The 69,899-nt window shown below is 57.7% G+C and overlaps 1 protein-coding gene across 2 annotated transcripts; it reads left to right on the plus strand.

Moving 5' to 3' along the window:
* The first annotated feature begins 23,132 nt into the window (after positions 1–23,132).
* On the plus strand, positions 23,133–60,058 carry OLFM1 (olfactomedin 1). Of its 2 annotated transcripts, none has more exons than XM_028093440.2 (6): positions 23,133–23,228; positions 37,939–38,088; positions 42,227–42,382; positions 44,339–44,558; positions 51,915–52,021; positions 58,368–60,058. In XM_028093440.2, exons 1-6 carry the CDS (start codon positions 23,133–23,135, stop codon positions 59,040–59,042), a joined length of 1,404 nt encoding a protein of 467 aa, XP_027949241.1. In that variant the 3' UTR covers positions 59,043–60,058. The 2 variants fall into 2 exon arrangements, with proteins under 2 accessions (XP_027949241.1, XP_027949240.1); XM_028093439.1 differs by lacking the exon at positions 23,133–23,228 and adding an exon at positions 35,765–35,967.
* Positions 60,059–69,899: the final 9,841 nt, after the last annotated feature.

Here is a 69,899-nt window from a genome sequence, read left to right on the forward strand (position 1 = left end):
TGCCGTCCCTCCTGGGTGGGGGCTACGTCCACCTTGAGGTCCTCCCCTCCCCCCTGCCCTGCTAAAGGGACACCTCCTGCCGCAGTGGGAGCACTCCCCCCGCCCACCAGATGGGGGTCAGGTCCTGACCAGGCCCCCACGTCACCTGGCATCCCGGCCACCGTCGTGGGACAGCCAGTGCCGGTGCTGTTCAGGGGCCGTCTGCCTCTGGCAGGCAAGACCCTTTATCTCCTCGCCTCTCCCCCAACAGCCTGGGGAGTTTGCCGTGCCAAGCCCACACAGTTTGTCCTTTCATGGGCTCAGATCGGGGCACTGGGCTCCCGTCCTGCATGTAACAGCACTCTGGAATTGCGGGTGTGAAGTGCTCCAGCAGCGGGCAGGGCAGGGACCCACGGCGCCCACGAAACCCAAACCACCTGCCAGAAGGAAGAGGCGTCTGGGGACCAGGGAACCCCAAGGGCAACGTCAGCCAGGTGCCCCGACCACACCGGCCCCATGCATGGGCTCAGTGGTGCCGGGGGGACCCGGTCCTCCCGGGACTTCTGTCCTGCGCGGCGTGACCCGGGACAGGCAGGCCCGCGGTGGGCGCTGGGTGTAGAGCCTGGCAGTCGGCAACCCCATGGACGAGGAAGATGAGGGCCACTCGTGTCACTTCTTGGGGTGACGTCCAGGCTGCAGGGGACGAGGTCCTCATGACAGGACAGGCCTCCTGGGAACGGGGCTGGTCACGTGTTAGCCTCTCTCTTGGGCCTGCTCAAAGCATGCGAGAGGAAGGTGACCTTGCACCACAGGACTTTATTTCTCCGGGTGCCCTTCCCAGCGCCCGCCCCCGTCCTGCTTGTGCATCCTGGGTCCACGCGCAGCCTCCGTGGAGCCGCTACGGGAGTGACCACGAGCGAGGGCGGGCCCGGGCCTCCCGTGTATGGACTCACCGAAACTCCCACACGTCAGGTAGACATGTCGTCCATCCATCACTCAGCGCTGGACACCGGGGTGCGCACCCACCTTTCCCCTGCTGTGGATCCTGCTGCCATGAACGTGGGTGTGCCAGGGTCCACGCGAGGCACTGCTAGGATTCTCCTGAGGACAAACGTGGGACGGCAGGCTTGCACGCCAGCTTTTGTTCTGATGCTCTGAGGGGGGCGTGTGTTTTGTCCACGGCGGCCGCACCACGGCGCACCTGCCCCGCACGCAGGGCTCCGGACCTCCTCAGCCTGGCCACACGTGCTATTCGCTGCCTGTTTGGGGGGCTTTGCTCATTGCTGTTCTCATGCCTCTCCTGGGATTCAGTGTATTCTCCTGGACTCTTCTTCCCCAGATGGGGAAGGATTAACTTTTTATCTTTCCATTATCCCATTTGAGGGAGAGGATGCTTGGGTCAGAGGAAGCTAGAAGTGTCCCCTGTCACATGGCCAATGAAGCCCGACGTGCCCCAAGCTGGACCCCAGCCTCTAGCCCAGTGGGGACCCTTCCCGTCTCACCAAGAACACCCTCAATCTCATCTTGTCCGGTGCACACGATGGTGATTAAATGAATGGCTCGTGAAGGAATGAGCATCACTGTGTGGGGGGGACCAGCTAGTGGTCACCACCGAGAAGCGGGGGTGAGGCTCAGGCTGATAAGCAGGGACAGCCAGTGGCGGGGGTCCGGGGAGGACCCTCAGGTGTGGAGCCCTGGGAGGCAGGCACACAGACAGAGCAGAGGAGGGGAGAGAACTCACATCCGGGCTACGGGCAATCAGAGCCAGGCCGGAGCAAGGCCGGCTAGGAGCTCGGGCAGAGGCCAGGGGAGCGAACCCCAGGTGGGCGCGGGGCAGCGGGCAGAGTGGAATTCACCTGTCCTCAGAGACCCCGGCCGACCTTTTAGGACAAAGAAAGGGAAGGATTTTTGATGGGAGGGAAAGTAAAAGGCAGTTCTTGGATCAATAAATGGATTCTTTGACCTGGATTTGCAAACCACTCTGCCTCCTTGTGCTGGCTTACCTTCCCGGGCTACACTGCAGTGTCCAGAATTAATCAGCCTTGCCGGCGCCCAGCCCCGCTCACGGCTGGGATCAGAGCGGACAGAGATGCTGCTGGAGGGGTGGTGGGGTATTACCTGCCCCAAAGCCACGCGCACCCCACCCCCTGTGTCTGGAGAAGGCTCCCCCAGGAATGAGTATTTGGGGTGCACACCTCGGACAACCCAAGGTTTGGCCTAAATAGTCACCGCAGGATTCTCAGCTGGCCAGGGACTCGCCTCCTGGGGGAAGGACGGTGGGAGGGAGCCTCCGTGGCTAAGAGCTTGGTGCATCCATCCCGTATATTACGCATCCCCTGGGAGTCTGTCCCACTGGCCACAGGAAAGGATGGGGTGAGGGGGACCAGAGGGTCTCAAGCTGATCCCGGCACCAGAGCCAAGCCCTCAATGGTGGTGCTGCCAGGAAGCAAAAGTTCGGGGCCGGAGTGGAGTCCTGTACGGTCTCCTCTCTGCCTGGGACGCATGGGCGTACACACCTGGGCACGCACGTGTATGTACAAGCACCTGCTCATACTCCTGCATGCGCACACACGTACCTGTGCACCTGTGTGCACACCTGTGGGTCCCAACAGTGCCTGCCCTCTCATTGCTCTCAGGGATGAGGCTCCCACCTGTCTCTGGGGCTGGCCAGTCTTCGGCGGCCCAGACGGCGGACCGCAGCCTCCCGCGAAGGAGACCCTTTGCACTTCTCGCCCTGTATGTGTGCTGGCCCTCATATGGACCCCGGGGGCCAGGAAGTGCTGCGTCCCTTTGGAGGAAAAGGGCCGCCAGGAGAGGAGGACGACACTGTGGACGGGGTTCTAGCTGCGGGGTGACGGGGTCTGGGGGCCAGCCCTCAGGATTCGGATTCTGACCTAAACGTGGACCCCTGGCCCATTAGCACAAACCTCGCAGGTTCCTTCCCGCCCCAGGCCACACGGCACAGAGGGCGCCTGCCTGGGGCCAGTCGCCCAGGCAGGCAAGGGGACGGGGAGGCTGGCCCCCAGAGCGGCGTGCACGAGGCCCACGCACGCGGTCTCTGCTCGAGTCGGCGAGCGCCATCTCTGCCTCCCGGGAGCTGGGAGCCTTACCGCACCAAGCAGTGCTGAGATGAGAAGCTGACACTCGGGGGGACATTGTCCCTCAGGGTCAAGGAACAGTGAGTGGTGGGGCTTTGAAGTCGGAGTCTGAGCCGCTGGGAAGGGGAGGGGACCGCTGGTATCCGCTGGCGTGGCAGGGGACACGGGGAGGCCCGGCCCACGGAGGCTCACACTGTCATCTGACAGACAGTGCTCACATTTCCCCGATGTTTCCGAAATTTCTCTGCTGTGCGTACACTTGAATTAGGATCCAAAGTCCGCACTGATTTGTCGACAGGTTTCTGGGGAATCCCTCAACACGTAGGTGTTCTAGATGGACTGTTTTTGTCCCCCATCCCCCAAGCTCATATGTTGAAGCCCTAACCCCAAGGTGATGGCGTGAGGAGGTGGGACCCTGGGAGGTGATCAGGTTTGATGAGGCGGGGCCCCCATGACGGGATTAGTGCCCTCATGAGACGAGACACCAGAGATCCTGCTTGATCGCTCACTCGCTCTCCGCCAGGTGAGCACACAGGCCGGGGAGAGAGCCTCGCCTGACCCGGATGGGAGCACCAGCCTCTGCTGCTTGGGCTGCCCCCCAAGTCCGTAGGTGTTCCCCACCCCCCGCTGGGTGGTATTCTTGCCTTTGTCTCTGGTTGAAGGAATGGGATCGCTCGTGCCCTGGGGTCCCCTGAAGCCCGGAGTCTGCTGACTGCATCTCATGCCCCTCTATCCTCTGTCCTTCCTGGACCGTCCTCTGACCCAGAGTCCCCACAAGAGCCCTGGGCAGGGGACTGGGCACTTCCTGCCACACTGCCTGGGAGGGGGCACATGACGTCTCGTTGTCCCGTCCTGGGGGCCAAGATGGCGTCAGCCCCGTCTGTGCTCACACACCCATCAGCCTTCCTCCCGAGGGTCCGGCGGCACCGCTGAGTATGGCCTGGGTCAGTCTGTACCCCACCGGGGTGCCGGGGAGCCAGGGTGTCATCAGCCTCCAGCTCTGTTCCCACTGAGGCTGGGCCCCACAGGAAAGGGAAGAGGGATGCTTGGCTCCCCTCGGTGTTCACTCACGTCCAGAAGGACCAGGATGGTCTTCCCGGCTTAGCTCTGAGCTCATTGGTCCCCACGTATTTGGTGTGTATCAGTCGTTTTGGTGTCTACGGTTGTTTCAGGGCCCCAAATGTCTCATCATCCACTTAGTGGGTGCACCTGCAAGCTGTGTCCTTTTGAGAAATGCTTTTCTTTTTTTTTTTTTAAATCTGTATCGCTCTCTTATGAATGAATTTTCAGTTTGTCCAAAGCCCATCTCCGATGGGGACGCGTAGGTCACATTCCCATGGCCCCTTGGCCTTTCCCACGTCCCCAGTCCAGTCCACGGATGCTGCGTCCCTCTGCAAGTCCCTGGCTCCTCGGTGGCCCACCTTCTCCAGGGCCAGGCCGAGAAGATCCGACCTGGGTTCTCCCAGAAGCCGCTCCGTGGTCCCGAGGACGTGGCCTCTGGGAATTAGGCAAGGAGAGGCAATGGCCGGCACATCTCCATCCTGGGCAAATCCCAGTGGTTATAATTAAGCCAGGTCTCACACGAAGGCTGTATCTATACATAACCTCTCCGAGGGTTTCATTAACCAAACAAGGAATGCCTCATCTTCTCAGCCTGGTAAACACCTGCTCCCATCAGGAGAGTCCCAGCTGTGCATCTTCCTGCTGTCCTTTGTGAGGGGACTGTGGTCACCCTATCGGGTCTGTAGCTTTGTTGGGATAGGTCTTCGGAGGCTCCCCAGTCCTGTCCTCCTCTGGGACCCCCGGGCAGGAGGGGACGCAGACGCGCCATGGTGGACACTTGGCAGATGTGCCCAGACGGAGCCACCACGAGGCCACAGCCCAGCAACTTCCCACCTGCAGGTTCCCATGGAGAATAGGAACAGCTGGGAGCTGACAGTGATTTCACTCGCCCTCAGACTCGCAACTCAGAGCTAAGGGTGGAAGATTCTAGAAAAGCGGTTGAGGACATGCAAGTTCCCCACACGCCTGGCAGCCCATTCTGCTGTCCTCCCGCTTCTGCCTCCGCATGTGGCAGCCGGAGGCCAAGTGCCAGAAACGAGGACACACGCCGCACCAGGGGCATGTGGGCCCCGGACACGCCCACACCCAACACGCCACGGGTCACTGGACAGCGTGTGCAAGCCACTAGCCACGGCTGCCCAGACCTGCAGGCTTGTGGCTTCTCCCAGGACCGGATGCAGTCTGGGCAGATGAAGAGTCCTTGTCAGCCTCCATCCGCACAGAGGTGAGACACATGCCGAGTGTACGCCTTAGGAGGGGCTCTCGACAGTCCCTGAAGCAGAGGAAGCCATCACCTCCCAGGGGCAGCCCTGCATGCTTTTTGTCTTGAGACCCTCCACTCAGGCAGCCAGATCCAGAGGGATCTGGAACCCATGCTGGCCTCTTATTCGGAAAGCAGAGATCCCATCCTCCACACACTTCACCTGCTCCCTCCTTTGATTGGATTTCCAGTAAGAATCCAATCCAAATAAGAGTGACGGCTCATGAACCACGTAGGACTCCGGGATTTCTGGGTGGTATGTCTTGGGTTATGTGCCTATTCAACCATCACCCCAAATTCTACTCGGTGCCTGTTTTTTGCAGGAAGTATGTGTCCTCAAGCCAGCAGGAAGGACGCATGCATGCACTGCTAGTTAGCGTTCTTCCTTTATAGACGAAAAGTACCAAGTTATTTCCTTTCATTTGTGGTACAGAATTTTATTTTAAGTATGATAAAAAAAACATATCAAAAAGGGAAATAGAATATGCATACATTTTGAATTCTGTAGCACATACCAACAAACAAGACTATAAAAAGACCCACCAAAAAATATTTTCATTACATAAAACTGAAAAACTCGACATTAATTATTCATAACAAATTCCTCCAAAAAAATCTGCGAGCACTACGTAGACACGGAAATGTGTGGGTCCCTTTCTCCCGGCCCGCACACCACAAGTTGAAATAGTTGGTTTCTGATCTGTATCCCCCATGCGGTGAAGGGAGGGCAGACCTGGCTGGTGTCCTGGCCCCCTTTCTTTGGGTCTCTCCTGTTTCCTCCTATTCACCACGGCTCTCCCAGCCCCCCAGATGGAGGGGCGCCGTGGCTGAGCTGGCTGTTTCCAGCACACAGGGACATCGTGTGGACTCCTCCTCTGCCTTTCCCCACAGCCCCTCTCTCCCAGGCTCGTCCCCGAAAGGCACAAGTCTGCTCTCTCGGGGTCACCTTCGGATGGTGGATGAACGTGCTTCACATAGAGGCTTCCTCAAAAGAGGAGACTTGCAGCTTTATAATGTCCTTTTCTCTGCGTGACTCAAGGTCTGGTAACTGATTAAAAGGGAAAATGATGGAAATACAGGGCGCGGATGTAACCACTCCCGAAGGATAGGGCAGGCTGGGTCCTTTTAACAGAAACTCTAGTGTCTTCCACACGCTCCTTGCTTTCAGCCTGATCAGATGCTCAGGGTCAACCTGAAAAGTTTTTGACCCAAACGGGCCCAGCACTCCTCCGGAGCCCTGGGATCCTGCTAGCGGGAAAACGGTGCGTGCGGATCGCTCATGGCACGGGGGGGGGGGGGGGGGGGGCGGCCCGTGCACGGGGGTGCCTGCGCAGTGCCATGGGGCTGGTCACTGTTTCCAGGCCCTGTGCTTGCTCTGACTCTCTCTCTCTCACACACAAACTTGATGAGAAAATAGCTACAACCTCACAGTGACGTTTCCGATTCAAAGCTTTGTGTGTCATTTCTGTCATTTTATATTTGTGTCGCTCTCTCGCGCGTTCCTCACCTTCTCTCTGAGGCGCCCCACCCTGAGGCCGTGCACCTCCGACACACACGTGTAATGCCTCCGGAGGGACAAGGTCGACATTCTCACTAACAACACAGTCGCCAAAATCAGTTTGATGGCTTTGCGTCTTTTTGCCCAGAGGACATAAGAGTCATACCCCACTGGGCATAGATCCTGCGCTGAAATTCGCGGAAGTGAGTCCCAGGAGGGCCCGTGCAGACAAGGCCGCTTCCCTCACCAGCCCCTCCACTCTGTTTCTTCCCACCGTGCATAACCGCCTCCCCAGACTGTTAAATTTACCCTTCCACGCTGTAAAACGTAGGCAACTACACGTGTGTGTACTTGTGTTATCCGTACCGTAGCCCCTTTCTCAGACGGCAGGGGGCTGTGCGCCCGGGGACGCACGTCTTCCCCTCTCTGCCTGGACGTGTCCTGGTGGCCTGTGGGTGGGATGGAGAGATTGTTTGTTCGCCCCGTCCTTCCCCGCAGCCTTGTGCCTACACCGTTCCCTGCTGGCGCCGGCATATTCTGCCGCGTGTTGTCAGATCTCCCCACAGGGGGCTGCATGATGGTGCATTCTGTGCCACGGTGACAAAGTGCCACGGACAGAGCCCAGGGCAACAGAAATGGCGTGTCTAGCGATTCTGGAGGCCAGAAGTCCAAGATCAACGCACTAGCAGGGCCGTGCTCTCCCTGAAACCTGTAGAGGAGAAACTTTCCTCGCCTCTCCCAGATTCCGTCCATCACCAACAGCCCCCAGTGTCCCTTGGCTTGTAGACCCCTCGCCCATCTCTGCCTCCACTGCCAGGCTTCTCCCCAGCGCCTCTCCCCTCTTACAGGGACACCCTTCACCTTTGATTCGGCCCCCTAATGACCTCATCTTAACTCAACGGCATCCCAAATAACAGGCACATTCTCCATCACCAGGTGTTAGGACTTTGACACCTCTCTTTGGGGGACACAAGTGAACCCACACCACATCCCCAGCAACGCGGTTTGAGGACATCTACCTCCGTGCTGACCCACTGGCAGCCTGGGTGCCCCAGACCGGGGCTGTGTCCACGCGCGAGCCGGGGACTGGGCCTCCTGCCACTGCAGTGGGCACCACTAGGATGAGGCTATGGTTGAGCACGTTTTCTTACGGCTCATTCCCACTCCACTTTGCTCGAATAACAACGTCTCGTGGCGTGCCTACTGTGAGCAGGACTGTTCTTGGTGCCGCCAGGCAAGACAGCCACGAACAGAACAGACCCAGACTCCTGTCCTTATTAGCTTGCATTCTACTGGGGGAAGAGAAACAGGTGGAACGTGCAGCGAGGCAGACGTGAGCCTCCTCTGGCTTCTGCAACAAGTGCCAGCAAAGGCAGAGAATCCGGTTCTCTCCCAGCCTCCGGCCCTGCCCGTGCCTTGACTGCAGCCCGGTGGGACTGATGCCAGACTTTGACGGCCGGAACTGTGGAGAATAAACTTCTGCTGTTCCAAGCCACAACCTGGTGGAGAACACAGGTGACCCACAGGTGGGTGGGTGGGGGCGATGCTGGGGAAGGGCGCTGGAGCTCAGGGAGAGCGGGGCAATGACCCGTGTGTTTGGGGTTGGGGGGCTGGCACATCTGGGGAGGGGAGGGAGGCCGAGTGAGTCGGGGGACGTGGGTGGAGACCAGGTCCTGAAGGGCCGTGGAGTCATGGCAGGAATCTTGGCTTTTCCCTCAGTTACATGGGAAGCCACTGGACAGGCTGGGCAGAGGGCCGCTGTTGTGACACCGGCCTCTGAGGGCCACTGTGATGGCTGCACTGGGCCTGGACAGCAGGGGCATCCCCTGGGAGGGCGACGAATGCGTCACGAGGGAGGGGGTCACTTATCCCCGGCATGCGGGACCAGCTGCGGAGTTTTCGGGGCCCAGGGCAAAATGAAAATGCAAGACCCCTCATTCAAAAACCATGAAGAATTTCCAAATGCCAACCAGAGAGCACTAAGCCAAGAGCAGGGCCCTGTGCTTGGTGGGGCCTGGCAGGCTGCGTGCCCGTGAGGCCGGCCTGCGGAGTGGGTGGCGATGGTGGCAGGAGGCAGATGGGACACATACTGCGACCGGAGCGCCACCGGGGGGCTGTTCGTGGATTGGCTGTGGGAAGAGAAGCTGCAAGACCGAGGTTTGTGCCCCAACAGCCGGAGGGTCAGCGCCAGCGTTCCCTGCAGGGAGTGGGCCAGGGAGTGGGGCTGAACGCAGACGTCCAGCTGGACAGACAGGACCAGGAACGGCCACCATGCCACTGGTGTGGAAGGCCCTGAGATGGGGGCCATGCCCCGGAAACAGAGGCTCGGGGAGAGGGGGCAAGGACAGGGCAGGGCAGGTCGGGGTGCCCCCTGTTGGGCAGAAAGCCGTGAAGGAGGGAGAGAGCAAGGTGGGGACAAGCAAGGGGGTATGTCCGGAGAGGCTCCTAATGACCCCGGAGGGAGTCCGATGCCAACAGGACACTGACCAAGGAGGGGCCAGGGCGAGGCGTCGGGGGGTGCAGGGCTGCGGAGAGGATCCGTGAGAAGAGAGGAGGGAGCGGGGTCAGTGAGGCGGACGTTCTTTGGAGCTGGTTTGGGGTAGGACAGGGGCAGAAGAGTAGTCTGGGGGGACGGGCTGTGGACAGATTCTGTTTGCGTTTCTCCCTGGTGCCTTTCGGGGTACAGGAGGCTCAGCGTATTTCTGTGCTGATGGGAATGACCCAGGACAGGTCGGTGCAAGGCCCCGGGGCCGCCCAGGCCGGGGGCGTGGACGGAGCAGGGACGGCAGGCAGGCGGCAGGCAGGCCAACGGCCGGCTGCCCCTCTGTGCTGCGGGAGGAGGTGTTTGTGGCCTCTGTCGGCTGCCATCGAGGGCCACCACGGTGAGCTGAGTGCCCCACCATGCGTACACGGGGGGCACCTGCGCCAGTTTGCTCCCCGGCCGTCAGAGGTGCTGCTGCTGGGACTGTCACAGGCAGCGAGCTGGTGGCAACAGCTGGTCTCGGGCGGGCCCGTGGCGGAGGGGTGGGCTGAGGGACAGTCACTGCTGTCTCTCGGGTGTGTCCCCCACATGCGTGCTGGGCCAGCTGGCGCGACGTGCTGCAGATGAACAGGCACAACCGCAAAGCCGCGTCCCCGCTCCCTCTGCAGGCCTGCGGAGCACTGATGGGGAGTGGACAGTCACCAAGAGAGCCGAGAGGTGCTCCTGTCCAAACCAGATCCCCTCTGCCGCCCCAGGGCCTGGAACCTCCTTACAGGTCATTTCTGAGAAGTCCACGCTCTCCTTTGAACAGAGCTTTTGGGGTCACTTGAGGGCCTGGAATGCGGGATAGGCCAGCTTTGAGGTGGACCAGGGGTGGCCCCTGAGTAGAGCAGGGGACGTGGTGCCTGGCTGGAGAGCCCGGGGGACCCGTGCATGCTGGAGCTCCTCGGTGCCCACCGCAAGGCTGCAGAGCTGCCTGACCACCCAGGGCTGGTGTCCGAGCCGGGCCACACACACCGAGGGCACTGCAGGTGGGATGCGGGGTGGGTAAGTCCTCGGAGGCAGGTGACAGGGGCCTGTCCCCACGCACAGGCGAATACATGGGCTGAGGTTTGCACGGTTACCTCGAGGGCACAGCTGCGTCTCTATCTATGATCTTAGAGTGCGGAGGGCCTCAAAGCAAGGAGCCGTGAAAGGAAAGATGCAGAACCATGCAGTCCCCAAAATGTGATCTTTTCACAGGGCAGGAAAAGTCATATGCCACATGGTGAACCGAGAATAACGTGTCTTCAACATACCGCCAAGGGTTAATATCTTAACATTTAAGTTCCCTTACAAATCCATTAAAAAAGGATCGAGAACCCAATAGAACAAACAGGAAAAGTGCATGAATGAAGAGTTAACACAAAAGGGCACACAAATGGCTTTTAAATGCCAAGAAAATGATCAGTAATCATATCAGAAATGTACAACAGCAACACCGCGCGCTGACCGGAGCCCGCCCGTGGGGCTCGGACTCCATCGGGGGCGGGACAGCCGCTCTCAGAAATAAGGACGCACGTGCTTGTGGGGTGTGGTGGTCTGGGTCCGATGCTGACACCTGCGCCCCCTCCCAGTACATCGGAGGTGCCACGTCTCCCCCTCCTTCCTTCCTGGTGCTGAAGCCCAGGGCAGGGGTTGGAGCAGGTTAAGCACATCTGAAGGCAGGGTGGAGACCCCTGGAGTTTGGGGAGGGGACAGTCAACCCCATGGAAATGACACGGCCCTGCGTGTGGCGTCCCTGACCTGGGTGGGGCGTGTGGTGCATCTGCAGCAAGGGGATGAACTCGCGTGGGAGCGTAAGGCAGGTGCTTCCCGAGTACCCATGCTGGCCAGGGAAGATGCCCAAACACAGATCCTCCCTGAGAGGGGCCATCTGCCAGCTACGCCTCCTTGAGCAAGGCCCTTGGGTCCCTAACGCTGCATGACGGGCCATCCTGCATTTGCACGGCTCCCGGCTCCATGTCTCTCACTCTGAAGAATCAGTTTCGAGGGGAACTTGGCTGAGTAAGGAACGTCTTTGTTTCCCCTCCTCTCTCCATACTCCCAAATTTGCCTGGGTGGACAATTCACACATCTACTTTCTCTGCTGTTTGGAGGACAGGAGGCTCCGAGGGAAGGCCAGGGAGAAAAGCCCTCCGACCAACAAATGCACCCACTCCCCAACGGTGGCGTGGGTTAGAGAGTGCCGTCCACTAAAAGAATAAATACTCCGCGTTGCAGCAAATGGGGATGGATTGACCCGCGCCTGCTGGGAGGATTCAGCTGTTCAATCAATACTCTTCCTTTGGGACAAAACACAGTCTATTACAGAAGCCGGCCGCTGCTCCCTGGACGCAGCCCTGGGAACCGGGTCCTGGAGCCCGTCTAGCTGCTTTTTGCAGAAGGGAGGTTGGGCGGGCTCTGCTGACCTCGGGCCTGGGTGGAATCACAGGGGGTTCATGCTCATTCTGCTCCCATTTCCAGGAACAAATCCGTCCTATCCCCAAACCTCTCCTCCATATCATGTCCATGACGGATGGGCAAGACAAAATACTCCTGGGGCACCTCCGTGTGCTGGTCCTTGCCCACCTGACTGCACGGCCCCGCGCGGCCCCGCCATCACCGGCCCTCCCTAATTTCTAGTTCATGTGCAAGGCTAAAAGCCGAGTGGGGACCTCGAGACCAGAGAGCAGGAGCCTGCGCCCCCACCCCCAAAGAAGCAGCCACAGTGCCGTGGGCGATGCAGGCGTGACCCACTGAGGGTGGCCACCAGACCGCTTCTGCATGCACATTTGTTGACAGAGCCCAGGTCACGGAGTCAATCCCTTGCAGGGGAAGGCGGGGTCTCTCTCATTCACTCCAGGACAGGAAGGTCGGCACCAGGTCTGGGTGTGGAGGGCAACACTTACCTTGGCACACAGAGAGCAGAGCATAGTTCTGAAGTAAAGACTAAGATGTGCAAACCAGAATGGTAAGAAGACCCCTTCCAGGTGGCCACGGACTGGGGCGAGGGACAGAAGGGGGCTCTGTGCACTGCAGGGGTTCAGGTGACTGTGACGAGGCCCTCGTCCTGGTCTTAGTCTTGGGATGGGCTGGATGAGATAGATGAGCCCAGGCTCCTGGGCCTCCCAGGACGAGCACCTGCAACGTTAGAGGAGTCTGTGGGACCACCACAGCTGTTGTCCCCTGGTGCATGCTCGTTGACTCGGCAAGCCTCCGTCAGCACCCGCTCCAGATCCCAGGCATTGGCCCAACCCCGAGCAGGTGAAAACGGCCTGCCCTCCACAGTGTGCGATGCTCCCACTCATAGCCAACTCAAGAAGAGCCAGGTCTCTCTGGTTCTGGTTCAGAACAGGTTAGAGAGCTGGGAAGAATCATCCAGGTTATTTTCAGGTAAATGCCCCTCCCACCTGACACCTTGCTCTGCCTTCCCACGGACCCTGTTCTGCTCACCCTGAGCCCTCACCACATGCAGCACATTTAAGACGGGCTTGCCCTGGAACCTGCCCCTTCTCTGGCTGTGGCGCTCTGCCTGGGGCACTGGGTCCTGTGTGCTTTGAGTCATGAGACCACCAGGGGACCAGACACTCAGGACAATGAGGGAAAGAGGAGCATGGTGACCCGGACACTGGTGTGGAGAATGTGGATCCCTAATTACACTTGGAGGCCTTTCACCTGCTACATGGTTTTCAGACTTCACATCCTGGAATGAGTGGTTGTCGATCTCAAATACAACTGACAGGTACGAGACTAAATGAGTTAACGTCTATAAAACCCTTTAAAGGGGCCCGGCACACAGTGATTACTATGGGAGCATTGTTTTATGTAATAGCTGGTTACTATTAATGGCTAAAGAACAGGAACCTTGAGGAGTACCTTCCTAGCACAGTGCTGCAAACAGATCGTTTGTTTAGAAAAGTGACTGTTTTGCACAATCCATTCTGAGCTCTTTAAAGCAGAAGGCAGAAGAGTTGCTTATTCATTAATAATCATTAACATTCACTCATTCATCAGATAGTCCCTGTGGCAGATCGATTTGCCAAATGTGGTCACCTGCTATATCCCATCTCCTGTGCTCCTTCTATACCATGATGGTGGCCTTTGAGCATCTCATGGCCAGGCCTGTGTCCCCTCTCCTTGAACCTTGGCAGACTCTGTGCCACCTCAACCAATAGGGTAAAGAGGAAATGGTGCCATACCCTTACTTCTACCTTGTTCTCTTGAACAGCCTCCCTTGGCACCCTGCCGCCATGCTGGGAGGAAGCCAAGCAGCCCCGTGGAGGGGCCATGTGCGGGAGTTCCGGCAGACAGCCAGCATCAGTGATTCACATGTGAGTGACGAGTGCTCAGGGGAGTCCAGCACCGGAATTCGAGTCTTCCCTGACCTTCAGGCCACCCCTGCTGGCGCTGTCTGGAGCAGAAGCAAGCTGTCCTTTCTGAGCCCTGCTACAATGGCGAATTTGTGAGCAAAGTAAGCAATTAATGCTATTTAAGCACCAGGTTGGAGTGACCTTATGCATGGTAGGTATGGGGCAGAGTGTGGTTCATGGGTGGGGCTGCCATAACCCAAACCTAAAGGTGTGAGTTTGGCTTTGGTCCCAGGCAGCAAGAGGAAGCTGGAGAAGCACGGAGAGGGCAGAAGGCATGTGAGAGCCTAGTGGGCCACAGAGCCCTGACAGCCAGGGTGTGGGTCGTCAATGGATGCCACACACTCGTTGTTATTTCAAGGCAGAAGTCTGCCTGTGGTTTCGTGGAAAACCAGAAATAAATAAACTTAGGAAACTCCATGAGCTACTGAAGGAATCTCCAGATAGAGTATTTAAAGTGCCACCTGGCTGCTTGTGGAGGTCAATGGCAAAATGCCAAAGCAGAGGGTGGAGGTGAAGGTTGGCCTTATTCCATGTAAGGGCCCAGGATGGGCTGCATCTGAAGACAAGATAACCTCTCCTTTCTGCCCCTCTGGATGGTAAACACATCTACAAGTAACAAATGGCTTCCAGGGTTCCATTTCCAGTGCAGACGAACTCACAAACCAGTCTTCTCCACAGAAGCAACTATAAATACTAGCACTCTGGATGGACCCTGAAGCCACAAGCACTAGGCAGAGGGGAAGTGGGCATAACTGAGATTTGCACTCCTGCCATCCACAGGTGTGACCGAGTGTGCAGGTTGCATCTATGCAAATAAGTTGGAGTGATGTGCAGAATCCAGAATCTCACAACAAGGCAATAGGTTCCAAAAGTATTCAACACCTGAGTAGTAAGTAAAGTGACACATTTGCAAGGAAAAAGACCCAGTGATAAGCCCGACATCAGAATTACTAGACAAGGCAACCATTTGCAACTATGCTCTATGAAGGAACAGAGAACACTTTCATGATCAATGGGAAAACAGAAAATCAAGCAGAAAATGTAAAAAGCATCCAAATGGAAATTCTAGCACTGAAAAAAAAAATATCATGAATGAAAAAATTTACCTGATGGGCTTAATTAGCAGATTGGACATGACAGAGGGGAGACTCAGTGAACTAGAATATAGACCAGATGATAGAAATCACCCAATATGAAGAAGAGAGAGGAAAACACTGCGGAAATAAATAACATTTTAGCAATCTGAAAGTGCTGAGGGAAAACCTTCTCAGCCAAGAATTCTACGTCCAATGAAAGTAGCCTCAACAAAGAAGAATAATGACATCTCCCCCTGAAGGACAGCTAAGAGAATCCTCTTCCAGGACCCTACAGCTGAAGCAACGGCAAAGGGGTTCCCTCAGGCAGAGGAAAATGATGACACATGGAAATGTGGGTCTTCAGGAATGAACAAAGAGCATCAGAGGTGGCAAGTATATGGCTAAATAGAAAACGAGTATTTTCCCCTTAAGTTCTTAGAAACACATAAGACTGGCTACAGCAAAACATAGACATTGTCTTGGGGGTTTATCATGCATGTGAAGTAATACATTTGATGATGATCACATAAAGGATGAAGGTGTGAACAGACCATTAACCCAGGTAGACTGAAAAACTAGGGAGCATGCATTGCGTCCCTAGAATAACCCCTAAAATAGCACAAAGATGCACAACTTGAAAGTCAAGAGACAAATTATGATGGAGTTATTTCTAAAACAGTCACATATGCAAAAGAAAGTGAGAAAGTAGGAGAACAAGAATAATAAACAAAAAAAAACAAATATAAAACAACACACCTAACACTTATTAATTCTATTAATAGAATAGGTAAGTACTCCAATTAAAAAGGCAGAGGTTATCGGAATGGGTAAAATGAAAAGTGAGACCCAACTCAATGCAGTCTACAAGAGAAGCACCTTAAGTATGAAGACAAAACAGGTTGAGGGTGAATGGATGGAATGCATACACACCATGAAGACAGGAAGTATAAGAAGTTAAAGTAGCTTTATTCACACCAAATACAATAGACTTCCAAGACACAAAATGTTGCTAAAGATAAAGATGGACATTTAATAAAGATAAGAGGGTCCATTTGCCAGGAAGAGGAAATAAGCACAGAGTCTCAGAATATATGAAACACTCGTTGGTAGAACTAAAAGAAGAAAAACAAGTCCACACTTATAGTAAAAAAAAGGGGGGGGGGGCTGGAGAGAAATGTCAATAGACACATGGCGGACCTGAACAACATTATCCATCACCTTGACAAAATTGATACTGAACACTAAACCCAACAACTGAAAAATGTGCATTCTTCCCAAGTACACACGATCTGCTCACCAGACAGACCACATTCTGAGCCATGGAGCAAATAAACCAAATGTAAAATGATCGAAGTCAGACAGAGTTTGCTCTCTGGCCCCAGCAGAATTAAATTAGAAATCAACAATAAGAGTTCTAGGAAACTCCCAAACATATAGATGCCAATAACATCTAACATGCTCGAGGAGGACATCACAATGGAAATTAGAAAATATTTCACACAGAAGGGATAACGGAAACACAACAGGTGACAATTTATGGGGTTAGCAGTTAGAGCCGGGCATGGAGGGAAATCCATAGCTTTTAGTGGCTTCTGTCAGAAATGAATCAAGGTCCAATATCAATCACCAAAGTTTCTATTTCAAGAGCTAAAAAAAAAAAAAAAAAGAGCAAAGTCAACTCAGAGTAAGTAGAATGGAGAAAAGAATAAGGAAAAGATGTCAGAGAAACAAGGAACCAACAAAAAATAGGAAAAATCTACAACAAAGCCAAAAGCTATTCTTTGAAAAGATCAGTTGATTAAAACCCAAGCTAGACTGACCAAGAAAAAAAAAATGAGAAAAAACACAAATGATCAATATCAGGAATGAAAAAATAGCTTATTTCAGATCACCTTTAAAAAAGATGTACTTATTTATTTTAGAGAGAGACCGTGAGCGGGGGAAGGGCAGAGGGAGGGAGAGAGAGACAGAGAGAGAATCTCAAGCAGACTCCTTGCTGAGCGAGGAGCTGACGTGGGACTTGATCTCACAACTCATATCATGACCTGAGCCAAAATTGAGAGTCAGATGCCTAACCGACTTAGCCACCCAGATAACCTGCTATTTCAGATCTTAAAAACACAAGAAAATATTATGAATATCTTCATGCCAATACATTCAACAGCATTAGCAATCTGATAAGAGTATCATTAATAACGTGACACTTATGCATCTGATAAATTCCTTCTGGTTAACAGGACAAATTCTTTGGAAAACACCAGTTGCCAAAATTTGCACTCGAGGAAAGAGAAAGTCCGTGTATCTCTAGAGCTGTTTTCTTAAAATGAGTTTTTAAACTAGAAACAAAAGCTCCCCACCAAGAAAATTCAAGGCCCTGATGTTCTCACTGGTAAATTCCATCAAATTGTCAACGAAGAAATAACATCAAATTTCACAAACTCTTTCAGGTAACAGAGAAAATGGGGAAACTTCCCAACTTGTATGAGGCCAGTATAATCCTGGTACTAAAACAGACACATTACAAGAAAAGCAACAACGGCAACTGGAAAACAATATTCCTTGAGGCCTTGGATGCATATGAACAACTCAGGGGACCCAGCAGCATATGGAGGGGGATGATCCGTTATGACCAAGTAGGGTTTCTCTCAGAATGCAAGGATGGTTTAACATGTGAAAATCAGTTAATGTAACTGACCAATATTAACAGCATCAAGGAGAAAAACCAGATGCTTATTTCAGCAGACCCAGGAAAAAACCTTGGACGGAATTAAATTCCCAATCATAATAAAACTCTCAGCCAACTAAGAATAAAGACAACCATGAGGACAGCTCTGTGAACCCACGGAAAACTTCTGAGCATGGGAGGCTCTATTTTGGCACCAAAACTTCATCCCATTTTGGGGACAGGAACGGAACTACTGAATTGGGCAAGTGCGTGTGACCAAACATGGGACTTCAGCCTCTGCGCTCGTGATAAAAACTGGACACCCTGCAAAGCGTATCTTCCCAGGCACTGACACAGTGCACCCAGAAACCAGCGGGCTGAGAAATGTCATTCTGTCTCCAGTCGTCACTTTTGGAAACAACTTGTGCACCTTTCCTAACACTTCCGCACTTTGCTGGCAAAGACCGCTGACTTCTACTCCTCATTGGGACACAATGCGGTGGCTCCCCCAAATCCCAGTTCTGAGAACCCCACATCGGAGCTCCAGTTCTTATCCAGTGCTTCCCGTTTACTAACATCTACGGTAACATCATCCTCACTGTGGTGAATGCTGTCCCCATAAGACTGGGCGCAAGGCAAGGACCTTGCTGTCCTCACGTACACTTGGCATTTACTGGAGGTCCTGGTCATTGCAAGAGGGACAGCAGAAGAACGAAGTAACTCCACACCGATCTGAGAGGAGGTAAACCGTCTCTATCCATAGGTGGAGTTGTGGCTCGAGCTGCAGCGGGAGGGAAGAGGGCCAGAGGCTATGCAGACCCTGCCTGCCCTTCTCCACACGCCCTCTGAGCAAGCACCAAAAGCGACGCTGCCCTGTGCACCCTCCGTCCGGTCCATCCCGGGTGGAGCAGAGGCTCCCTGGTGGATGGCCTTTCTTTAGCCCTTCCCTAGAGACAGAGAGTGGCTCCAGCGTGGCCCCCGGCTCCCCGGATGGACAAGGAAGAGGGAAGCTGTTGCAAGAGGGGGGAGGGGCAGGAGCATCACATCCCCACGAGGCCCCGCGACTCCGTGACAGACATGTTTAAGCTCTTAGCACAGGCCAGACACCCCACAGGCCTAAGGATGGTGGTGGCGGAGTGGTCTCTGCTGTCGTGGCCAGCATCTCAGCAGTGACAGGGCACCGAGTCCAGGAGCGAAGCCGGGCAGCCCTGCAGGACCAGCACCCTTTCCTCCCCAAAGACTTGCAACTGATGAGGGAAGTCGGCCTTGGGTCGTGGTGAGAGCCTGTCACCGTTGCCCCGGGCCTGGGGCCCACACCCCAAGGAGGCTCTCTGTCTGGCCCGCCTGTCACACAGTGGGCTCTGGACCAACACCTGTCATTCCTGGGAGTCAGGAGTCAGTGTAAGCGAGGTCATCAGGGCCCAGAGAGGCTGGGAAGGAAAGGTGGTGCACTCGGCTCAGCTCCTGGACAAGCGAGAAGCCGGGCAGCCGGCCGGCTCTGAGCACAGGCGGCCGACACCTTGCGTGGGAGCAGCCCCATTTGCTAGGAAATTTGCAGAGAGGAGAGGGGAGAGTTAGTGCCGTTGCCTTGGCAACCACTCCGACACATTGTAAATGAGGCTGGCAGGGGAAAGAGGCTTGTCTTAAAGGAGCATGAAGCATATCGATTTCCTTCCAGAGGGGTCTCAGCAGGAACTCAGCTCCTTCCCAAGCGCTCACTGGCGCGGGTGAGTTCCATCAGGAGGACAGCGAGGGGGAGGTACCACAAGACCTACCACCCCAGCCGAAGAGCAAAGTGGCGCCCCGTGGCCCCACACCCACTGGGCCACGTCCTGGCACAGCTCAGGGGCTCCGGGCTGGTGTGAGGGTTCAGGGCAGGCAGGACCCTCAGAGTCAGGGCCTGCGCCCACTGCCTCCTGGAGCCACAGCTTGGAGGTTCCTCGTGATTTCCCAGGTGGGAAGGCTGGTGGGGTAAGAAGACAGACAAGAATCCACGTTGGTCAGCAGAGAGGTGTGGTAGTGTCAGCCCAAAAGCGGTGAATCAAAGAAAGGAGCCCAAGGGGAGCCTGCTGGTGGCAGGGGGGCGGGCGCCAGGTCCACTTAGATCCAGAACTAGGACCAGATCGCAAGGGTTTTGTTTTTTTAAGATTTTATTTAATTATTTATTTGACGGGGGTGGGGGTGGAGGGAGAGCATAAGCAGGGGGAACAGCAGAGGGAGAGGGAGAAGCAGGCTCCCCGCTGAGCGGGGAACCTGACTCAGGGCTCCATCCCAGGACCCTGAGATCATGACCTGAGCTGAAGGCAGACACTTCACCAACTGAGCCACCACACGCCCCTCCCAAGGGGATTTTGATGCAGGACTCAATATAAATAGTATAAACCCTGACAATGTAAAAATAATAGAAGCACTAAGAATAAATGCAGAGCCGGGAGGGGAGGCCAGAGGAAGAAGAAATGAAAATTGCCCGGTCTTTCAAACAAGGACCTGTCCAATGGGGTCAGGATGGCAACGTGGGCTGGAAACGCATCCAGCTCAACAGCTAACGGTCCACGGGGATTTCTCTTTCTCCCGGTTAGCAGGTTCTTGCGGGAGATGGTACTTGTGCAGGGGAGGTAAAGGAGTTCTCAGTTTCTTCTGCTTCTCTTTGGTTTCCCATCCTTCTGTTAAGTTCAGGTTCGATCTAATACTTCCAGGCTGCAGAGCACGTGGGGGATGAACTCATCTTTTCACATCAGTGCCAGCTCATCTCTCCCGCTTATTTCTAGCGGTTGAGCATGTGTGTGCCAGGCACGGTCCCAGGCGTCTCCCACGCTGGCAGGAAGGGGCTCGGAGGGCAGGGCCCAGGAGGCTGATGTGTCCGCGTTGCAGGTCGGGACTTGGAACCTGGTCTTAGGGGACACAGTCTTATACTTCCACGTTCTACTTCCTCTGTGCACCTGCACAGACAGGTGCCTGCATGGCCTCCCCTGGTGACGGCACGGGTTATTCTCGGTAGTAGGCTTCTGTTGTTTTTGCCATTATGTTCTTTGCATTTTATTTTCTTAAAGCAATACAAAAACAAGTGTGTAATTTTTAAAAAAAAACCCTGCTTTCCTGAGATATAAAGCACATATGACATGATTCACCCATTTAAGTGTACAATACAATGGTTTTTGGTATGTTGTGATTTAAAAAATGATGTGTGTGTGTGTATGTTGACCATAAAATTGTCATGATTTTTTAAAAAGATTTTTTTATTTATTTTTGACAGAGAGAGAGCGAGCGAGCACGAGCAGGGGGAGCGGCAGGCAGAGGCAGAGGGAGAAGCAGGCTCCCCGCGGAGCAGGGAGCTCCACACGGGGCTCCATCCCAGGACCCTGGGATCATGACCTGAGCCGAAGGCAGATGATCCACTGGCTGAGCCACCCACATGCCCCCAAAATTTTCTTAATTTTTAAGGGTCCAATTCAGTGGCATTGATCACATTCACCGTGTTGTGCAGCCATTACCTCTTTCCAGGTCCAGGACTTGTTTATCACCCCACACAGACATTCTGTCCTCTGAAAGCATTACTCCCCACCCCACTCCCCCTGCCCCTGGGAGCCTCTACTCTGCCTCTGTCTCGATGGCCTGACTCCCCTTGGGCCTGGTGGGGGTGGATCCTACAGGGTGTGTGCTTCTGGGTCTGGCTTACCTCTCTCAGCACAATGTCCTCCAGGTTCATCCACAAGCCTGTGTCAGAATGCCCTCCCTCTTTAAAGCTGAGTGATATTCAAGCGTGCAAACACACTACGTTGTTTATCCACCTTCTGTCGACGGACACCTGAGTTGTTTCGTTTTTTTGGCCATTGTGGTTAAGGGTGCCATGCACACGGATGTCCGGACCTCTGTTCCAAACTCAGCTGAAGGGGACACTCAGGCAGCAGGCCCGGGGCACTGAAGGTGCTCAATGAACCCTCAACACCTCCCTCCTGGTCCTTCTGAGTTTACAAAATGTTTGAACGTGTCCTGTGTTTGGTCTTTTCTACAGCCTGCGAGGGCCGGTACCAGCATCATTCATTCTTGTCCTACAGGAGTGGAAGCTCTCGGAGCCACTCCCTGGAAGGGTCAGGACAAGACCCTGATCCCCCAGCTCCACGTGCAGCCTCTCCCAGCTGTCCCCAGTTGCTGAGGGGCCAAGGGCAATGAGAACACTCAATGAAAGAGGAGGAGGTGCGGAGAGAGAGAGCTCCAATGGCGGCTCCTCTCACTGCTCATGGGGCCACCATCCTGCTGGAGGGCAGACCCCAGAGAGCAAGGCTCCTCCATGGCAGAGCCGCTCAGAGAGCGAAGGCCTGGTGGCCCCACCACCACCTTCTCTTCTCAAGGTGCATGAGCCCTGCTCCTTGCCCTCCGCCCGGAGGGTGCCTCTTCCAGTACCCAGCGGCTCCGGGACAGGCTGGGGGTCGGCATCCCCTTCTGGCTCTGCACTCCCTGGGTGACATGTTAGTAACCCCCATCAGGGCTCCCCTTTCCCCACCTGTGATGGGAGAGGGTTGGACCGTCCTTATGACCCCTGGCAGCCTTCTTCAGAGAGTTTACTTTCCAAGGGCTAAACACTAAACAACGGGACAGAGAAGAGAGACACGTGTCTAAACATCTCTTGCCACCTTGCTTCCCAGAAAACAGGAGCTTGGGGACTTTTCTCTCCAGAAAGGGGAGTTTAAATGGGAAATGTGAACCCCAGGACAAGCTGCCCTGGTCTAAGACTTGGATCTCCGGACGGGGGTACGTGTAACAGGACAACGTCCGGTGACAGGAAGGAAGACACGAAGCAGACCCCCCCGGGGACCCTTGCAGGCCTGTGTGTACCCGCCCTCTCGTGTATGCACACAAACCATGAACACAAGCACAGATCCTCACCCACACACCCTGGATGGGGACAGCGGCCCCAGGACACGTTCTGTTCCCCCTTGTGCCCCCATGCTAACCACCCCAGGAGGACAGGAAGAAGGCCTATCTGAGCACCAGATGACCCGCTCGCTCGCTCTACCTGCCACCCCCCACTCCCAGCCCTGCTTTGAGACCCCCTTCCTGGGTCTGAGCATCAGTCTATCTCATTAAACGCTGACACCTAAGGGCAGTTCAGCTTCTCTCTCTGTACCCTGGGGATGTCAAGCCTTACCTCCTGGGCGGGGCCGGCAGACCCTCCCCCGGCGGCTAGTCCCCGCCCCCTCCTGCCGTCCCCACCCCAGATCCCTGGGGTCGGGAGCCCCCTGCAGCTGCGGCCAGCCAGGATGGACTCCTCTCTCCGAGTTAAATTTTCCCCCGCCTTTTTGATGTCACATCCTGTCCCAGCCTGCTTCCCCGCCGGCGCCCTCCCCACTCCCGCGCGTGAGCGTGGCGCGCGGGTCCCTCTGCGCCACCCGGCTGCCTTCCTGGCAAACTTTTGGCACCCCCGCCCAGGCGCGCCGGTGCGGGGGGGGGGGGAGGAGGAGGGGCCGCGGAGGGCCGCGCCCCGCCCGGGGACAGCGGGGACCGCGCGCAGGACGCGCTCGCCATGCAGAGCGGAGGCTCCGGGTGCTGAAGGCGCGGGGCCAGCGGAGCCGGGAGCGCGTCCGCGTCCACGCAGCGCCGGCGCCAGCACCAGGGCTCCTGCATGCCAGGACGGCGGCCGTGGCAGCGAGACATGCAACCGGCCCGGAAGCTCCTCAGCCTCCTCTTCCTCATCCTGATGGGCACCGAACTCACTCAAGTACGTGCATCCAACGCCATTTTCCTCCCTGCGATCGGGCGAGCGAGCAAGTGAGGGAGCGCGGCGTCCGCCCAGCACGCGGGGACCCTGAAGTCGGGGAGCGGCTGGCTCCCAGCTCCCGCCTGGGTGGGGAGGGGGTCCCAGGGCCGCGCACCCGGCTTGGAGGGAGGGGCGCGGGCTGACCCCAGACTGCTGCGTGCTCCCACCTCCCCAACCCCGCCCGAGCCCTGACCCAACGCAGCCAGGGGGCTGCCCCCTCTCTCTTAGGACCCCCAGCCTCCCACTCCCCTGAGAAGTTCAAAGGGCAGCATGAGGGGCTCCTATCGCTGCTGTTGTCATGGTGGGGGGAATTCGGAGCAAGGTGTCCAAGCTCCTGGCATTTCCAGAGGTAGATCGAGGTCCCACCCCCCACACCCCTGCTCCAGAGCATCCTGCATCTCTGCCTTTGGGTATAACGCTGCCCTTGGAGCTCCCGAAGCAGGGGGTGTTGGCAACTGTGCCTCAGAGGCCAGACTGGGAAGGGCAGGCAACGCGTGCGGGGCTGGGTGAATTGTGGACTCAGTGTGGCCTCAGTGTGGCGGCTCGGGGGGTTGTGGCCACATGCGCGGCAGGAAGTGTGAGTGGCAAGATGCCGTGTGCGTGTGGGGACTGCTGGGCATTTTAAGGGGGCTTGCCATCCCCTGAACAATGTATCAATAGAAAGCCTGTCTCTGGCTGGTATGCTCCATTTTAAAAAATCCATTTGGGAGCTGGCAGGTCTGGGAGGAGGAGAAGGGCTGTCTGGGAGCACTGGAATGGGGGTGTTGTTTTGGCACCGGGGTGCTGGGAAGAGGCTGCCAGCTTCAGGAGCCCGGCTGCTCGGGAGTGACATTAAAATGCCCTTTCCATGGTGCCACTGTGCCACGCTCGGAGCTGAGAGACGCTGCAGGTCCAGGAGGTGGACGGGTGGCCCTGTGCCTTGGCCACAAGCCCCAGGTGCCCCCGACTCTCCTTTCCTCCCTCTGTCTCCTTCCATCTCAGGATGAAAGAGGAAAACAAAGAGAGGGCAGGAGGTGGATCACAGGAGAGAAGGCTCTGGAACAAGCTTCCCTTGTTCCGCCTTGAAGCCCTTGCTGGCTCCCTGGCTGTGCTCGGGAAGCGCAGCGTGGGGAGGGTTCTGTGCTCCACTTGCCCTCAGAGACCTCTTCCTGGGCCCCCCAGATGGTCGGCTCCCCTGGAGACGCTCTGCACGGTTTCCCGCAGAGAAGTTTTCTTGGCGGCCGGGAGAGCCTGGCTCAGGGGCTTGTGAACTGCGGACGGACGGTATGCACGTGCACACACAAGCACACTCACACACATGAGCACACCCGGGCAGACCGGAGCCAGGCAGGTGGTGATTAGCAGCATGTGCCTTATTGAGACGTTTTGGGAAAGAGTGAGTTCTGCAGGGCCCTGGAAGGGGCTGTTCAGAGGGCCCTCCGAGCCTCGGTGGCCTTCTCCATTCCAGGCACCCAGACCACAGATGCTTTTCATCCAGAGGTCTCCTCCTCACATCTTTTTAAAGATCCCCTGTTCTGGAAAGAAACTTTCGGTTCAACTTCAATCGGAAGCTTTGTCTCAGTGGTGAAAGTGTTTGCCTGGCCGTGCTGATGGTTGTGCCCCACCCCACCCCCCACCCCCCACCCCCCACCCCCACCGACGAGGGTCAGCCAGACCCTGCACATGCACCTGCCCCTCCTCCTGCAACCAGGTCCCCCTTCCAGACCCAGGTCAGCTCCCCAGCCCCCCCCCCACCCCCCCCCACCCCCCCCCCCCGCGCCAGCAAGGGGAATGGTTTTGTTTTCCCATTTCTGAAGCAGAGCTGTGGGATGTCTCCGGGGACTGTGTCCCTCAGTGCAGCCCGGAGGCATGGCCCCACCCTCCGGGGGTCTGCCTCTGAGGTTAGGCTACCAGAGTCCTCTCTGTTGGAGGCCTATTGTCCTGAATTGTGGTGGGATTTTAGAACAAAGGCTCAACCAGCTAAAATCACTTGGATTGTTCCAGTCTAGGAACGTTCAGAGAGTGCCCACCAGGTCCAGAGATCCCTGCTCCTTGGTGCTGCCCAGGTGGCTCCATCGGGGCTGGGCCAGGGGCCTGTCCGCTTTAGCAGTAACCTCTAAGGTGGGGAGTAGAGTTGGGAGCAGGTGTGGGTCAGGGCTGGGCTGCTCTGAATCTGAGAGCTGCTTGGGGAACATCCACACTCAAGAGTCTTGCTTTCTTGATCCCAAAGTGATTCAGCCCTGGGAAGCCACACCGCGTGGCCTCACGAGCAAAGCTCCATATGCTTGTGAACACCTAACATAAGCCAAAGGAGAGCCGAGCACTGGAGGCTGAGCCCTGAGGGGTCTGTCTCCCCGCCCATCCTGTTCCTCATCCACTCTAAGTCGTTCCCACGGCTGCACCCTCCCTTTGGGGACCCTTCCAGAGATCTGCACACAAGGTTCCAGGGCCATCGTGATCACGGGTCAGCCCGCGTTGAAGTGGGAACAAGTCAGAAACGCGAGGCTCCTACCTGTGTTTCATCCGCGCTGCCTGAAGGATGCAAGCGGCTGGGCGGGCGGGGGAGAGAATATGGCCGCGCCATCTGTTCTCCCGAGGGCTCGCGTATGATGAGCCACTCAGTCCAGTGCCAGCCAGTGATGGGCGGCCTACTACGTGCCAGGCTGGTGGGCCCATAGGACCTCTGTCCTCAGGAAGACGTCTTACTTGGTCTCGTTCTGCGATTTCCAATCTGGTGCTCCACGCTCCTTGAGAAGCATCTTAGGAGTTTCCTGTGGGGTGTGGGGGAGCAGACCCCTCTGTCCTGGGGGAGGCTGGGTGCAGGGGAGCTGACCCCTCTGCCCAGGGGGAGGCTGGGTGTGGGGGGAGCTGACTCCTCTGTCCTGGGGGTGGCTGAGTGTGGGGGAGCTGACCCCTCTGTCCTGGGGGAGGCTGGGTGTGGGGGAGCTGACCCCTCTGTCCTGGGGGAGGCTGGGTGCAGGGGAGCTGACCCCTCTGCCCAGGGGGAGGCTGGGTGTGGGGGGAGCTGACTTCTCTGTCCTGGGGGTGGCTGAGTGTGGGGGAGCTGACCCCTCTGTCCTGGGGGAGGCTGGGTGTGGGGGGAGCTGACTCCTCTGTCCTGGGGGAGGCTGGGTGCAGGGGAGCTGACCCCTCTGCCCAGGGGGAGGCTGGGTGTGGGGGGAGCTGACTCCTCTGTCCTGGGGGTGGCTGAGTGTGGGGGAGCTGACCCTTCTGTCCTGGGGGAGGCTGGGTGCATAGGAGCTGACCCTTCTGTCCTGGGGGAGGCTGGGTGTGGGGGAGCTGACCCTTCTCTCCTGGGGGAGGCTGGGTGCATGGGAGCTGACCCTTCTGTCCTGGGGGAGGCTGGGTGCATGGGAGCTGACCCCTCTGTCCTGGGGGAGGCTGGGTGTGGGGGAGTAGACCCCTCTGTCCTGGGGGAGGCTGGGTGCATGGGAACAGACCCCTCTGTCCTGGGGGAGGCTGGGTGTGAGGGGCAGCTGACCCCTCTGTCCTGGGGGAGCTGGGTGTGAGGGGAGCTGACCCCTCTGTCCTCAGGGAAGCTGGATGTGAGGTGAGCTGACCCTTCTGTCCTGGGGGAGGCTGGGTGTGGGGGAGCCGACCCCTCTGTCCTGGGGGAGGTGGGACAGCTGGGGCTACATAAGCCCCAGGCCCACCTGGTCCACTAATAGGAGCATGCTGTCTACATAGGAAGGTGTGAAATGGGTGGGGGCTCTGTAGCGATGACCTTGACTCAGCCTTCCTTACTTGTACCCCAATCCCACCAGGTGCCATTGGGGTGACCTTGAGAAAAGCTCTTAGCTTCTTAGCGTGAACTTCCACCTTTAAAAAACTGGATAACTCTCAAAGATGTCGGCCGCCCCCCACCAGACCCCGTCCTGCTCAGTGGCTACCTCACCCTCCCTATCTCGTGCTGTTCTTGGACGCCTGCTGGTCGGGTTTAGTGCAGTCAGACCTGGGCTCATGGTGCGGAGCGTGTCCGAGCCCTGTGGTCTGGCGTCTGGGCTGACAAACTTTGTGGAAAGACCTGAGGCTCTGCCGTAATTGTTTGTTTAAGAGGCAGGAGTCTGTGTGAACCCGGGGCTCTGGGGTTGGAGCAGGGGCGAGCTTGGAGAAGGTGATGGGCGAGCCTGCCGTCTTGTGGTTGCTCCTGTGTCCAGCAGTGAGCTGGGGCAGGAAGGGGGGAGAAGCAGGGGCGGAAGGAGCTCCCCTCAGAGGCTGAGGAGGAAGGGTGTGTGAAGGAATCCAATTTATTCTAACGGAGAAGCAGAGCTCCTGTCCTTGGCCAGGCTCGGCCTTTCTTAAGGATGCAAGCCCCCCACGGGCACACCCTGATGGGCTTCCAGCTGATGCCAAGTGCACTTGAGGGCCAAGTGTCACCGTGCTTGTATGGCTGGGCCAGGAGCCCGAGTCCAGATGTGAGCAAACCCAACTCCCTTGGGGAGGTGAGGGTGGGTGCCATGGATGGACGGGGCAGGTGTCACAGCAGACTGCGTGGGGCTCGCCCCTCAGAATCCTGCTGGGACCCATCGCTCCCTATCTCTTCTTTCCTGAGATTCTGCCCGTCCTACTGGGGAAGAAGCAACCTGCTCCCCTGAGCAAATTTAACGAGAATAAAACAGCCCAGTTCTGTGACCTGTTGTAGACTAACCTTGGACGGATGACCCCACTGACCTCCTGTCCACCTGCCCTGGCCCCTGGCCTCCCCTGCATCTGCACTGGACACCAGAGGGGTCGTGGTGGTGGGGCTGGGGGCTCAGGAGCACTGTGGTCTTTTCCTAAACCAGTTAGTTCACAATGCAGGGCATTTACTCCTCCTCTGCCGGTGGGTCTGTAGGCCCCTGCCTTAGGGCTGATCCACCAGAGAGGAGCAGGGAGGGGAGCGTGCTCCATTCCCAGGTGGGCCCGCCTTCGGGGGGGAGGGGGGGCGGCAGGGAGGTGCTGTGACAGGAGGAGGGCATAAAGCTGTAAATCCTCCTCCCAGGCAGCTGCTTCAACTCTGAGAGCAAATTGCTTCTCATTCCACTGACTTCCGCCTTCCCCAGTAAAAAGAAAGGTAATTTTCTGCCTTGGGTTGTATTTATTACTAAAGTTATCAGGTCCTGTAATCAGTATTAACATCACCGTGTAAAGTAATACAAAACTAATTACTAGCTAAACTGAATTAGATACATGGCAACTGTCAGCCAGGCTGACAGGGAGGGGAGCCAATTTTTGGCTCTGAAAGGAGCGCCGCCGATGCCCCTCACCCGCTGAAAGCCGCAGCTGTAGGGTCCTCGCCACGCCGGGGCCCCTCCCGATGGTCTGGGCGGCTCTCAGCGGGGCAGCAGGGGTGGGAAGCGAAGATGCCCGTCCCTTCGCTTTTCAGGAGGCCTCACAGACGAGAAACTCGCCAGACCCTCAAGCACAGGGGTAACCCCAGGAAGGAAGGTTACTGTTGGCTGAGTGGCCCCGACCCACGCTGCCCGCCAGGAGCGCCGTCTGGCTCCGCAGGGAGCAAGCCCAGCAACCCCGTGCAGCATCCTCGCTGTCCAGGCTCGAGGGGACGTAGCCTGCCTCGCAGCCCAGCACGTGACAGAGCCCTGGTGCACCCCCAGCTCTGTCTGCCACCTGCGACACCGAGCTCACGTTTCTGTTAAGGTGGAGAGGAAAGATGAAAAGTAGAGGGAAAGGCTCAAGGTCACAAGCAGCAGCCAGAAGGGAGGTGCCTGGAGCCATCAAGCCAGAGCTGCAGACCTTGGCAGAGCCACACTGGGGCGCCCGGTCGGCCGAGTCTCTAGCTGCGGGCCCCATGTCCTGACCTGGACACCCAGCTTTTAGAAGGGGAGCAGCAGAGCACCTGGGGGGGGGGCCAGTTGTGGTCTCCTTCCTACCATGAAGAGTGGGCGGCCTCGAGCAGGTCCCCATCCGGGTGGCGTCTGGGAGAACGCACCCAGGCCCCTTTACCTCAGTTCTCTGGGAAATAAAATGAGGGTGCATGGAGGGAGCTCTGCACCTGCTCATGCGTCCCAGTATGTCTGTGGGTGCTTGCCGGCTGAGTCCAAGAAGCTGGCGAGCACACGCAAACATACTGAGCCAGCGTCGATAATCACGGACAGGCTCGCGGTCCCGTCACACCACGTGTGGCTCTGGGCATCATTCACGCAGCACCGGGGGAGGAGGGACCAGACCCTGCTTGCGGCTACTTGCAAAGGCCAGCTCCCTCGCCCTCTGGGACCAGATTAAATCTTACAACAACATGGCCAGATGACAGAGGGTGAAAGTGCCTTCTTTGCTCTCGGGCAGTGTTTTAAGACACAAGCTTTCCAATCTGCTTGCTCTCATCTCGGCGACAGGGATTGGTCCTGTGTGCTCCATATGCAGGGTTTAGTGACAACTACGGTCTGGCGGTCGGGAGGAGAGTGGGCGGCCGGGAGAGCCTGGGGAGAGGTGGGCGGAAGCCCCATGTCCAGCCTCCGTCCGCATTCAGAGGCGCAGGTTCGTAGGGCTCACTCCCATCCCCAGCGTTAGCAAGCATGCACGATGCTCAGGCTGCATGGCAGGGACTTCTCCAGTGTGCAAGATGGCTCTCGCGGGTGGCCCTGGAAAGAAAGTTACTCCCGCTTGCTGCAAGGGATGCTTGGGGTGTCTGAGGGTCGAAGAGAGAACAGAGGTGTATTTATAGATGTTATAAATAGCGTACTCAGCACCACAGGGTGTTGGTGTTAAATCTGACGGCAGAGCAGGACTCGGAGCAGAAACGGAGGCAGGCTTTCAGAAACAATCCGCCGCTCTCCGACATGAGTCCCTGAGCCCCTGCCCTGCCCAGCGCACCAAGGCTCCCGATCCCTAGGCAGCCCAGCCTCTGGGCCTCATCCTGTGGTTGCAGGGGCAGAGTCAGCTATGAGTGGGGAGCGGGGAGAGGGCATGCCATCAAGGGACTCTATTTCTCTGGAGACAACATACCCTCTGCAGGGCAGCTTTCTGAGGCCGAGTCTGGGCTCAGTGGGCAGAGGGTCCCAATCCGCTGAGGGCAGAGCGTGGGCTCTGGGAAGAGAGAGCATCTGGCAGTGCCCAGGTCCCACGCTGCACGGGCAGTGACTTCCTGGGTGCCTCCTGCATCAGCAGCTGGACCCCAGCATTGACTCTCAGATGTTTTTATAACTATGTCACCTTCTGATCCATGTCAGGAGCCATGAATTCGTGTCAGGATCATTGACTGACTCCGTAGAAACCAGTCTGTCCTCCTCCATCAGTTATGGGGAGTTCCCTTAATGGACGGTAGGGAACAGTAACGTTTGTGGGAGCACCCGAAAACCACAAGCTCAGCCCACAGGGCCCTGCAGAATCATCTCTTCTGGGCTCTTCAAAGGGCCACACCCTGAAGTGGACCCCATGTCCGATGGGCACCTAAGAGGACGTGCAGCCATGGCCTCCCGGTCTGGACGGGAGCCAGTCTGAGGCAGTGTTTATGAAAGCACCATGGAACTTTCCGGAGCAGGAGCAGAGGGTGTGGGGGGCAACAGGGAGGCACCAAGGGCAGCCAGCTCTCTGGATGGACAGAGAATCAGGACTGAGGGCTGGAAGGGGGCATCGTCGTGGCTCAGGGAAGAAGCGGCCTGGGGACGGCTGTGGGTCACAGAGCACTGTCCCCCAGGGACTGGAATAGACGCCGTGAGTCCCAACACCTCAGAGGAGCTGGAGCCTGCGTGGCCGGCGGGAGGAAGTGGCCTGGGAGGAGGTTCGGCACCAGGGCGCGCCGGCTCTCTGCAGCTGGGCTAACGACTTCCAACCGCAGTGGCACCCAGGACGACCAAGCATGTCTGGGGCAGGCTCGTAGCAGGCTGGCGGAGCCCTGGCCTGGGTCTTCTGAGCCCCTCCCCGGACACGCTCTCCTGGTGGTCTGGCAGAGAGCAGAGTGCCCTCAGCACAGCGCACGCCTGGCCCTTGCACACGGCCCGGCCCGACAGCGGCGGTGCTGGGAGTGTCTCCACCACACAGAGGGCCTGGCAAGTGCCCGGGGCTGGGCCAGGAGGAAAGCCCCTCAGGAGTGGTTGTGAGGAGCAGTAACCCCGTCCACCGCCATCCACCTGGGGTAAAGCCAGAGGCCGTGGAGGGGGCGGGATAAAGGGATGATGCTTGGATGGGGCTGCCCATGGTGCTCTTCCGTGGCTGCTGGGAGAGGGGGTTCAGGTCACCTGTTGGGTCCTCCCAAGGTGCCCGGCTCCAGCCCAGACCCTTTCCCTGCTGCAGGGCTGTTCTTCCCCAGCAGGAAAGTGAGTGGCCAGGGCACATACGGCCTCTGCAAGGAGCAGAAGAGCTGTGTGCAGACCCCCTCCCTTCCTCTCCCACGTCTGTCTCCCCTCTTCCTCCACCACCAGCGCCTTTGCTCGCGGACTCCCAGCCTCCACCGCTGTGAGCCTCAGCTTGTGGCTTAGAGGCCATCCGTCGGTGCTGCTTTGTCACACAACGGGGGCAGACACCGTGATATCCGTCGGGCCGAGGGCCACCCCGTTTTTGAGCTCGGTCCTGGGAATGACTGGCACCCCAGATGACCCTGGACGGGTCTTGTCATCTTTCTGAGCCCGACACAGCAAGAGCATCACCCAGCGGCGTCCGCAACGATTAAGGGACGTCAGGCACCTAGGGTGAGAGTGTCTGGAGCATGGCGCCGGCTCAGTCAGGGTTGCGTGGCTATTCTGAGTTGTGAATGTAAGTGAGCCCTTGCTTCGAGGGAAGCTGTGTGGAAATTGGGATTTAAGTTCCTCCTCAGGAACATTTGGGGTTGGCCGAAGCCAAGGATCTTTAATCCAAATGCCTCATTCTTCGACAATTCATAATTTGCCTTGGGAAATACTGTGTAGCCTTCTAAATCAAATTACACTTGCTTGCGGCTTCTCGGATGACCCTTTCAAATGCATTAAAAACGGTAGTCTTTTCTACTGACTCATGGATTCCAGTCACCGGAGAGGACTCTGGTTTGGAATTGGATGAGTCGGAGGTGACTTCCCTCCAACCTCCAGCTTGTCAGAGGAGGGGTACAGGGCAAGGCAGCAAGGGTGTATGCCAAGGCGGTAGGGGTGCAGGGCAAGGCAGCAGGGGTGCAGGGCAGGGGGGCAGGGGTGCAAGGCAGGGCAGCAGGGGTGCAGGGCAGGAGGGCAAGGGTGCAGGACAGGGGGTCAGGGGAGCAAGGCAGAGTGGCTGGGGTGCATGACAGGGTGGCAGGAGTGCAGGGCGGGGGGCAAGGATGAGGGGCAGGGGGGCAGGGATGCAGTGCAGGGCGGCAGGGGTGCAGGGCAGGGCGGCAGGGGTGCATGGCAGGATGGCAGGGGTGCAGGGTAGGGGAGCAGGATGGGGGCAGGGGTGCAGGGCAGGGGGGAGGGGTGCAGTGCAGGGGTGTAGGACAGGGGGTCAGGGGAGTAGGGAAGGGTGGTTGGGGTGCATGGCAGGGTAGCAGGGGTGCAGGGTAGGGGAGCAGGATGGGGGCAGGGGTGCAGGGCAGGGGGAGGAGTGCAGTGCAGGGGTGTAGGACAGGGGGTCAGGAGAGTAGGGAAGGGTGGTTGGGGTGCATGGCAGGGTGGCAGGGGTGCCTGTGGGTCAGGAGGAGGGCTGTACCGACTGCACACCCCTGTTCTGTCTACACACGCCCTCTGGGAGGGAGGGATGTGAAGGGTGCCTCTGTCCACTTCTTTATAAACACTGACAGGAAGGAAGAGGTGGTGAGGAGGGGCTGGGTGTGAGCTGGCTTTCCCCCCAAGTCTTTCTCAAATCCCCGACATCCCAGGGTCAGCTTTGCTCCCGGGCAGCTGCAGGAACTCCGAGGCACCGTCCTCATGTGGCAAACCGGCTGGGAGTAACCCAGAGCCACACGTGTAAAAGACAGCCTCTCAGCCATGCCTTGGGGGGTGCCAGAAACCCTCCCGGCTCCCCAGCCTGACTGCAGAGGGGGCTTCACATCCCCAGGGCAGTCCCAGGCTGTGCCCGGGGTCAGAGGGAGTCCCGGGCGAGCGAGCGAAGCCGCCCAGCGGTCCTTGGATGGAGCATCAGCTCCACCATCTCCAACTACCTGGGCTCTGGTTTCTCTGTGGAGGAGCCTGGCCAAGTTGGCGCTCTTCAGATTTAGAGTACCAACTGTAAATCCTTATGGGACATTACTGACATAAAGTGAAATCAGATGTTCTTCAAAATCAGGAGGTTTTTTTGGTGGGGATGGTTTTCGTGTCCAGCAATACCTCTTCAGCATCTGTGTGTCGGGATCACCGGCAGGGGCTCTCACGAGGGGCGGCCGAGGTCTCTGCGTGGGGGGGGGGGGGGGGGCCGCATCCCAGCTCTGCCGTTCACTTAAACCCTGGTCGCTCAGCGGAGGGGCCTCCTGAGTAGGTTTCGTCTTGTGCAAAGCAGGATACTCTTAGTGGTCGCCAAGCCTGCACCTGCACTAACCGTCCAATCTTCACGATACCGTGCAGAGAAAGGTGGCGATTACTATTACTGAACCCATTTCATAGATGGGGAAACAGGCACAGAAGGGCTAATGCCCTGGCCAGAGTCTCCCAGCCGGTGGCAGGCTGTCTGCCCCGAGTCTGCATTCTCGGTGCTGAGTGGCTCAACAGCGATGCCCCTCTCTGGCCAGGGCGTGTACTTGGTTGCAATGCCGGGGACCTGCTCCCGCGTCGGTGCTGTTTCTGTCTGGGCCTCGCCCCCGGGTCAGTCTGCAGCACACTGTACCCCCCATCTTGCACTAGTAGGTAATAAGCAAGTACCTGCGGCTTCTAGATGGAGGTCCTGAGAGTTGTAGATTGGGTTCGATTTGAAATTCGTCCCACCAAGTAAGTGGCCACAGTCTGCAGTGGGATTTGAGTGAGTGATTTGGGCCCTGAATCTGTTCATTGTGTGCTGGCAGAGGAAGGAGGCGGACCGCGGGTGGCCGCGTGAATGCTGCCTCCAGCGCCCGTCTTGTGTGACCTGGTGTGACCTGGACTCGGTGGGTGCTCAGCAGAGCCTGCAGTACCAGCACACACTGGGAGATGGCGCCCTTCCCCAATGGTTGGAACTGGCCACCTGCACTCCCTTGCGATTGTCAGGGAAACCAATCAGGAAACCCTTCAGCGGGGTCTCACACCCAACACTCAGGCCACGACGGCCCTGGCTGTGATCACGTCCCCTCTCTGAAAGGGGACGGAGCAGAGTGAAGCCCCAGGAACGCGGTGTCCATCTTTGGTGGGCCCCAGGAAGGCAGGCTCCTTGCAATCCCTGTGCGGGAAGGGAGATTTATTCTCACCCAGTCAGAAGAAGAGTGTAGTGAGTGATCTGGGGAATTCTGTTCCCAAATGGCTGGGAATGCTCAATGGGAGTGACTGGAGGATGTGCCGTTCATCCCCTAGAAGCCTCCTGCAAATGCTAATGCCCTATTAACGTGTTCGACCCAGTCAGCCCCGAGCCTCCGGAGAGACTCGCACGCGTCTTGGCGTGACGCTGCAGAGGGTTGGGGTCTTGTGCCAGGCTGCCCTGCCCCTCTACCTGGGCACCAGGGCTTGGGACCACCACTCTTGCCCCCCAACCACAGACCCCAAGGCCCCACCTAGGGCCATGCTCCTCATGGGCGGGGCACCTCTCACTCTCCTGCCCAGATGCCCCAAACCTGCACCCAGCTCCTGCCCTGCCAGCTGGGCCCGCACCCCTCCTGCATGCACAGACTGTTCCCACCCACACCCAGGAGCCCATACTGGTGGGTGCCGGCAACTGCCAGGAGACTCCTTTCTTCCCAGAGGCATTAGAGCACCTGGCCTCCCCGGCTCCCAGAGAGCCCTCCCCTTTACACCTCTTTCCCTCTCCCCAGCGCTGGGGCTGGAGACCACCCCCCCTCCCAGCTTCAGGGGGGTGGCAGGGCTGGCCTGGGGAGCGTGGAGCCACCCCCAAGTCCGTCCTGGGCAGCCAGGGCTGACCGCGGGCTCTGGTGGGGGTGGTCCCAGAGGGGTGCCCAGGCCTGACTCAGCCGGGAGGGAGGGTAGCAGCGGCGCAACCCGTCCGGACAGTCAGGCCGCGCGGCGCACGCGGACCTTAGGACTTGGGGGCGGTGGTCAGCTTTCCTCCCTTGTACACCCATCTCAACCCCTTGGCGACTGGGGTTTGCAGGCCTCGCTGCCAGCAGCCAGGGGGCGGCGGGGAGCCGGAGCGGAGAGGAAAAATCCACCCATTTCCTGGGCAGATTGCGTCGGCCGCCGCCCGGCCGTGTCCCCGCCTCCCGGCCGCGGCCCCCGCGCGCAGCCCGCGCGGCGCTCAGAGCCGGAGCCGGAGCCCGAGCCGGCGGCGGGGCGCGGGCGCAGGGCGCGGAGGGGCGGCGGCACCGCGGACCACCGGGCGGCGGGCGGCGGGCACTCTCCCCCGGCGCTCGGGGCGGCGCAGCCATGGCCGGGGCGCGCGGGGCGGCGGCGGCGACGGCGAGCGGGCGGCGGCGGGCCGAGGGGGCGCGGGGACTCGGCCGGGCGCCCCTGCCCGCCGCGGTGCCCGCCGCCTGAAGGCTGCCCGGGGGCGCGGAGCCGGCGCGCGCGGGCGCAGGGAGGCGACTCGAGGCGCGATGTCGGTGCCGCTGCTCAAGATCGGGGTTGTCCTGAGCACCATGGCCATGATCACCAACTGGATGTCCCAGACGCTGCCCTCGCTGGTGGGCCTCAACACCACCAAGCTCTCTGCGGCCAGCGGCGGGACGCTCGACCGCAGCACCGGCGTAAGTCCCCGCCGCCGCCCCGCGGGCCCTCCCGCCCGCTCCCCTCCGACCCCGACCCGGGGCTGGGCGGCGCCGAGCAGGGCGCAGGGCCAAGGGCACCGGCAAGCGTCCCCGGCGGCTACCCCCGTGGGCGGGGGTGACCCTGTCCCCGCGCTGCCCCGCCCTCCCCCCCCCCCCCCCGCCAGTGGCCTGCCCTGGTCCCCCAGGGGCGCCACCTCGTTCTTTCGCCGGTTTTCCTCCTCGGGAGGCAGGGGCCTCAGGGCCTCTGAGGCTTGGAGTCCCCTTCACCTACTAGGAAGTCCCTCACTGACAAGGTCGGGAAACTGAGGCAGGGGACTTGGGGACTTGTCCAAGGTCACTCAGCAGGTAAGGGGTGGGGATGCTGCTGCCCCACCCTGTCGGAGCTGGTCCAGCCAGGGCTCGAACTGAGCGCGCCCTACTTTGTGAAAGCTGGCCGGGACTGGACTGCCGGAGTGGACCAGCAGGCAGGCGAGCGAGCTGGTGGCTCCGAGTCCCCGAGGCTTCTTTCCCTGTTCATCCCCACACCAGGTCCCTCAGGGTCCCGGAGCCCGAAGGTGCAGTGGCTGGGGCGGGGCCCTGGGAGGCACCTGCTGTGGAGCTGGCCCCCTCTCGGTCCTATCACCCCTCTGTCCTGCTTCCCAGGTGTCTTTTTCTTCCCTTGTCAAGGCCTTGGGGGAGGGGGAGAGTGGCCAGGGCGCCTGTGGGCAGGGCTGACTCAGACGGTGGCTGGAGCTGCGTGAGCCAGGCTAACCTGAGCCAGGCTAAGCGGGAAGCACCCCTGAGCGGAGGAGGATGTGAGGAAGGGCCCCAGGCTGGCTCCTTCTCGGGCGGGGGGGGGGGGGACGGGGGCAGGAGGCTCCTCTCCCGCCTGATTTTGGCTGCCCAGGGCACAGTGCTCTGGGAGGAGGTCTCCACGTGACCCCAACCTAAGACCCTCGTCATGTTCACCCCACTGGGTGTTTCAAGGATGGCATCCCGCGTTGCTTTCGTAATGACTGCGCTCCTGCGTTTGGGTCCTCAGCTTCTGGGGTTGGCAATGAATGAAACAAATGTATGGCTACTATAGATTCCCCTCCCCATCCCCATGCTAAAAATAGCAGGGAGGTGACCTGAGGCGACAGGGCAGGCTGCGGGGGAGGGTCTGTGCTAGGGGAGTGTTTTTGGACAGTAGTGTCGTCCCTGTGTACCTGGTGCTCAGCACCTGAGCTGGGCTGCAAGGTGACACCAGCCAGGCACAGCCCTGGCTTCTCGGTGTTCCTTGGGCATACCCCAGGACAGAGGTTGGGTGGGACCTGGCCCCACATGGCACCAGAAACTTGGCGACAGCCACCAAATGACTCGTGGGTAGCAGCCCTTGCAGAGTTGGAAGGCTGGTATCTCCTCGGGCAGTCTCTGCCAGGCTTCCCGCGGGACGGCAGCTGGGGCTCGGGGTCGTTGCGGCTCTGGGCTAGCGGGCTGCCGGATCCCGGCTGTTACCACGCGTGTCCATCTTCAAGCGTCAGGGACGGCTTTGCAAGGCTGCGCCAGCCTTATGGGGAGGAGATCTTGTTTCTGAATTACGTGCTGCTGTGAGTCAACCAGGCACTCGTGTTCTGGCCTGGCTCCTCACAGGTTTGCGGCCTCTCCCCCTCCCTGCTACCTGGCCTATCGATTAGGTCAGATGCTGGAACACCAAACATCCCTGGAATTGAAAAATCCCCTGAATTTGAACAAAATTTAGAGTCGTGCCTGTTTGACTTCCTTCTAGCCCCGGGGGACCTCGATGGGATTCCACCCCTTTGTTCTCGGGGCTCCCATCCGTCCCTGTGGTCAGAACGTGTCTTCGGACTGTTTTTGTCCTTCTCTGCCAGGGGTTGGACTTGGACAGCCCTCCCTGGTTGTCGTGCCCAATGCACTGCCTTATGGTCTCACTTCTCTCCCTCTCGCTCCCTCACCCCACCTGCCCCCCAGGTGTTGCCCACCAACCCTGAAGAGAGCTGGCAGGTGTACAGCTCTGCCCAGGACAGTGAGGGCAGGTGTATCTGCACAGTGGTCGCCCCCCAGCAGACCATGTGTTCACGGGATGCCCGCACGAAACAGCTAAGGCAGCTACTGGAAAAGGTGAGTCTGCGCGAGGTGCGTGTGCGTGTGTGTGTGCCCACACCAGTGCCAGGGCTGGGCTAGCCTGCACGTCTGTCCCTCTTTCTCGGTGTGTCCGTACTCAGAGTAGTTGTGAATGGATGAATGGGTGGATGGATCCCCCCACGGACGGTGCACGAGGAGACGAGTAACCCCTCGGGAGAGCGCCCTGGGGGTCCCTTGGGTCTCGGCAGGTGGGCTCTTTCCGGGCCCGGGAGCAGTTCGATCTGCCAATCGCAGGCCTTGTGGTTCAAGTGCACCGAGTCCGCCCCTTCGCAACGCAGCATCGCCATGCGGTGCAAACACGTGCTTTAAACCGTCATTGCAAAAAATCTACACAAGAATCATGTCAACTTGGTGAGATTTTTCACCCCATTTCACCACCCACCTACGCACACGGACACCGCACGCCCATGTACACACCATGCACAAACCACCTACACCCCCCCACACACACACCACACACACACACATACACACACACACAGACCACACACACATACAGACCACACACACACATACCGGTAAGCCATAAGTTTGCCATCCTTGAGGAGTATGGGGTGGGGTGGGGCCTGAGCCCTGAGGAAGCCATTCCCCACCCCCCGGGGCTATGCTCCTTGCTGGGGAAGATCATGGCCGCCGTGCATTTGGAGAGGGGACAGCACCATGGTGCTAGGTCAGAACTGTTCAGTTTTGAGCCCAGCTCAACCACAACCCCTCATACAACTGCAGGTAAAGCAGGCCCTTGTCTTGGTCTCAGTTTCCCAAAGTGTGGAAGGAAGGCGTGGGTAAGCGATTCCCGGGTGCGCCCAGCTCTGCGCGGTCCCCGGGATGGGTGTGTGGGGGGAGAAGGGCCCGGAGGCCATGGGCGCAGCCTGGCCATGGTGCCTGGTCTACTGTAGGTGACAGTGTGGTGTTTGTTCTGCTGTTTCTAGCCCACCCAGTACTTCATTTAGAAAGAATTAAACGCATTTAGCAGATGCCACAAACGTTCATTAACACCAAACTAGACTGTAGCCTAATTGGGCCTTTAATTATTCAGAATTGCAGAGGAAGGAGGTGGAGCTGGGAGGGGCCTCTGGGACCTGGGAGGGGGGGCAGGCGGGGGCTTGGGGGGCAGGCTTCAGGCCCTGGAGCTCTTGGGGGAGGTGCCCTCTGGATTCCAGACAGCTCTCAGAGCTCCTGGGAGCACAGGCCTTGGGGCCCTTCTTTCTGCCTCCATACTCCAGGGTATCAGGGCTGAAAGGTTTAAAGCCCTATCTTATACCCCAGTGGGCACTGTGTTTTCAGAGGGCAGCAGCCTTTTGTTGTGAAAGAGGACCTCGGGGCTTCCTGCGTGCATTCAGACTGTGCGGCGGGGCAGGGCTGCTCCTGCCACCTGGGGGTCTCCTCCTGCCTGTGGGGAAGGGGCACCAAGGTACGGGGGCTCTGGTGGTGTGTTCCCTCGGCGGGGCCGGGTTCCCAACTGAGCACGAGGTGCGGAGCTCTGTGCTTCTCCAGCCTGGCTGCATGTGGAGCTCCACCTGAGGGGCGTCCAGCGGTGCAGTCGTGGGCTGCACACCCAGGGGTCCGGCCGTCGTTGGCCTGGAGTCCCCGGGAGGGCCTGGAGGCCAGTACCTGACAGATGCCCCAGTGCCGACCTGCGGCCAGGGCTGAGGGCCACTGGAAACCCGCCGAGTGGAAAAGGCCTGTGGGGGCCGTGGGCTCTGTTCTCTTTGAAAAAGCCATCAGCCCTGACTTTGGAAGTAGGGGCTTTGGAGTCAGGCCAGGCTTTGGATCGTGGCTGACCGCTGTGGGATGGTAGACAAGCGGCTTAACTTCTCTGAGCCTTGGTCTCCTTATGCGTAACATGGGACTTGAAATAGTGTTCACCTCCCAGGGTTTTATAAAGATTGAATGGAGTAAGTGACAGGATGGGCTCAGCCTGGGGAGGACTGCATTGTTTGATAAAAGCTGTGTGACCTTGAGCTTGTCAGTTGGCTTCTCAGGGACACATCCTGCAGGAAAGAGGGTGGATGGCCCAGGGACGGGGGCGTAGACCGGGGTCTTCTCGAGGGGGAACACCCACCTCGGCCCATTCATCTGCTTTATGACCGGCCAGAGTGGGGGTCCTCGCTCCAGGTGGGACAGACAGTAGGAGAGTCCGCATTTTGTTTTAAGGCAATGGAGTAGCTTGGCATCTTTAAAATTTGTTTTCTCGATCTTAAATTTAATCTTATTTAAAATTCGTGAAAAGCATTCCTTGTCTGGCAAATGAGAAGCCCGTCGCACTGTGTGTGGCCCCCGCTGGAGGTCTGAGTCTGGAGCGAGTGTGGACCCAGCAGCTTCTGCTCAGCCCACGGAAGTCCCCGCTCTTGTGGGTTTTGCCAACACGTCAGGAACCCTACGTCTCCGGAGGGGGAGGGATCCTGACTGGAGCGGCCATTTGTGCCCCTCCTCCCAGCATTGTGGCTGCAGGAGGCCCTCCTGTGCATTAGATGCTGGGGGGCGGGGGGGCTTGTGCTGTGGTTGTAGGAGTGAATAAGCCCCAGGCCCCTCCCACCCCGAGTTTCCCGTCCAGCCAGGTGGTTGTGTGTATGTGTGCTTACTGCCGGGCAGGCATTGTGCCAGTGAGGTGATGCTGTTTCCAAGTAGTGTGCAGCCGCTTCTGGCTTTGGAGCATCCTGGAAGCCTCCCTGGAGGAGGTGGTGTTTGGGCTGGGCTTTAAAACATGAAGAAAAAACCAAAACTCACAGCTCTTCTCAAAGGAAGTCCTGTGGTTATTCAGTGTGACAGAATCAGGTGAGGGGGGCAGGGAGAGAGAAAGTAATAGAGCGGATGTTTTCCAGTTCCCCATAGAAAGGATCAGAGAGTGTCAGAGTCACCCACATGGTGTATTTTACAAACCTGAATTTTTAAACTGGATTTGTATGTTACTTTTAAATAACTAGCCATAAAATTCCAGGCATTTGAAAATGCTGCAATGAGTAATATCAGTTTTTCTCCTACCAAGAAGCCTTTCAGTTGTGCCCTTACTTTATTTTTTTGCGGAGGTGGAAGATGTACCGTAAGTGGTAGAAACCGCGCTGTCATATTCTCACTGACCGAGTCAGGCTATGTGTCATACCCAAATGATTCTGTTCCAAAAAAGGGAGAGGGTTTTCAAAGGCAGCAGGAGATCAGATGTGAAGATTTGCGGTGGTCGTGAAGGTCTTCCTCCCTGGTAATTGGATTAGATTCTGAGAAGTGGCCCAAACACCACTGCACAATCCTGAGCTCCGTCCGCCTCCCCACCGCCCCAAATGCATGTGCACAGATGCACCAGCCAGTTTCCCAGAAATAAAATGCCCTGGCAGGTGGCTGCACTGAAATGGTTTCCCTTTTAAGCGCTCTGGAATCCTGTTGAATATTAAAGTTCCATCTTGAGGCTAGACTCAATTCAGATCTGCCTGCAAAGATGTAGAACAGCGACTCTTCATTTGCTGGGTGATTGATTCCTGACTCTATGCACTGAACGTGTATGTTTACAGAGCAGTCATCTACCTATGATACCGGGAGGTGTGATGGATGGTGCGCGAGATGGGGACAAGGGTTGATGCGGAGTCAGGGAGAGCAGTTTCCTTGTAGCTTGGCTCCACGCTCCTGCCATCAACCTTCGCAACAGGATGCCTGTGAGATTTAGGGGGACAGAGAGTCTCCACCTGGGGTGGGGGAAGCCGAAAAGCACTATTCATCCTTGTTGGTATTTATGCCTGCCTAACTGGTTTCATCCTGCAGAGTCACAGTCCCCTCCCCCCGACCAAAAAAAAAAAATAAGTCACCCAAAGCCTTGTATGCCTGGAGTTGTGAGCTGGGGAGGACCCGAGGTTCCTGAACCCCTGATTTGCATCCCTGGCTATAAGAGAAAGCATTCTGGAACATGGCAGAGGAAATGTTTACCGAACCAATTTGCTCTGTTTGGGGAGTTCTTGGTCATAACACTCCCTGCTGCTGGTGATTAACTAGTAAATAATGCATGGGCCGCCTCTGGTTCCCAGTGTGTCGGCTGTGTGGGAAAGGTCACTGTCGTGTATTAGGAGGCAAATAAGATGGGCGGGCACCTGCTGCAGCTCCTTTCTTGAACCTGTTGCCTTTTTGACAGGTGCAAAACATGTCTCAATCCATAGAGGTCCTGGACAGGCGGACTCAGAGGGACTTGCAGTATGTGGAAAAAATGGAGAACCAGATGAAGGGACTGGAGTCCAAGTTCAAGCAGGTGGAGGAAAGCCATAAGCAACACCTGGCCAGGCAGTTCAAGGTATGCATGCTGCTTCCTCCAAGTCGAGACTGGGTTTGGTTTCCCTTTGTGCTTTCCCCTTCCCCTCCAGAACTAGAAACTCGGGGCCGGGGAGGAGCCCAGCAGAAATTGCCCTTGGCCTTGCAAACGGCTGCCACCATCCTTGGAAATGGAGAGGCAGCCTGCCCTCGCCCTTGTTCAGCGAAAAACAGGGTCAAAGGGGTGGACAGAGCGGCGGTCTTCAGCCCCCATTAGCTTCCCAGGCCAGGGTCCCAGGCAGGACCTGGCTCCTGAAGCCAGGTCACAGATTAGCTGGGAAGGGACATGATTGGTCCTTGTCATTCTGCAGCTGCTGTAGGTAAATCCCATTAGCCAAGGATTAGTTTAATTGATTAGAGCCATTTCTGAGCAGGGATCACTCGGGGCAATTTTTCACATCTGACCTAATTTAGCTATGACAGGGCACACTGTAGATTTGCAGGGAGGAAAGAGAGAGACACCAACATCTTTCTCACTTCCTGGTAAGTGTTTTTTTCTTTTTCTTTTTCTCTCTGGGTCACTCTGGACTTTAAAGCCAGAGTTTGACCTAAAATTATATATACATATATAGAAATATGTATATATACATATATATACACCTCTAGTTTACTCAGCTTCAAAATGATTAAATTGAAAAATTATATGCACCTTAATTAAGGTACACGTGCATGTTAATTAGCAATCTAGCCCAGATATAAATGAACAGGTCAAATTACACAGCCCTGCTTGACTAGAAATTGCTGATGCTCCGTCTTCGTGTCCTTTTTATGCTAATGTTTTCCTTTGTTGTGCTCCCTGCATGAAGCAAGAAGTAATCCACTTTTAGAACCGATACATTATACAGACCAAACGGCAGGCTAACAAAGTAATAAATCTATATTATAAATAAAATAATAGCAGGCCTGATCTTATCGAGGAGCAATGAGCCGATTGCTCACTTTGGAGGCAGGTGACTATGTTGTCCTTGCTTCTGACAACGTCATCGTGAATTATCTCGGAGAGAGAGATTTTTGACCCTCCTGACCAAAAAGAGTTTGTGTCTCTCCCTGAAAGGCCAGCATTCCCTTGCACCATGCTAGAGTCCGATTCCTCTGCAGACGAGGGTGTCTTTAGCCGCCATGAGCTAGCTCATCTTTGCAAGCACTGTCCACACGGGCATCTCTCCCAGGTCCAAAATTTGGAGCAGTATGGCCCCGGGGGAGGAAAAGCAACCCCTTGCCTTTGACCATGCTTTAATTGCATTAAGAATTTCACCAGGGATTGTGAGGGAATCTCTATAACTGTTCAAGCAGTTCGTTTAGACTAAATCTAGCAATGGAGTGTGATTTTTTTTTTAAGTGACCATGAAAATATTTGTCTATTAATGGCTGTCTGTTTAAGGCAGGCTAGTGAGGTAGCTCTTCAACAGTATTTCGTTTTCTTGCTTGCAGGGCTAACTTAAAAGCGTTTTTTCAGTGCTGCAGTGACTGAAGAAGCAGTCCACTCCCATGTAACCATGACAGAGGGTCAGAGAGCTTTTGCACCATGCATTTTTACTATTATTTTCCAATACTTAGCACCATATCACTAAGGAACCTTGAACACAACCAGGATCCTCTTTTGCATGCGACTGTAGATGCATTCCATGGATAGTTTGAACCCTTGTCAATGCATTTTTTGAAAAAGAAAAAAAAAAAAGAAACTTTGTGTGTGTGATTAAAAGCATGTAACCTTAAGATGTTGCATTCTAAACTGACAATAAAGACCTTTCCCAAATATGTTGGTGTTCTGAAGACTGTTTAATATGCTCTCCTAACTCTTTTGGGCCAGAATACATAAACCTATAAATGAAACAGGAGTGTGCACATGCTCCCTCACCCGGGGAGAAGCCAGGCCAAGGCAGGGTGTTGCAAGTTTTTGCACGCAGAGCACTGAACCCAGCTTATTTTAACCTTGCAGGCGATAAAAGCGAAAATGGATGAACTTAGGCCTTTGATCCCTGTGTTGGAAGAGTACAAGGCCGATGCCAAATTGGTATTGCAATTTAAGGAGGAGGTCCAGAATCTGACGTCAGTGCTTAACGAGCTGCAAGAGGAAATTGGCGCCTATGACTACGATGAACTTCAGAGCAGAGTGTCCAATCTTGAAGAAAGGCTCCGTGCATGCATGCAAAAACTAGGTAGGACCAGAACCCTGCGGGGGCGTGGCACCGCCCACCTCCGCTCTCCTACAGGCTTAGGGAGTGGTGCTGAAATGGACAGCGCCCGCCTGGCTTCAGGGAGGCCGTGGCTGGATTAGGGCTTCTGGGTAGGGCTCCCGCTGGGGAGCGTACAGAGGCAGCACTCGCCCGAGGGCGCCGGGCAAAGGCCGGCTCGCAGACCCCATGAAGTCGCACATCCGGAAAAGGGACTCGATGCCACATACCATCTGCAGAGTATGTGTGAGTGGGTGTGTCTGTGTGTGGAATGGGTGTGTCCAGGACACGCGTTTAATAGGGCTGGAAACATACATCTCATATTCTCTCCAGGTTGGGAACAAGGGCTGACGAAACTCCCGAGATAGAGCGAATCATGCGTGGTTTGAATAAAAGAGGAAAGAAAATTCGGTCACACCACCATAGAGGACTTGCCATTCACAGCGAGAAAAGGCGTCAGTCCGTCCTAACGGCTTGGATGGAGGGAGCCCCTGAGCCCACAGGCTCTTCAACCCCATTGTTGCTCTCTGGGGGGGCACCAGATCTGGGGGTCCCCCGCCATGGGGGGACCCCTCTGGATTCTGGCTTGTGCTTGATTCCCGCTCGCCTTGTCAACTTCCCTACTGGGGGCTCTCACAGATCGTGACTTCCTGGCGTCTGAGCCCACTCTCTCCTGCCACGTTTCCAATTTCCGGTTCATTCTTAGGTTTTCGTGTGAAGAGTAGCTGGTCCTTCTCACCTGCTGGTTTTTGACACCAAGGTTGTTCATGTTCATACTGTATCCTTAGTGTACTTTAGGGTAATTTTTAGTGTAATTTTGGTTTATGAAGAAGTTTCCCTGAGGTTTTATCTGATATTCTAACTTGATTCCCTCCCCACACCCCCCACACATACCCCAAATGCCTTTTGATAAACTTACAACATCCCAAAGTAGCAAATACTTTTAAAAATCCCTGGTGCCATGAGGCAAAAGGGAGAGAACATCCGAAAGGCAAGGAAGTAGTCAGCCAGCCCCCCTGTTTGAGCAGGTCCAAATGTCCAGATTCTCTCGAATGCTGCGCTAGGCCTCCCAGCAAAGGCAAACACTCGAAAGTGCCCCCCAAGCCTGGGGAGGACAGCAAGAGGCATCGGGAGTTTAATCTGGTCTAATGTGGGCACTTCTGCTGAGTCCCATGAGGGATTGTCTACTGCGTTCTTCCAGTGATGCGCTTCATGGCGCCCCTGTCCTGGTGTGTCAGGGGCTGGGGGACCTGGGACAGCCCAGGAGGGGTCAGGGCTGGGCAGTCTCCACACCGCTTCCCGTTCTGACACTCCAGGGGTCAGTGTGATATTTAGAATGCTCACAATTATGGGACCATATTTATGAATACGGGTTATATAATTATTTCCGTTGGGCACAGGTTGGGGTTTCTACCCAGCATTAGGCCACCACGCTGACCGCCTCTCTCTGCCCAGACCCTCCACCCAGGGGTCTCAGCCTCTGAAGAATGCAGGGGGGGGGCTATTGGTTATTTTATTCCCCCCTACCCACCCCGGGATACAGACTGTGTATACCGGGGAGAAACCGAGATGGGGCCTCCACGCTTGCCCTGTAGGGGGTCAGGGAGCAAAGTGGAAATTCAGAGTGGAAAGTTACAAACGCTGAGAAGCCACAGGCCTCTCCCAGGGAGACACAGTCCCTCTTGGGATGAGCAGCCTTCCCATCGGCACCTGACCTATTTTTAGAAGCTGCGTCAGTTTTCCTTTCAGCTTAGGATCTCGGGGCTTCCACACAGTTACCCTTGGGCCGCCGAGGTGGTTGGTCTGGGAGTAAAGAGAGGATGACTCCCAGGGGCCGTGTGCTCTCCCATCAGGGTGCAGCTGTGTGGCCTCGCCGCTGTGTTTCTTTCTTCAGAAACACCTTGACTTGTGGATAGACCCACTGAATCGGAGTCTGTGGGGGGCCCAGGGATCTGCATTTAACCAACGGCCGGGTGAGTCAATGAACACCAAAGGGTGATAGTCCTCGGTCTGCGGCAGGCTGTAGTTAGGTATCACCCTGCGGCTGTGTGACTCTCCCCAGGCACTGACTGTCTCAAGGGCCAGCCACCTGCTTATCTGTACAGTGAAGGTGTAGGAGTCCCCATGCCCTGAGACCGCCGTGGGAGTCCAGGGACACCTCATATCATGGCTCACACTGTGCCTGGCAGAGTGGGGGGCCGCAGGGCCATCAGGTCAGCAGACAGGTAGGAAGTGATAGGTAGGCAGGCAGACAGACACAGTTGGTAGGTAGATGAACAGACAGGTAGGTGGGTAGGTGTGGGGGTAGATAAATAGGCAGGTGACAGATTGAACATGGCCCCTCCCTCTCCCTGGGTTTCCATTCAAGCTCAGTGACGTAAGGACCACATTCCTATCCTGTGGCTGCTTGATATGGTTTTTATTTCAGCCTTGTAAATGGGTACCATCTTAGCAGCCTCTCTGCCTGCTTGGAGGTTTCGGGAGCGTAGAGCAGAGGAGCCTGCCTCCTGCCTGTGGGGGCCCCCCATTCCCTGACAGCTATGCCGGAGGCTAGGGCTCCTGCAGGACTTGGCCTCTCAGTAACCCCCCCACCCCGCCCCCTCGGCGCCTCGGCGCCTTGGTCTGAAGTCTCAGTTGGTCCCCGTTACCTTCCGGTATAGACACTGCAGCCCCACCCCACCCCCGCCCCCAACAACGTGCCCTCAATCGGGTTGCTCCTTGTGGCCCCCTTCTCTTTAAGTTGACGTGGCTGGTAATTCCTGACCCCAAAACGTACACAGAGAAAAACAAGGTTCCATTCGTTTTCTGTTTCTATTTGTAAAGATTGCTCTCTCAATGGGATTGTATGTTTTTCCCAGGGGCCCAGCCAGAAATGACTCTGAAACTCCATTTCTAAAACTGGAGGTGGGGCTCAGCATCTCTGGGGATCCTCTGCAAAAGAGGTGGCTTCTGACTGCTCCCCTGAGCTCCCCTTGTTCCCAGACGGGAGCGCCAGAGCTGCCCAGCGACCCTGTCCCCCAGGCTGGGGCCGGAGACTTCACGGTCACCCCCGGGGAGCCTACACAGTCAGATGACCCAGCAGCTAAAGCAACTGAGCCAGAGACTCGGGATCCAATACAGAATGCTCTTCATACATCAACGTGTCCTGAGCATCCTTTTAGCTTCAGGCCTCAGTTTTCCTGACTGTAAAATGGGGGCGAGGGGGGGGACTAGCTGAGTTTTAGGGCTTCCCCCAGTGGGAAGGAAGTGCCCAGACACCCAGAGCCAGGCATCGGAATCTCTGGGGGTCTTGTTCCACCGAGAACACATGTGAACGAAGCCCATGGGCTTCAGCGTCAGCGGCCCCACCAGCCCGGGGCCCACGTTGCTAATGGTCAGGGTGTAGACTTCTTTGCCAGTTTGGGATGTCAGGGCATGGTGCTTTGCCTTGGCACCACATCCTGGGCTCTCTCTCCTGGGGGAGGCAAGTCTGAAGCCCCCTTCCTGTTCTCTAGCCCTTGAGATGCGGCAGGTTCGGGAAGGCAGAGGGATTGGCCCTGACCTGCTCCCAGGGGCCTGAAGGGGCAGGGGGACGGAGTTGCTGGCAATGGGGTTGCCGAAAGTAGCACGAGCGGGTTTTGCATTCAGTGGAGGATTGGGAGCTAAGTCTGGGATGCCTCCGCCTGCAGGAGACCCCACGAGAAAGAAACCAACCCACAGCTAAAGTGCCGCTCGTGTGTTGACCTGAGTGGGATCCTGGCAGGGCAGGCTTCCCCTTCTGGAGTCCCCCCAGGAGGTGCTCAGGGTCGTGCCTGGTGAGAGGTCTCCCGGTGCCTGCCCTGCCCTGCCCATGCGGAGGGGAGATGAGGCACCCCCCCTTGGTGCCACTCCCAGTCTCTGGCTCTGCTTTGTCCTCAGGTTCTTCCGGCTACGAGGACATGTGTCTGCCCAAGCTCCCAGCTTTGCAAACGGTCCCCAGTCCATGAGGGATAAAAGCTGGGACCAAGGGAGACCACAAGCTGAGGGCCCAGCCTGCCTGCTATGGGGCTCTCGGGTCCTTGCTCTGGTCTCTGGCCTGGTTCCTCGGTGGGCATGTCACCCTGGGCCTGCTCGGGGCTCCCTGTGGAGACTGTCCCAACTGTTGTTCAGAAGTGGATTCCTTCTAGGAATAGCGAGAGGCAAATGATTTCATCTGCAGGGCACTGCTTTGTCCGGGCTCCTGGCTTTGCACGGTGTCCTCCCTCCTGACACCCGTCCTGGGCTCTGGAAGAGGGTGAGGGCGGCCAGGCCCTCCCAGCTGGGTGCTCTGGCCCTGGAGCTCCGCCTCCTTTGAGCTGCACCTGCGCAGGGGCGCTTTCCCAGCCTCCTCCCCTCCTTTACGCACATCCTGAGCCCTCGTGACAGAGAGGGACACTTTCCTGAACTGAATGTGCCAAGACTCCTCCATGAGGCTCTTCCATGGGGCTTTTTTAGATCCTGTCAGCTCCTGAGGTCTTGGCAGAACCAGTCTGGACAGAGAACCAAAAATAACTCCCTGACTCAAGCAGGGGGGCCAGCCTCCAGCCCGGTAGGCCCCGGAGACCTGAGGCTGCAGCCAGTATTTGGAAGAGCAGGGCACCCAGGCCAGCCAGACCCTTGGTGCTCTGATCCATGATTTTAAGGCTCCCTTCAAGCGGCTGGGGAGGCTGGTGCTCAGCCCTTGGAGCCGGGGAGCACCTGGGTGAAGGGAGGTTCAGACCTCAGCCCGGGGAGGGCAGGCTGTACTGCAGAGCATCCCCCTCCAGATCAGACCTGACCTGCAGCCTGTTTCCCGCAGTGGCCGGCTCCCCTGCTCTGCTCCAGGCCCGAAGGCCCCCAGTGGGCAGGACGCAGTGGGGTGGTCCGAGGCAGCCCCGACCCCGACTTTTCTCCACATCCTTAATCTGAATCCAGAATCACGGTCATGCTGCTGCCTCCACTGAGCACTGCATCCACGTCAGGCACCCTTCTAGAAGCTCCCCACTGCTTCGGCCCCCGCAGCTGCCCTCTGGGCTCACGGAAAAGGCCAACTATCTGTGCCACACTCGGAGGAGGGTGACCCTGCTTCACCTCCCGTCCCCTCTGCTGGGGCCCGTGGCGAAGGACATCATGAGGGTTTTCTGAGAGATGAATCATTTTACCTCTGAGTGCCTGAAAGATGATTCACTCACTCATTCATGGACAATTCCATGGACAGAGCCTTGGGGAAACAGCAAGAGAGGACAACAAGCTTGTAGCCTGGGGCAGCAAGACCCGGACGCTGGGGTCCGAGGCCCCAGGACATGTGTGGTCACTGGCCTGAGTCAGTGAGGACAAGGTGGGCGGGGTTCTGAAGGCAAGGTCTCGGGAAGAGGCTTGGGTTTGGGCCAAGTCATAGAGGACAGGTGGGGGGGCGGGCGGAGGACGTGCCAGGTGCAGGATCAGCCAGAGCACAGGCATGGAGGTGGGAAGGGCCAGGCACCTGCGCCGAGCTGGGGCGCTGGCCCAGCATCTTCACCTGCTGGGTGTGATATGGAGGACAGACATCTGGTCTCCTTTGGGGAGGTCTCCACCCCGGGGGGCTGTGGCTGCGCAGTCTTGGCCAGAACCTCGGCTTGAGTCAGCATCACGCTACACAGTGCCTGATCCCACGGTGTGCTATTGGATGGAAAACCCACGCACCCCCGGGCTCCCCAAGCCTTGACACCCTTGGGGGCGATGGCTCCTCCTTCCGGGCTGCCGGCAGGACCTGTCCCCTGGCTCAGTGGTGGGGACGCTATTGGCGGCTGGAGGTGGCCCCTGTCAACATCTCCTGATTCCCACCCAGGTCAGAGAAGCTGCTGTCTCCTGGGGGCAGCCCCTGGAGCCCCCAGGTCATAGGAACCAAGAAAGTACAGGGGGACACCAGCCTTGAGTACCCCCTTTTTCTTCCAGTCCCTGTAGACACTGGCGAACCTGGGACCTTCCTCTAGTCCCCCTTGTCCTCCTGCAGATGGGGGCGTGTGCGTGGGGCCCAGCAAACATGCTGGGATTCTCAGCAGGGACCTAGCCCACCTGCAGACCTGGCACCAGCCCCACGAGCAGTGACTCCTGCCAGGAAGCCACGGGCTGTGAGGGGACACTATTTACGTGGGAGAGCACACGATTGCTCCTGAAATTGGAACAGACAGGAAATCCAGAGACGGGAAGGAATAGGCTGGTAGAAATAGGTGTGGACCCAAGGCAGCGGCTGGTCATGAGCAGGGCGGCGCCACTGATGCGGATTTGGGTGCAGAGCCAGCCTCCCCCCCCCCACCATTCCTGCCTGCAGGCGGCCAGTATCCCTCTCCGCGGCCTCCGTGCTCCCGCCAGCACAAAGAAACGGGGTGCCGGGTGCTGGGCTGGGGTGTCAGGGGTCTGTCTTTGCAGCCCAGCGTGATGATGCTAATGCAGATACTCACCCCACTTTTTCTTAGAGAGAGACCAGTTTCTGAGGCCTGGCCCGCCCTCCACTCTGTGGGATTATCCCGGCTAAACTGTGTCCCTGGGTTAAATCACTGACAATCTTCTGATAGCACCCGGATCTTCTTGGGACCTTGCTGACTGCACTGTGTCCACCTGCTGGTCCCGCTCCTAGGGCTCAGGAACACCTTGCCCTCCAGGCTGGCTGGGATTCATATATTCTGGAAGACCTCAGTGGCTGTGGAGTCTTTGCTGGGCCTGCAGGTGCAGCCTGTGGGAAGGGCGCTGGGCTGCAGAGAGAGCTGGGTCCCAGGCTCCCCCGTGCAGAGTGCTGGCATGGCTCTGAGTCCCTCCCTCCCCGCCCCCCGGCTCCATCTGTGAGACGGGTGGCACTGAGGCCACATCTGAGGCCCTGTCCATCCTGCTGCCATGCTCTGTCAGTGCCTCCAGAGCCCCCGCTCTCCAGCCGCAGGGCTCCCCCCAGGCAGGAGGGACCTTCTCCCCCTGCCCCTGCGGGAGACGCTCACAGGCTCTCCAGGGAAGGAGCGGGCCTTTCCCCTAGTCTGGCTCTAACTGGCCCAGGGGCGTGGAGCAGTGGGCTCTTCCCAGAGAGGTGCTTCGGGACCCAGGTGGTACACGGAGTCTTGCAGGGAGCCTAACAGGATAGAGGGAGTGAAGCAGGGGGGTGGGGGTGTTGCTCTTCCCTCTCCCTGTCCACCCTGGCCTCAGGGGCTCCGTTTGCGGGACAAGGGGAGTTTCTCTGGACTTTGGGGCTGGGGGTGTCACCAGGAAGAAGAGGGGCAAGAGCAGCTGTTAGTCAGACACCCCGACCAAGAGCGGCAGAGGGGACCCACATCCTCCTGCAGTGGGTGGTCGGGGTCGGGCCAAGGGACTCACTCTTCTGCGCTGTGCATTGTCTTCTAGCCTGTGGTAAGCTGACGGGCATCAGTGACCCCGTGACCGTCAAGACCTCTGGATCAAGGTTCGGGTCCTGGATGACAGACCCTCTGGCCCCAGAAGGTGATAACAGGGTAAGTGCCCCTCCACTGGGCCTGGGTCTGAGGGTGCCGTGGGCCCGCCTGGGGCCATACCCCGAATGTCTGGCCCTCACTCCAATGCCCGTGTGCCCACCTACGCCAAAAACCACCCCAGCAGTTGTGGCTGGAGCACAGCTGGGCGACCCTGGGGGCTTGTTCTCCCGGCAGCTTTGGGGAGGGTCTCAGGTCCCGGCCGACGTCCCTGCGCTAACACGGAGTCACGGACCACAGGGATGGGGCCCAATGTGGGAAGGCTGGTGGCGATTGTCAGAGCAGGTGGACCCCTGCAAAGCCCTCCCGGGCTCCACTCTGCCTCCCTGGCTGGAGGGCAGGGGAGGGGAGCTCCCAGACACTCCCAGCCCCACCCCTGCTCCAGGAGGAGCATCCTGTGAGGCCTTCCTTAATTTTAACGGCATCTCATTTGTCTTTCATTTGTTATTCTTTCCAACGCTGATGGAAACCCATGTTCCTTTTTGATTTAGGGAGGAGGCTCTGTTCTTTTTTTCTCAGACATTCCCCGCCCCCTTGGGGAAAAACTCAGAAAAGGAGAGAAAAGCAGGGCCTGGGTTGTGTCTTGTGAGCCCCTTTGGGGGTGTGGGGGTGAAGGGCGTCCGGCTGAGCACCGGGACACCTGGACAGGGCTGTTCGGAGGCGCTGAGAGCCTCCCAACAGAGGAAGACCCTCCTGGGGCTCTCAGGGAGGAGGGACACGCGATGCGCCCACTTGCTAGCTACACCCCAGGGCGTGAACAAGCCAGAAGTCTGGGGCGAATCCTACCCACCCCCTGGCTTTCAGGGGCTGGCAGGACGCTCAGAAACTGATCACTTTTTAAAAAAATCTCTGCTCTTCATTCAGGCAGGATTGAGAGAGGGGCTTCTGGGCCTTGTCTGGAGGACTCCTAACCTGAAGGGGAAGGTTGCTTCCTCTCCCTGGGGATTTCTGGTCTCTGCAGCTCCCCTTCCCCACTGCCACACCTGCCCCCCAGCAGGAAGCAGCATCTCTTGTATTTCGGAAGTGAGGTGGCCCCGCACTTTCTCCTGGGGAGGGTGGGTGGGGGGCAGTGACCACAGGCCCTGTGGCAGGCGCCATCTGTCTATCCACCACCCTCCCACCCTCTCCCCAGAGCAGCTCACTCCAGCCTCGGCTGCAAAGGATTCTGGAGGGGCCGGCCCGGGACCCAGGACTGCAAACCTGGGATGGGAGTGCAGACAGGTGTTTGGAGGGTGGTTTCTGTTTTATTTTCTGAGTCGGGACAGTTAGCTGGTTGCTTGCAAGTTCCCTGACAGTCTCAGGGGCTAATTGCAATCCCGATTGGTCTTCTGGTCCACATCGCCCGTGGTGAACCCCAGCTCTGTTCTGGGTTTGGTGACAGTGAGACCGCAGGGTTCGGCGCAGGCACAGCAGAGCCCTCTGTGTGCACGGTGATCCATTCGTATGAGAGGTGCCGGTGGTTGTGCCAAGACCCCTGGCCCTGGCCCTCGGCGGCACGCTCTGCGTGCCTATCCTGGTTGGGCGTCCGGTGACCCTCCGGCCACCTGCCAGTCTGCAGGTCCCCTGCTTACCCCTGCTGTTTGATGAGAAAACCCCGGTCCAGTCTCGTGTGCACGGCCAGTGGTTTCACTAACAAGTGTCTACAGCAGGTGCCCCGAGTTGCCCCGTCCCCCTCTCCTGCCTGCAGTCTGCCTGCCTACCACACACGCCCCACACACCTGGGTCTGGGGGCTTGCGCCCGCACCTGACACTGCTCACATGCCTCTGGCCCCCGCTGTGGTATCGCCTTCCTTTGTTGTAAAGAGCGCTGCTCAAGAGATCCCCTTCTCAGATCCCAAGTATCGGGGCTCCTGGGAGCCCGGCTGTTTGCCCCGAACAGGGAGGGTATCGGTTTGCAAAGCTGTCGAGGGGTGGTGGATGCTCTTGATAACTGGAGGCCTGTTTTCTGCTTCGTGACTGGAGTGGCCTCCAGAAAAGGAGGCCCTGGGGATGGACGGAGCGTGCGGAGAGGGGGTGGCGGGAGGAGTCTTCGGTGGGGGCGGGGGGCTGCTGGTAAGGGGAGGGGGGCCGAGCTCACCGGGGGGGGGACACAGGGCAGGAGGAGGCTTCGGTGGGGGCGGGGGGCTGCTGGTAAGGGGAGGGGGGCCGAGCTCACCGGGGGGGGACACAGGGCAAGAGGAGGCTTCGGTGGGGGCGGGGGGCTGCTGGTAAGGGGAGGGGGCCGAGCTCACGTGGGGGGGACACAGGGCAGCTCTGCCCCACGCCGTGTGCTTCGGGCCATTCCGGGCCATGCGCTCAGCACAGCCACCTCCAGCTCCCGGCCGCTGAGGGACGCCCCGGGGCCCCGCCGCTGATCTGGAGGAGAGCTGTTTTGTTTTGATCCTCTTCATTGCCCCCTTCCAGTTTGGTCACACACACAGGAAACCGGTACCTTGTTCTGAAGGGAAACAAGAATCCGTGTCAGCTTCGGGGCAGGCTGCCACGGGGTGTGGTCAGCGGCGCGTGGCCGGAGGCCGGGGGCAGGGAACACTGCACAGGCGGTGCCGGGTGGGGGGCCCCGTCTGGGGGCTGCGGAGGAACAGGTACAGTTCACAGCTTCCCGACGCCTTTGCACTGAGCTGCTAGAACAAGGTTAGCTCGGGATGCCTTTGCACGCTTCCTTCCTTGACTCGCTTGTTAAGCGCCAGCTGTAAGCCAGGCTCTGCACGGGACCCTCGTGCTCTCCCACTGTGTCCAGAAGCTGCCTTCTCCCAGTGGTGACCGGTCCGCGTGCTTCTGGTGGTGCTGGGGCTGTGGAAGCTCTCACCCCTGATGCCAGACTGTGCCCATCCCCCCAGGAGACCCTCCTCCCTGACTCTGTCTGCAGTCCATGACACCTTCCCCCCTGTTGGCTGGCTTCAGCTGTAGATGTCCCAGGCCAGCTAGCATCAGCCCCTCCGTGTCTACGACTCTCCTCTTAAGACACCACTCACTGGATTTAGGGCCCACCCTAATGCATCTTGAGATCCTTAATGACATCTACAAAGCTCTCTTTTCCAAATAAGGTCACATTTACAGGTTCCTGGATGTGGACATATCTTTTGGGGGGCCACCAGTCACCCCACTACAAAATTGAGACCTCCCTGCCTGGGGGTAGAGGGGCCGTAGGAAACGCCCTCCAGGAAGCGAGCGTGATCAGTGGAGAGAGGGGGCATTGCGGTGGGAGCAGCAGGTAGGGGGCACAGAGTTGTCTGAGAGCCAGGGACTTGGCCTGGCAGGTGCAGAGGCAGCCGGATGCTGCAGGGAAGAGCCTGGAACTAAGGAGTCAGGTTTACAGAGGAGCGATGGTCTGGATTGCAGTTCTGGAAGATTCAGTCAGGCGGCACCGGGCCCCGGGGCCAATAGGGAGCTGACAGCATAACCGAGGGCAAGGGGGCACAGGCTCCAAGCCAGAGGGTCCAGCCTTGCCTGAACACTGGAATCACCTGAAGCTTTAACCAACACCCATGCCTGGCTCTGTCCCTGGGGTCCGACGCGATTGTTCTGGGAAGTGAGTGTGCCCGGGGCTCAGAGGGCAACCAGGTTCCAGGCTCTAGGCGCCCAGATATGGGGGTTCTGGGCCAGGCCAGAGAGTCGGTGGGGGCCTCCGGGGGGGTGATGGGATTCTGTGTGAGCCTTGGGACTTGGACGGGAGGGGAGGGAGAGGCATTCTGATCTGGAGATCACGGTGAACCCAGAGGGGGTGCCCACTAGGAGGGAAGGGGTTCCTTATCTCAGGGCCCATCAGGGCTTGATGCTGTGCCTTCTTTGTGTAGAGGGGCTTCTCAATGATGTCTTACAGCTGCCGGGCCAAGAGCTGGTCGTTAAACATTTAGTGCCTTGTGCTGGCTTTCCCTCCCAGCCTAAACTGCATTTTCCAAAAGCATTGTGCCCTGTGTCTGATTTGCTACTTTCTGGGAAGAAGAGGCAGTTTACAAATCTTGAGCAATTTGGTGACCCTTTCACCCATCTCTGCCCACGGGAGGGAGGCACCGGACCCTGGGGCTCCCCAGTGTCACAGGCCCACTGGTGGGGGAGGAGATAGATGTTTATGCACATTCAGGAGTGCTCTCCGTGCTGAGCGGGAGAGAGGCAGCCTCTGTGGGCATGGGTCAGGAGAGGGTTCCAAGGGTGGGGGGATGTTGGTTGAGCCGGGTCTTGGAAGACGCGGTGAGCTCCCCGTCTCAGGAGAGAGCCAAGTGCAGGCAGGAGGGCCAGTCCTTGGCAGCGTGATCATGGCCCCCAGGACCCCTGGCAGCCCAGCACTCGCCCGTTCCAATCTGAGACCCGCATCACTGTGGGTTGCTCTGCGGGGGGCTAAGGGTAATAAAAGCCTCAAATGAGACCCAACTTTAAAAAAAAAATCTCATTAAAAACAAAAAGCGCATCTGCCTCTAAGCATCCAAATAGATGCCTCAGGAACAAGGTTAGGATTTTTTTTTTTTTAATTTTTAACACATGTGTAATGCTGTGTCTGAAAGCCCCGCATCCTTAATCTCTCCTGCAGCCAGCAGAACCCTGATGGATAAAGCAGCTGTCTTATTGCCAGACAGATGCACTGGGGATGGCGTTAGCCCAGCAGATTTTCCTGAGTAACTGCATTGCTTTCTAATTTGCTCCCATATTGGTTGAAAATGACTAAAGCATGTTGTACAAAGTCTAGACAGTTTTCGAGTCAACTGGCATTTAAGCAATAATCGGAAATCTCTTCCTCTGTAACCCCAAACGTGGGCCACCACTGGGTTTGTTATCTTGGTAGCTTGTGATCCTTGGGGCCCTTCACGAAGCCCTCGTTCTTCTTGGAGAAGCAGCGTGGGGGTTGGGGGCGACCGTGATTCCACGTGTAGTGCTGCCTTTCTGCCTGGCAGACGGGACGCCCCAGTCCGGGCCGCTGTCCCGGTGCCCTTGGCTCTGGGTCCCCACGCCACAGGAGCTGCCTAGGGCTGTGAGCGTTCTCCTCATCCAGCGCTGTCTTGCTGGCTTGGGGGTTCACATGCTGACGGAGTTCCTTCCTTCCCCAAATAAGTGGGAGCACCTGCTGTGTACTGGCCAGGGAGAGCGCAGTGAACCCCGAGCCTGGACGCAGCCCAAGCAGAGGGGACCGCGGGCGGTTCTGTTGCCGCCCACTTCCCTGATCTGCGGGGGTGGCTACAGCCCCAGACCCCCTTCCCAGAGTGTGCCTCGCCATCCTTTGTCCTCACTGGACCCTTCTTTCCTGGCAGGACAGTCCTGTCCCCTTTGACGAGTACCCTGGCGGTTTGGGGGAAGGACGTGACGTTGCCTGGTCTTCATTACCCTCCCTGGTTCTTTCAGTTCCTTCTTGAGGCGCCGGGCTGCTGCAGAGTCACTTAGACTCTGAGTCTGAGCGGGGAGCCCCGCCCGTACCCCACAGAGCTGCTAACGTGTGCATGCTCTCTCTCTCTCTCCCCCCCCAGGTCTGGTACATGGACTCCGTACCCCACAGAGCTGCTGACGTGTGCATGCTCTCTCTCTCTCTCTCTCCCTCTCCCCCCCCAGGTCTGGTACATGGACTCCGTACCCCACAGAGCTGCTGACGTGTGCATGCTCTCTCTCTCTCTCCCCCCCCAGGTCTGGTACATGGACTCCGTACCCCACAGAGCTGCTGACGTGTGGATGCTCTCTCTCTCTCTCTCTCCCTCTCCCCCCCCCCAGGTCTGGTACATGGACTCCGTACCCCACAGAGCTGCTGACGTGTGCATGCTCTCTCTCCCTCTCCCCCCCCAGGTCTGGTACATGGACTCCGTACCCCACAGAGCTGCTGACGTGTGCATGCTCTCTTTCCCTCTCCCCCCCCAGGTCTGGTACATGGACTCCGTACCCCACAGAGCTGCTGACGTGTGCATGCTCTCTCTCCCTCTCCCCCCCAGGTCTGGTACATGGACTCCGTACCCCACAGAGCTGCTGACATGTGCATGCTCTCTTTCCCTCTCCCCCCCCAGGTCTGGTACATGGACTCCGTACCCCACAGAGCTGCTGACGTGTGCATGCTCTCTCTCTCTCTCTCTCCCTCTCCCCCCCCAGGTCTGGTACATGGACTCCGTACCCCACAGAGCTGCTGACGTGTGCATGCTCTCTCTCTCTCTCCCCCCCCAGGTCTGGTACATGGACTCCGTACCCCACAGAGCTGCTGACGTGTGGATGCTCTCTCTCTCTCTCCCCCCCCCAGGTCTGGTACATGGACTCCGTACCCCACAGAGCTGCTGACGTGTGCATGCGCTCTCTCCCTCTCCCCCCCCAGGTCTGGTACATGGACCCCGTACCCCACAGAGCTGCTGACGTGTGCATGCGCTCTCTCCCTGTCCCCCCCCAGGTCTGGTACATGGACGGTTATCACAACAACCGCTTCGTCCGCGAGTACAAGTCCATGACCGACTTCATGACCACGGACAATTTCACGTCCCACCGCCTCCCGCACCCCTGGTCCGGCACAGGGCAGGTGGTCTACAACGGCTCCATCTACTTCAACAAGTTCCAAAGCCACATCGTCATCCGGTTCGACCTGAAGACGGAGACGATCCTCAAGACGCGCAGCCTGGACTACGCCGGTTACAACAACATGTACCACTACGCCTGGGGCGGCCACTCGGACATCGACCTCATGGTGGACGAGAACGGGCTGTGGGCTGTCTACGCCACCAACCAGAACGCCGGCAACATCGTGGTCAGCAAGCTGGACCCCGTGTCCCTGCAGGTGCTGCAGACTTGGAACACCAGCTACCCCAAGCGCAGCGCCGGCGAGGCCTTCATCATCTGTGGGACTCTCTACGTCACCAATGGCTACTCGGGGGGCACCAAGGTCCACTACGCCTACCAGACCAACGCCTCGACCTACGAGTACATCGACATCCCCTTCCAGAACAAGTACTCGCACATCTCCATGCTGGACTACAACCCCAAGGACCGTGCCCTGTACGCCTGGAACAACGGCCACCAGATCCTCTACAACGTCACCCTCTTCCACGTCATCCGGTCCGACGAGTTGTAGTTGTCTCTGCCCGGAGAGCCCGGGGGGCCGAGGCCTCCCCCACGCGGACATTCCTGCGGAAGAGCTGCCAAAATTCCCGAACGATACTAATAATACTAATTTCAAAACAGCAGCTGCAGCGTGGGCTCCAGCACCGCGTGGGGGCGTCACCTCCGTGTGCTTCTGGTTCGAGCGAGAGGGCGACACACTTGGGAAGAGACCCCCCCCCACCCCCATCTTTGCAGCTGGAACTGCAGTCCAGGGATCCCTGGTCCCCTCCCCCACTCCCCGCCCGGCCCCCTTTCTGGTCAAATAACCCACAGAAGTAAGGCAACGACTGTTGGCCAGTTCTCGCCCGAGAACAACCACTGTTAGGTCGCATGGACATTTCCCCTAGATCGTGCTCAGCTCCCGTGGGCGTGCCTGCTGTGTGCCATCGAGGGCCCACGGGCCGGCCGCGCTTGGCGTCCGTAGGGGCCGCATCGGCGAGTGTAACTCATCCATCATACCTGCTGTCTCTCGACCGCGTGTCGTGTCATAGCTGAGCCGCGCCGAGGCTCCGCGTCCCCACGGGCCCATGTGCAGTGCCTGCCACCGGCGGCCACGCGCGTGGCATGGACAGCGGCAGCGCCCACTTGTTCGAGCTCGCGTCCCCCGTAGATCTGTTGTGCCGCGTCTGTCTGTCGTTTCCTTGAGGTGGTAGCTCTGTGTGTTCAGTTGATGCAATGAATGTTGTAAATGCCGTGCTGTAGTTTGGATTTAATTAAGTGGATGGTTTTTGTTTCTAAAAAGAAAAAAAATTCACTGTTCACCCTTAGAAAGAGGTAATCAAGTTCATGTTGATAATAAAGGAATTGCTCTCTTCTTGTTAAATTATCTAAATAGTGTAACCACGGATGGGAAGAGTTTATCTAGGGAAACTCTGTTTCCGCTGGGAAAGGGATGATCCTGAGGACAACCGTGCGTGGGGAGTACAGTTCAAAGTCAAAATGAGGGGAACTTTGTACCGTCCAGTTATCGAAGGAACAATAAAGATATTAGGAGATGTCTTTGCTTCACTTGTCATTTCTGAGGTTTTAAAGATGATGGGGCCTTGCAGAGCCCTGCGGATGTAATCCCAGAGCCCAGGGGGGGCTCTCCCAAGAGGCCACATCTAGGACATGTTCTCCACCGGGTCCCTAACCCCCATCCCCCAGAAGTCAGAGGACCAGCCTGGGGCTCCACATCCCCTGGGGTGGACGCGAACCCGAGGCCGCATTCCCGGAGCCCCACCTCATGCTGCCGTGGGGGCCTCCTCCAAGGGCACCTCTGGACGGGGTCTGAGACAGGCACCCACCGGAGATGTGGCAGGGGCACCCATGGAGAAGATACTGACGGGTCAGCGGAGGTAAACCAGGCCCTCCCTGGCTGGCTGGCTCAGTGGGGCTGTGGTGGGTCTGAGAGGTCAGCAGCCGGCCCTCTCTGGGAGGCGAGTCCCCAGGCCTTGGACACAGAGAACCTCGCTCAACCACAGGGCCAGGACCAACTCACAGGCTGTGCCCTTCGATGAGGAGGTGGGTCCTGCCTCAAGCCCTCCCCGCCCCAATCCTTTCGCGTTTTCCGGTTACTGCTGGTCCCTCAGCGTCCTTCTGTCGGGGAGCTCAGGGATACCCCTAACTGACATCAGGAGAGGAGGGGCGGCAGGGGGAGGGCTGGGCCTTAATTAGAGCCTCGTTAGCTGGACATCCCCCATGAGCAAGAAGGCTCTCCTGCCTCGGCAGGACAAGCTTGCAAGTAAAGCTTGTACAAGGGGGAGACCAGTTCACACTTTTACGTTCTTACAAATTTTCTCAGAGTGAGGGGTCCAAACTCTTCCCCCTGAGAGATGGGAGCTGGTTACTTGAGGAAATCCCCGAGTTTCAGTAAAGCCACAGTTCCATCCACAAGGCCACTGGAGCCAGTGTGATGGGGGCCCAGCCAAGCGCATCGGGCAGGGGCTGCCCTGTAATCGCAGCTCTGAGTTGGGCCGATTTCTTCCTACTTCCCCCGAGTGACAGAGGGAAGTTCAAACGTGCAGGTAGATACCTGCTCTGAGTTCCCGAAAAAAAAAATAATGACCCCAGAGGTCCAGAATGGATTTGCTGTCTTGGACTGCATATTTGCTAGGGAAAATATGCCTCCAGGATATTAAATACACAAGAGAAATGGTTCCATCCGGAGAGCAAATAAAACAAGCGGCCAGCCACTAAATCTCCCGGATTCCAATAACTGGATATATTGGCTGATGGCAGAACATCTGTGGATGAATTTTCTTTATTAAAATTCTGGCTTGGAATCAAACCCATGGTTCTTTGGGGGAAGCCGAGGCGGTCAGGGCACAAGGCACTCAGTTCTGAGTGGGGCTGGGCCTGGGGCTTTCCCCGTTTCTGAAAGTCACCTCTGGAAGGAAGTCCGAGAGACTGTTGACCCCAAGCCCTGGTGTCCGTGGACCGTGCTGTGGCTCCTTCAGATCCCCAGAGCCTGTGCAGAACTTACACGAGGCCCCACGAGGAGCCCTTCTCCCTGCCCACGCCCTCACAGGCCAGCCGGAGGAGGGCAGCTGCCATGGGTGTGGCGGGCTCTTGGGAAGCACGGGGCACGGCAGACCTGCTCACCATCAGATAAGATGTCCCTTCCTTGGTGACCCAGACCTGCAGTATTGAGGAGAACAATCTCTTTTGGTTTCCTGAATAAATTGTTTCCAAAGGGGTCTCCCGTAGCAAGATTGTGCTTTAAGAAATCCATTGTTAGACATTGTTCTCACAGGCTATGAGAGTGACATATGGAGTCCTTCAAAGCCCATAGCAAGGAGAGGCATCGACTGGTGGTCGCACCCCACTCTTCTTATACAAAAGGCACCCCACTTGTATATGACCCTGCATCTTGCTGTCCTCACGTAGCAACTCTTTCTGAAGGTGACATTGGTAGCACAACCAGCACCTTGCTTCTTAGCACTGAAGCATGGCATCCCCTTATACTGAGACCCTCGGTGCTTTGGGCTTTCTGGAGTATGAACCACGTGTCCCGCTTTATCTTTTTCCAACAGATAAACGGTCTCATTTTCCCCCTTGAATTCTATGCTGATTGTCCCATACACTCGGGTCTCTTTCTGGAATTTTCTCTTACTGAGCCTTTTAGATGCTGTCACTGGAAATCCTAAGCTAAGGCCCAAGGGTTCGCTTACATAGCTTGGGTGGGGTTTCGCTGTATTAATATTATCCATGATTTCTTGGACATAGGCGTGTATGCCATGGCTTTTTAAAGGGGTCTCTGAAAGGCTCATGTGCAGGGACACCTAATCCCTGTGACAGTGAAGTCACTGGGGGCAGTTCCTCAATCCGAGTGGGATTTCTGCCTCACCAGTTTCATTGGATCTGCAAGGATTAAAGCAGTTTCGGGGTGATAGGACTCTGAAGCAATTATTTGCTGTTCTAAACAAGGTGCCTGAATCCAGAGATCTGGCCAAGACTCAGAGCAAAGTGAAGTTCCGTCTTCTGATGGATCTGTGGGAAAATCCCTCAACCTACGTGTTGTTGCATTACCTCCATTTTGCAGAAGCTGACCCAGGGAGAGGAATCAACAGCAGAACCTGCTGCCGAGGGGCAGGCTGGCCCTGAACCCGGGACCTCCGGGCCTCGTGCTCTGCTCTTCCTGCCCTCGGCTGGCCCACGGACGCACACAGCACATCCTCCAGCTAGTGAGTTGCCCGAAACTCATTCATCACATGGCAGGCAGTGGAAGGTGCCAGAACGGAGTGCCTGGCAAGGATCCAGGCTGGTCCTCCAGCCCCGGGTGCTGGTGAGTCACTGCTGCAGGATGCGGAGCAGGGCAGCGGAGGGAAGGGAGGCCCTGGAAGCCCAGAGACTGGTGTCTGTTTCTGCTCCCCCTTGTTGGGGGGCGGCTGGTGGGGGTTGGGGGGGAGGGCAGGACCTTCCTCTGTGTACACACACACACACACACACACACACACACACACGCAGACACATACATACATGTGTATGCACACATATACACACATGCACACACATGCACATGTGTACACATGCACACACGCACATACATATACACGCAGACACACACATGCATGCACACACACATACACACATGCACATGTGTGTGCATACACACACATACACACATGCACATGTGTGTGCATACACACACATACACACATGCACATGTGTGTGCATGCACACACACATACACACGCATATGCAGACACACACATACACACAGACGCATACGCAGACACACGTACACACATACACACACGTGCATGCACACACATTTATACACATGCGCACACACATGCACCTACATACATACATGTACACACAGGTGCACATGTGTACACATACATGCACACACAAACACGCCCACATACATACACACGCACATGCATGCATACATATACACACATGAACATCTGTACACATGCATGCACATGCATGCACGCAATGCACACACTCGTGCACACGCATACATGCACACACGTGGATACATACATATACACATGCACACACATACATATGTGTCGCACGTGTGTGCACATACACATGTACACACATACCCATGCACATACATACACACACATGCATACAAACACACACGTATACTCACATGCACACACAACACATATACACACACATGCATACACATCACTCACATACACACACACACACACGCACACACACACCTAGCCCGGAGCAACTTCAGGTTAGCAAGCTCGCTTCCCCGCCCTTCCCAGGACCAGTGTTCACCAATGCAAAATGGAGTTTGCCCAGCCCACTTCGAAGGACACTTCCGCCCAAGAGACTTCGTCCCACCAGCCTGGCCTTCCAAGCCTGCCAGTGGGCTCCACCCTGCCTCCACGGCATGCACCCTCATCGGCACCTCAGCTTCCTCGCCTGACATGGGCCTCGTGGGAGGCGTGCTGGGGAGTGTCCCATCTGATGCTGGCAGACGGGCCCCATTCTCAGGAGGCAGCCATGGCTCCGTGGCACCCCTGCCCAGCCGGGGTTGTGGGGGAGCACCTGGAGTCAGATGTCAGGGGTCCATCACCCGCTTTCCGGGGAGGATGCTCTGCAGTTAGGCCCCACGTGACCTCCAGGCCAGGAGCCCTTGGCCCTCTCAACTTCCCTTTCCTGCTTGGCGAAGCCTGTGCACTGGCTGGTGACCCTGCAGCCCCTTGGCTGACCACAAGTGCTGTCCTCACTCGGCAGGTAAAGACAGTGAGGCCCAGAGAGATGAGCTAATGCCGAACCTGCTAGCACAGCTCCTCGGTGGTCAGCCCGAGTTGCGCTTCTGCCGAACGCAGAGCTATGTTTGGAGAAGTGGGCATCATGCAACTGTCCCCTAACGGGCCAGAGTTTCTGGGGTTGCCGGCGCCCCAACCCCGGGCCACAATCCCCCTTCTGGGGCCAGGCCGGGCGGGGGACTGTGGCCTCACAGGAGGCTCCAGGAGCTGACTCTGTGAGAAAAACAGTAATTTCCTTATTGATCTTCTCCTTCCCGCTACGGGCCCGAAAATCAGGTCGCCGAGAGTGATGTTGTTCCTGCTCGCTCTTCATTGTTTCATTTTTGCTTATCGAATTCCGTGTCAGCCCTGGGGGACATCCCCTCCCCGTCTCCCTCCCTCCCTCCAGCAGCTGCTGCTGCAAGGACCTCGCTCACCCCTCCGCGGCCATCCCCAGGCACAGGGACCCTGAGGCGCAGGGACGCAGACGTGCCTGCCTCCGCCCTGGCCCTGCCGCCACCGCCGCCGCCTTTCATTAGCGGGACAGGCGCTGCTTTCAGCTCCTGGCTGCCGGTCTGGCTTAGGCGGGCGCCCATTGTCCCTGCTAAATTGGCTGTGGCAGGCCATAATAAAGAAGAGAAACTGGTCGCACAGGGTCAACGGAGAAGTTGGCGCTCACCCGGGAAGGGCCCAGAAAGGAGACAGTCAATTAGTTTTCCTGCAGCTCCGTGGCTCCAGGCCCAGCCCACGCATCGTGGGGCTTCGGACACGATGGAGGACAGACGGATGGGACGTGCTGCCTCGGGTCCGAGCTCTGTGCTGAAGGCCCTCACGTGACACCCCGGCCAAGGAGACAGAGAGAGTTCCAGAAGGTGTTCACCAGCCTCCACTTCTCTGTTACAAAACCAGCAGCTCATTTTGCCCATAAAAAGGCAACGAAAGGAAAAAAACCAGAAAAATGTAGGCAGCCTCTTCGAACCATTAATGATTCCATAAATACAGGCTCGAGGAAATCTGAAAGGTGATTTTCTGATAAGAATCAGCTCGTTCTTGCTCCCTCCCTCCGCAGCAGGCGTTTTCACGAAGGAAGCCGAAGCGACATCGAGCCCCACCGACAAGGAGCTGGTAAATGCTAGAGGATGGTGTCGCCTCATCAGACCCCAGCTCCGGCGCTGGCCCCACAACTGACCCCCTAGGGGGCCAGCTTCCTAAGCCATAGAAAGGGATTTAAATGGGATACCCTGACGAGCACCTGAGCCCACCCTTGCACAGCACATGGGGCCTCTGGGTGGGGATGCTGGGGCCGTGAGTCGTGGGCGCTGGCCGGGCTAGCTCCTGACTCCTGAGCACAGCATGCTGGGCTCCAGGTGAGCCCCTTGAGTTCATTGCGCATTCGTCTTGGCCATGGCGTGGGCTGGGAAGCTCGGGCCAGAGCAGACAGTGACCTCAAGCAGGCCTCGGGGGCAGGTTGGCCACGCCCACCACCTCGCCGCACTCCCCCGGGCAGCCCCGCTGACCACAGACTGATAGCCAGAGTGACAGTCTCCTCTTGGAGCCCCAAGGCCACACGGTCTCAGGGAAACAGCAAATGTCGGATCTGCAGGTGCTCCTCTCCGATGTCACTCAGCAGGACCCTGCACCCTCGCGTGGACTGCTCCCTCTGCCCAGCACGTTTGCCCCCCAGATGTGCACAGGGCTGACTTCCCCTCCACCTGCGGGGAACCCAAGCCTGCAGCAGTGCGTCCATAGACCTGTCTGTGAGTCTCTGTGTGTCCCTGGGGCCCAGCTCCGTGCCTGCCCATTATAGGTGTTCAGTGAACGTTTGCCAAATAAATAAATGACAGTGGGCACTTAGTCCCATGAGAGCGTGGGCCTTCAAAATGCAAATCAGATTCTGACCACTGCCGTTGCGCCATTCCCATGGAGCAAACCTGTCCAGACCTCAGAGGTGCTGACGTGTGCTAGCCCCGGGAGCTAGCCGCTGGGCAGCAGGACCTGGCCCAGCTCTTCGGCCGCGGGTGGAGTCTGCACTTTGGCTCTCTGCTGCTCAAAACTGAGAGTCGGGCACTGACGCAGGAAGGACCAGAAGAGCCCTCGAGCCCAAGTCCCTTTGGGGGAGTTTGGAATCGCCCCAGGCCCCACACCAGCAGAGGAGAGAGGAGGCCGGAGCTCCCCCGCCCCCACCTCCAGCATGCCTAACAGCACAGCCTCTGGTTCCCACGTCTAGGCGGAAGGAGCTAGAAGCAATTTGGTGTGCGTGAATTATTCAGAGCAGCCGGAATGAAAGGCAGAATTGAGAGAGAACGTGTTCAGATACAGAGTCAGAAAATAGGTCCTACGCGAAAGAATTCATAAGGTTGATCGTGAAAACAAATTAGCGGTGAGTTACAGAAACATTATTTGATTAGATGCAACCAGTTGTTTCAAGAACAATACCCATAAATTGTGTTTCTCCAAACAGGCTCAGCCTGCGCTGTTCCACAGTCTTCTCAGGGATGTTCGCTGGCATCCACCGCTCTATCACGTGGGCTCCTGGGGGGCGCGGGCCCTTGGGATGCACTCGCCACCGGGCCCCCAGGCCGCACACCTGAGCCCACATGCAACTCGGGTCCGCAGCGCATCGCTGCGGAGGGGATTCGTCATATTTCCAGCTATCTCCACCTGAGCCCCTCATGTCTGTCCCCACCCTGACTCCAGACAGTGACCCTGAGCCGTGACCTCCACCTGCCTGTCTGGCCCCAGACACAGGCATCACCACTGTGCCTGAAGGCAATCGCTCAAGCCAGGCGGACAGATGCTTCCTTGGAACTGTGTGATTCCCCTTATTGTGAAATTATCCCAAACTGGGCTCTGCTGACTCTGGGTCTGGGGCACGCTCAGGTCACGCTGCTCATTGAAGCTTAGCTGTAAAGGCTTTTTGGTCCCGAGATGGGACATTCCTGTGGGAAAAGTGGGTGCAGAGCCGTTGTGTGGATATTCGGACCATCAGATAACACACAAACCAGCCAAAGGCTTCAGGGTTCTAGAACTTTCCCTGATGGCAGGACAAGGCAGCAGGGCACTGGGGCTGGTGGCAATGACACTACCCGTCAGAGTTGCCTGGGAGCTTCTCTCCAGGACTCCTGGTGGACACACAGTGTGAGCAGGGAGCGGCGGGCGTGGCCCCAGAGCTGGAGCCGCGCATGGGTCAGGCTCACCTGCCAGGATTGCTGAGCATGGGCAAGGCTATGGCTCTCTCACACTCACCTCCCCTTCTGAGTTGCCGGACCTTGATGCTCAGAGATCTAAGTCTCTTCTATCCTGACGTTCCAGGGTTCCACTCATGGGCACCTGCTGTCTGAAAGGCCCTGCAGCCATGGGGGACACAGAGACCCATAAACCCAGGTGTCTGCACAGAGATGAGTGAGCTCAGCTTGTAAATGGCCAAAGGGCCCAGTTTTCCTGGGGATGCTTTGGTGCATTGGTTGGTGTGGGACATAAGCATCTGCTTCTGAGCTCGGTTAACCGAATAGCCATTCACCTATTTACCCACCCAGTATCTCTGGAGCACCTACTAGGTGCCAGGTGCTGTCTCGGGCGCTGGGAATGCTGTGGTGAAGGTGGCAGCGAGGGCCCTCCTCCGCAGGCCTACCACGTGGGGGGTGGGCAGCTAGAAACCAGAAAGCCCGTCGGCCACTGACATGGCAGTGGTGAGGGATAGGAGAGAAGGCACCTCTCCCAGGAGGCACCATCTGGCAGGATCCAAGTCCTCGGGACGGGTGCCCCTGGCATGTGTGTGCGGAGGAGCGGGCTAGCTGGTGTGGCTGGAGCCCGGAGCGGGGGACAGGTGCGTAGTCGGGAGGTTGCTGGGGAGAGGCACAGGGCCAAGGGCAGGTCTGCTCAGGTGGGGGTGCCAGAGCATGCGGGGGGGGGGCTGTCAGGAGCGGGCAGCTGCGGGAGAACAACCCCTAGGGTGTTGGAGAGGGAGTGACTCAAGGAGGCATGGGCCTGTGGTGGATCTGGGCCCTCACTCCCGGGAGCACAGAGCTATGGAAGACAGGAGGGGGCCTCGGGGGGCCGGGAGCTCCTTTCTATGTGTCCCTATGTTCTCAGTGCAGTGAGTGGAGGTCAGTGTCAGGGGACAGGTGAGAGATGAGGGTGTGGGGACTTAGGAGAGAGGAGGGAGGACCACAGGCTTCGAGGCAAGGTGGCAGCACTGGGCGCCGCTGCGCTCCGAGGCCAGGAATTCAAAGGCCACCAGGCAGCACGCTGCGCTTCCTCCTGGGGATGCTCTGCTGTTTCCACGCGGCCACAAGCAAGCAGAGCAACAGATCGTTGGATTAACCAGTCGGGGGCCGGGCCAGTCAAGAGCAGTGAGCAGGTCAGCCGGATGGCACAGAGGGAGTGGGAGCAGGGCGACCAGGAGGGCTCCCAGACACACCGTGCAGTCAGGCGGGGTGGCATCCAGACGTGAGAACACCACCCCGTCTGCGGAATTACAACTCTGGAGCCTGGAGTGACGATTTGAGTGGAGGAGATGCCGGGACGACCGGGTTAAGGGCAAGACCCACGGCCAGGGTGGTCCTGGTGGGGGCTGAACAAGCCAAGGGAGCCAGGGGGCGGAGGGCCACTGGGCGGGACCGCACCCGGCTTGCTGCCCACAGAAGAAGGAGCCCGGGCTTCACAGAGAGGACAGAAGACAGGGTCTGACCACATGGAGAAAGGGCCCGCCACAGGGGGGCTGCAGGGAGCAAAGTCCCAGCCCCGGGGTTACTGGCTGTCCGAGGGAGGTGTTTGTGGGGGGCAGACCCTGAATGCAGGGGCTTCCCAGTGGGATTAGAGAGCTCACGTAGGGGATGGGGGCCCGCATTGAGTGTGATGAGGGAGGCACAGGGCTGGGACCAGGAGAAACACACAGGCACCTAGGCAGCTGGGAGCAATGGCCTGCCAAGCCAGGTGTCTCTGGTGCTGGCCACCTGTTTGGTGTCAGGTGCGGCCTCACTTCTGGATGAGGGAAGACTAGACACTGTCAGGCTTAACAGGTGGAGCCACCAAGGGGGCAGGTCCAGGGAGGGGGTTTCAGCAGATGCAGGAAAAGCGTTCCCTGGGTGGTGAGCTCCCCGGCATGGGCGGTATGCAAGCAGAGGGGAGGAAATCACCGGTGGGGTGCCCAGGAGATGTGCCCCCTGTGTGAAGGGAGGGCCTGGATCGAAGGGCCTCTGTTCCCCCCCAGTCCCCGTGGCATGTAAGCCTGCATCTCCCCACAGCCTCTGCCCACTGGGCCTCATTAGTGGGCCATCTGCAGCCTGCGGGGAGAGTGGGTGCCGGCCAGGGCGGGGTGACTTCCCCAGCACTGCACCCCCAGCGCCCCGCCCCGGCGGGGCCATCTGTCTGAGCACAGCGTCAGATCGGTTTTCCATACATCAGCAGCCAGCTCCGGACGCCCCAGCTGGCTCCCGCTGCCGAGCACACCCCCGAGGTGACGTCTCAAAGTCAGCAAAATATGATTTTATTGATTGGAGATGCTGGGTGTGTCGATTTCCTGCGCAGGGAAAAGCATGCCCTTTCCTGTCACTGTCTTAAACAAGTTGTAAAATGCATTGTGCTTATAAAAGGGCCGCATAAACACTGGCCACCACGCGCTT

This window comes from Eumetopias jubatus, unplaced genomic scaffold (genome assembly GCF_037043125.1).
Source record: "Eumetopias jubatus isolate StellerSeaLion01/CBP00866 unplaced genomic scaffold, mEumJub1_p1.0 scaffold_15, whole genome shotgun sequence".
Taxonomy (NCBI): domain Eukaryota; kingdom Metazoa; phylum Chordata; class Mammalia; order Carnivora; family Otariidae; genus Eumetopias; species Eumetopias jubatus.

Excerpts from the sequence above, each read along its gene's own strand:
- OLFM1 (XM_028093439.1), top strand. The coding sequence starts at position 35,818 with ATGTCGGTGCCGCTGCTCAAGATCGGGGTTGTCCTGAGCACCATGGCC. Across the intron at positions 42,383-44,338 it reads ACCTGGCCAGGCAGTTCAAG|GCGATAAAAGCGAAAATGGA; the intron begins GTATGCATGCTG and ends TTAACCTTGCAG. Across the intron at positions 44,559-51,914 it reads TGCATGCATGCAAAAACTAG|CCTGTGGTAAGCTGACGGGC; the intron begins GTAGGACCAGAA and ends ATTGTCTTCTAG.